The following is a 72,089-nucleotide window of genomic DNA, read 5'->3' on the forward strand; positions in this document are numbered from 1 at the left end:
TGGCACAAAACCCCCCACAGAACATGTTGTAAGGGTTAAGCCCAAAAGTCCTAAGCCAAAGTTAGAGAGTTTCTTCTGGTGAAGAAACTGCCCAATTCTGACACTTAATGTCAGAGTAAGCGTCAGAGAATTTTGGGTTGAGCTATACTGAAAGTATATATGCTTGTTTCACAAGTACAGCTTGTGAAACAAGAACTGCCTAGGATGCACCTTGCATTTTTTTACCATGATATTTAAGCTCTGACGAACTCTAATATGCCCAAACCTAATAATACGCTCTTAATAAAGAAAAAGAAAAAGCACTTCATCAACTCAGATGAGAAATCTCTCACAGATATTTCTGTGGCAAAGTGTTCTTCATTAGGCTAGTGAATTTTTGGAATAATTGACAAATATGTTTATGATATGGTGATTTGAATATACATATTTAGATTATTATATTAATTTGCTTGAAAGCTATGTAGTGGTCAGGAATTTTAATGATATTTAGGAGTCAGAAGGGGGAAAAATTTTTAAACATACAGCAATGTTTTTCTACAGTCTACTTGTAAAACTGTTAATTAAATTCATATTAATTAAATTAATTTAAGACTGTGGGCAGATTTTGCAACCTTTTCTTCAATGTCTAAAGCATCTATCTCATCATGCAAAGACCAGTTTCAGCAGAATTATAAAGATTCTTCCTTATTTGCTTTCAAAGCTGTCCTCATAACAGACTCTACAAACTATAGCTATTAAGGGACACTGCATGATACAATATTGATTTCTCTAATAGCTATATAATTATACTGAGAAGCAAATTGCTAATAAAACTCAATAATCCTCCTGAAAAATTAGCAACATTAGCCCGGGAGCAGGCTGGAAATGACTAAAGCCATTGTTCTGATAGCATTAGCAAACATACATTAATAATTGTATTGCTTTAGCTGCACACTCCCTGCTGTTTTAGTACTTAACTATACTGAAATGCTAAATAGTTGTTGCCAGTTTAAGAAGTTTATCAGACAATATAAAGATGTCTTTGTGATTGTAATACAAAACTACACATAAGTGCACCTAAAAAGTTCTGCTGGTGAAGTTATCTCCTAAGAGCTCCGTTTATGGGTATTACCCAGAGTTTAAAGAGAGCTTTTATACCCCTGAGTCTTAACTCAGTAAGTAACTGATAAGATAGGCCTGGCTTTCCCTCTCCTTGGCTGGTTCACGGTGCTGCTGTTTGTGCTGCATTGCAGTTGTCCAGCCCCTGCCTGCTGCCTCTTATCCCTCCGTGCAGCCAGCCAGGAGCCAGCACAAACAGCCCGGGAGCAGGGCGACGCTGCCCACGGGGACCAGCCCAGCCCAGCCCCTGGAAACCTTCCACCAGCCAAAAATAGCAGTGCTGGGAAGGTGCCGGCAAAGCCGCCTCTTGACATTGACTGATGCTCCCCAGTGCCGCCGTCTGTCCGTCCGTCCGTCCACTGGACAAGGCACGGCTCTCTGCTGCCTGTCCTTTCTCCCCACGGAAACCACAGATCTTGTGGAGACCTGCTTGGGAATCATGCCAGACAGATGTCACCTTCTCACCGAGGGGCCCTGTTTACAGGTTTGGGGAGATACAAACATATTTTACAGGAATACTCTGACTTCAAAGGAAAGACTGGGGGATAGCTGTCCATAAAATCCACAATGAAAGTGAGTGGGGAAAACTTGATCAATGTGCTGGAAAAATAGTTTGGGCCATGAAGTGAAAATGTGCATGCAAACAGCTCTTGCTGTGGGATGTTGCAGATGTTAAGGGTTACACATGAGTTCAAAAAGTGGAAAATCCATCAAAGGATATTAAACATAAGGGCCCATTGCTGGTTCTGATCAGCTGTTAAACTATAGCCTGAACATGATGAACAGAGAAATAAATGGAGCAAGTCTACAAGTGAAAACCGGGAAAACTTCAGGAATTATCCTTCCTAGGAATAAAGGGGCATATTTCTGCATGAAATATGCGCTATAAAGCAGCCTCTACATAACTAGCAGAAAGCCGTGCTGGTCTTCCAATCCAACAGCGCAAACTGAAGGTCTCTAACAACTAAATCCCCTTGTTCTTCCTCAGTTCCTGGTGCTGAAGCACAGCTCTCTGGGACCTATGCATATTTGAAAAGGATATACACAATTATTAAAACTTTCTTTGGGTCCTCTCCTGTGCTCCATGCAATGAAGCAGTGCCCAGCCCAGGCAGAGTGTCAGTCCCCAAACCAAGGCCACTGCTGCCTGCTGGCTCCCATCAGCTGCAGAGTTAACCGGAGTCCAGCACACTGGGAATGGGTGGTGGGAAACAACCTGCCATCTTCAGCCTCAAATGAGTCTGACGGAGGTGAAACATGACAGATAACCTTTGCTGCTGCAGTATGTGACACAGCAGGGGAGTGGAATACACAAGTGCAGGAAACTCCAGCAAACAGACATGACTTGCATTGCTCTGGTTATTCCCAGGTGGGGAGATGCTGCAGCTGAAGGTGTGCCTTCAGCACATACAGAGGTTACCCTGTGGCTGACATCCTGCTAGTGAGCTTAGTGCCAGCAGCACAGACTTTGCTGTGCCCCACTGTCATGGCACCATCACAATAATTCTGGGCCAAGCAGAGGTCCAGGCTGCCAAACCCTCACTGCTGCTTAGCTGGGCAGGACGAAAACTACCTTATGTTTATCTACAATGAGTGGCAATCATGCTTCTGACTGTAGTGTGAAAACAGACCAAGAGAAATAAAAATAAACTCTCTTTGTGAAACCATTGCTAACCACACCATTTAGCATGACTATACTGAAAGACAGAGCAGCATGGAGCCCAGAGAAACAGCTTTGCAGGATGGTGAACAGATTCAGCTTTCCTTGGAAAAGATAACTGAACTTCATTTCATATGTTCCACCCTTTGAGAAAGTCTTTTTTTTTTTGACCAGGACTTAGGAAACCACATGGCACTGCCATTAAATGTGGCACCAGAGGCTGTGTCTGACATTAAAGCTGGGTCTGGAAATTGAATTCATTTCCCCCCAACTCCTCCCCAAAACTTACAGAGCAGTCATCATTCACCATAACATGTCATCCCAACAAGCTGCAGGGCAGAGATACCACACATTTGAGCCAACTGGTGGCAGCCAGTGAACAACGTCTAGGTAACCAGAACACTCTTCATCATGGATCTGATAGGTTTAACAGCTAATTAAACCTGTGTAGGGATTAGGCTTTACATTGTACAGTTTTATGGCAACAAAACCTGAGCTTCCTAAGATTACACTGAGCAGCTCCTTATCTCTGATGCAGAGATGTTTATCAGCACCATATGTTACAAGCCCCTGCTATGTTTCCCAATGACCTTCTGGGACTTAATCAGCCTGAATGTCAGGGGTTGAGGAGCTGAGGACATATATTACTACACAGAATGCAGCACTCAGCCAGGCAGAATAAAAATACAGGGCAGAAGTCCAAAGAAAAGGTCTTTGTTGGTTAACTTCTGTCCCTAATAAATTTGTCAATTAGAAAGAACAAACGTTAACTTTGTTTTCCTTGCCCTTGCTGTTGCTCTGTGAGGTCCCTCACTGCGAGGTAACACAGGGTGTGTACTCAAGTACCAGTGATGAGGGGAAACCTCAGATGATTCATGGTTTGGGAATGTTTTGCATAAAAATAGCAAATTCCAGCTTTATATCTGGAGGCTATCCACGCTACCCAGTTATGTTTTCCAGTCTTGGAACCATAAAAAGAGATGCCATGGAGAGGAAATTTTTGTCCCCAGTGTCAGCGGCTCTGATTGTAGTGATTTTAGTCACATGCTGCTTTTACTAAGCACTCTGAATTAATAAGCACTTAAGAATTAATAAGCATTCTGTCCCAAAAGTGTTCAGGCATGGTCTTTTGGGATGACCACATCAGAAGACATGGAGTATCATCCTAACACTTGTTTTCTCATGTGAAATGCACTTGTTTGCAATTGGAGAGACATTAATAAGAAAAGCTTAGCCAAGGACTGGATTTGCCAGGACATTTCCATGCAAATGATGAGATACATGTAACAGTATCTCCTGCAGGGAGAGGGACCAACCTACTATTCCTGAACACCCCTGCATTCTTCAGGTGGGCTGTGTTTACATTGATAAGGCTGGCATGAGCCATCTCCAAGGCATGAAACTGCCTTTTTCTGGCATGGCTGTGCTTGATTGCCCACATCCTAACCCACCAGCAATTACTGCTCACTCTGGCAGCTCCTCTGAACAAGACAAGTCAATCCCATCACTGCTTCTCCTCACTCCAGCCCAGCTGCTCACAGTGATATGTTTGGATATATAATTTCCTAAGTGTCCCTTCTATTTATTCTAGCTCACTGGGCTCAGATCCAGGCTGAATTTCATGGATAAGGATGCTGATCCAAATGTTGACACTTTGCTGCATGGCTGCAGGATAGAGATAAAACTGGGACTGGTTTGCAAGGCATTTGCAAATCTGTGCATTATATGTCTGTTGTTTAATAGAAAATATCCCGTTTGGAATTCAAAGCATCTCAAAGACAGATATGGCATGACTAGGGTTTAGTTGAATGTGCTGTATTCAGAATACAACAAAAAGTCCAGGTGTTTTAAAGGATGTAATGGCCATGGTTCAAGAAAAGAATTCTGTTACTGAATGCCAAAGATATGAACACATTTATAGAACCTTTGCTTGCTTCTGACAGTGATTATATGGTGTGGGTTGATATTTTTTTTTTTAGAAACTAATTTCCTTTCCCAAAGCAGGTGTGTGCTAGTTGCCACATTTTGCAGGCATATTTAAAACTATTTGGACCCAGCAGAGAGTTTAATTGGCTGACAAGGACTGTAAGTGTGAACTTAGTAACTGAGCTATGTCTTGAAACTTCATTAGTCTGCATTGTGGTGGGAGGCTCTTCCAAAGGTACCAGTAGCACACAGATATCTGACTGTGTGTATGTGGCACATATCGTGTGTTACACCAAGCTGGAGAAGGAAAAAAACTACAAAATGAGATGTCTAAATGGAACATCCCAAATCTTGAGGAATGCAGGTCTGGGGCAGATGGATATCAATGACACATCTTCCTCTCCTCCTCAGTGTCAGGACTCTCCAACACATGGCTCGTCAAGGTCCTGCCAGTGTCAGTATTCCATGTCCATTGTGTAATAATACATAGAAGAGCACTTTCACTAAAAACATTGAAAAATATTACAGAGGGGGGATGTTAAAGGATGTAGCATTGTCTGTTGAGCATACTCTGCTGGCTAGACTCTTGCCTGGGAAGTAAGGCAAATGTGAAATATATATGTGAAATCCTTCCTAGGAGCCCTTACGCATGATCTAGGAAGTCTCTTCCTTTTTTCTGTCTGACCTCCCTGCTCCTGATTTCTTGGCTATAAAATGCTTTACATTTAGGGGGAGGAATGGAGAAACATTTACAGTTTAACATCTCATAGCCTTGTATTTGAGTAATGCACATAACCTGTAGAGAGCATTAGTCCCATGTTCAGCCTGAGAAGAATTTAGCAGCGAGATCTCTCACTTCCTAGACAAACGTTCTCACTATGCAGTACCTGTCTCATTTCAAACTTCAATAAAGAGAACCTGAATTAAAGTCTGCAATCTGTGGCTTAACTTCCCTTGCACTGTTTTGTAGCATAAGCTGTTAAGTCCCTAGCAGTGGACAGCCTTGCCCTCAGAACAAAGACCTACACAATGCAGAAGAGAAAGTCAAAAATTGGACAACAGAGTGAAAAGGTAGGAGCTTTAAGTACAGGTTTAAAATAAAGGAAGACTTCACTGCACAAGAGCAGGGACAACATTTAGTCTGTGAGAAGTGAGCTAGGAGAAACAAAAGTGGGAAAAGATGAATAAGGCTTTAAGGGAAAATGCCACTCCCCAGGCAAAAGCCACAATACAATTAGATCAACCATCCCCAAAGGAACATAATAAACTTTCTCAAGGGAAGATTCAGCTCATACAAGCAGTCTCTTCCTCTGACCATTTCTCTAAAGGTATTTATTGCCAACTGCTAAAAATCACTGAAGTTCCTTTACTACATACACCTACTACATGTTTGTAGACTTGAAACAAGTAGTACTTTAGAATCTTCCCTGTCAACAGATACAACAAAAGAAAACAAACTTACTTGTAGCCCCCAGGTCTAAATTTCCAGTCCCTTTTAATAAAGCAAAAAGTTTTAGCTATTAAAAAAATTTGTGACCTTTTCAATGCTACAGAACACAGATACAAAATGTGAATAGTAAAATATCTGTTATATAATATATATTTATATTTTAATATATTACATTTATTTCTACATAAAGAGGCTATAAATACTGTATATGCCTTATATTCGTGGTTCCCAGCATTTGACATTATAGTAAGTACAATCAAAAAAATACTTATAAAAATACAAAAAGAACTCAGTAGAAATAGCTTTACATTTTAAAATCTTGTAGTCCTCATTGCGTCTATCAATAGAGTTCTGGGACTACAAGAGCACAGGTAACAAGTTGTCCAACAATTAGGCACAATTTCATCACTTGGAGAAGATCAGAGCTGCCATGAAACCAGTCACGGATTCCCAAGGCTACATAAACTGAGATCTCTGCCACTGCAAACAGACTTTGAGTTTTCAAAGTGAAAAAGTCAGACCTAAATCTGAGGGAGGGGGAATGAGATGAGAAGGTAGGGTGCCCTCAGGATGCCCCACCAGAACCACAGTGCTTCCTGTGGTCCTGGAGTAAATGACATTGCCTTTTCTACCTGTTTAGAGAGGCTGCCCAAGTGGTGATCTGAGGGGAGGGGAGTACTTTCTGCAGCAGTTTTGGGCAGCTCAGAGGCAGGCAGGCATGAGTGAGGGTGCTGGGGATGAAAGGGGAGCAGAGCCATCCTCAGGTCAGGCATGGCCCTGCCATTTGAGTCCCATCCCTTGGCTCAGTGCTCTGTCTTCTCCCTACTAACAAACTTCACTGAGAAAATGCAACTCATGAGGACTTGTACAGCAGCCTTTTTCCTCTGCCAAGGACAGAGACCATCACCCACACCTATATTTAGCCCAGCCTATGTTTAGTCTCAGGCCATCAGAGTGCCAGAGCCTTGAGCTGGAGGTTCCTTTTTTTGTTTGTGAAGGTACAAGCAAGGAATAACTCTGAGAAACAAGAAGCCAGTGCCGTGCTGTTTCCTTCCTGGAGTCCAGCCACAAGGGGAAAAACAAACAAAAAAAGCCCCACAAAAGCAGGGATGTGCCATTATTTCGTACAAGTAGGAGCAGTTAAGTCGAACGCCAAGATGCCGCCCGCATCAGGCAGATGCTCCACATCACCAGGCTCAGCCTGTGCCATGGGGCTGGCACAGCCCACACACCACGGCCAGGGCTCTGCTGGCACCCTCAGCCACCAGTGTCTCTTGAGGAAAGAGCCCCGGCCTGGCACGGCGCAGTTTTGCTGCCAGATGCTTCTGCATCATCTTCAGGAAAAACAAGTGTCTTTTCTTAGTCCCATGGATGCCATCTTTCAGTACGTGAAACCCGGATAGCAGCAGCCCAGGCAGCGCAGGCACATCCCAGGGGAGCTGGGGCTGCCAGCCTAGAGCGGCACGGGGCTCTCGTAGGGGAGCCCGTGGGCGCGGCAGAGCGGGGGCGATGCCTCCTGCGCGCACAGGAGCTCGGTCTCCTCGCTGGAGTACACAGGGGTGTCCATGTCATCCGAGTGGTAGCCCGACTGGTACCCGCTCGTCTGGTTGGAGGCCTCGGACATGACGGACTCGTTACTCTTGCTGGGCACCAGCGTGCTGCAAAAAACAACCAGAAACGGGGCTGAGAGAGCTGTGTCTTCTGCAGGGCAGGTGGGCGACTCTGGATGGCAGCTGCTTTCCATCACAGCAGCAACCAAGGCAAGAGGCTGTACTTAAACCTGGCTTCAAGCCTTTTTAAACATGCATTTGCTTACAAGGAAAGACCTTTTCATATGCCCTAACTTCACTAATGCATGAAAAAGACCTTTAATTTTATGATAATACAAGGAGTTAGATTGAGACCTAGATGAGTTAGATGAAATGGAGAGAAAGCTTTTAGAGGCTTTACATCAGCTGTGGTGCAATTGTAACTGCAGTATATTTCCATCTGCACTGAAGCTGTTCTGGAAAAAAAATTATTCCTGAGAAGCTCTCAGAGAGCATACATGAGGTCTCAGCTTCATGAATGCCACTGTGCTTCCTGTGAACTGCACACAATGAAACCCCTGTACTATGCTCTGAAAATACACCCAGGTACATCCTGAAAACTCGAGTCCCAGCTATTAGGAAAAAAAAATAGAGCAAGCAAAAAACCAAGAGCTGTTCATCAGTTCAGACACGTTCAGCTGTGTGCACCAGCTCAGTGCCTTTGAGGGGTAATGGATGCTATTGCAGCTGATAAATACAAGTCCTCTCTGGGTGCTGACTGAGGCTTCCAAAAGCTGCATTACCTCCCCTCACCTAACACCAAATGCAAGATGACCAGGCATATTAGGCGCAATTTTGCTTTCTGTTTTTGAAAATACTTTAAGAAAAGATTTTTTTCTTCTGGACAATTTTAGAAACCAATCATCAGTCTTCTGACATACTGCAGTAAAAGGTCATATTGAATTCTATGTGTAGCCCAAGCCTTACCTAAAGGGTATTTTCACTTGGTTTTCACTCTCTTCCAATGCCTTCAGCTCTTCAGATGCAAGAACCATCCCACTGTCTGTCTGGTTTTCCTGCAAAGGTGTTGGAAATGCATTAAATGGAAAAATATTAGAGCCACAAAAAAAAAAACCAAACGCATCAACAGAAGGACAGTATGTATAAATAGACAAACTCACCTCCTGAACAACTTTTACAGTGGTTACCAATGGGACATCTTCAAATGTTTTCACGCTCGCAGGACGGCTTTTTCTCTTGCTACCTTGTCGGTACTGACTGCAAAGAAAACAAAACAAAACAAAACAATCCTGTGTGTGCTCTCCACAACTTGGCTGCAAACAGCACAATGATATCAGAATCCTTTTATCTCTCTTCAGAGAAGTTAATCCTTTTGTCAAAACATATTATGCAAACTTCAAAATATCTATTTATTGAAAGGGATGAACAGCCTAGAAAGTGGCATATTTCTGACCTTTTGCTCCTGACAATATTGATCTCTGAGCAAATTCTAAGAAATGGCTTTGAGAAAACAGCTTCTTTCCTCATTTACACTGGAGGGCTTAACTTCCTGCAAGCTTTGCTTAGAACTACAATAAACAGAGAAGCCTGGAGCACAGACGTGTGTCTCTCTCTTTGGACTGCACTTCTGAGACCCCTGGCTGGACCTAGGACAACAACAGCAGAGTCAGCACACTGCTGCCCTTAAGCCGTGGGGATCAGGACAGGGAGTGCTAAATCTCTCTTGAAGGCTCTTCTCCAAAAGAAGCCCTCTGGTTCAGGATGACATCCATAAAAAATATTGGACAAAAAAATAAAATTGACTCTCATGGAGATACTAATACAGCAAACAAAACAGCACCCTCAGCTTTCTGCCTGAGTGAAAATGGAATGAAATGATGGTGTCCCACTTAAACGGGGCAAATTTATGTTCTTAACAGCTAATGAAGGAAAAGCCATGGGGTTAGTAGAGTAACCTGCATCCACTTGAAGTGCAAAACTGGAGACAATTAAAAGCATCATTCCCCCATTTTCTCATTTTAGCTATGCTGAATCCTGCTTATCTCCAATAGACAATTATTCAAATTGGTGGGGATTTTACAAGTTCCTTGAGTAGCCTGCTTTGGTACTCAATCACAATTCAGAACATTTTTCAAACATTAAATATTATTATTATTTATTAAATTTAAAAATATTAAAAGTATTTGCTCAAATAAAATTTGTCCCAATGCTGGGGACACAGAACAATCATTTAACACCCTCTTTGGAGCAAATTTTCATATACTGAAAACGGTTACTATATTCCCTCTCCATTTTCTCTTCCTAAACTTAACAAAACCAGTTTTTTCAAGCTCTCTCCACTGGCCATGTGCTCTGCTCCTTTGCAGTGGTATCTAATCTATTTCCCATCCAACACTTCCAGGACCAAACCATCAAATGGACAATCTAGTCCATGCACCCTCCTGGACACCCTGATCTTGTACAACTCAAAGTTCATTCCACAACTTGCCTTCTGTGTTTGGAAGCTCCCTGTGTGCCTGCATTAAACGCACACATAGGCACAGAACTGCATGGCCAGTTTTCCAGGGTGGTGAGGGCTGAGAAGCCCAGCCTTGATCTGAAAGACCTCCCAAGTGTGGGAGACCCACCTCTGCTCAGCCCAGACAAGGCTACTGTGACTTGATTTTTTTCTTGACAATTCCATGCTGGCCATTTGTAGTTAATTTGTTTTCCTGTAGGCATTTACCATTTCTTATCTGAACATTTATTCCAGGATGGTTCCTAGAATTCAAATTAAACTGATTGCAGAATTACACTTTTTCTGTTCTTTCCAAGAGTAGGCATTATCTTTGCACTTTACACTAACTCTTCTATACCTCACCTGACTGTTTTTAATGACAATCTTTCAAGGTTAGAAATCACATATCTCTTTCCTATGCCAAATAGGGCAGATGTTAGGAGGTCCTGCTGATTTTAATTCATATCAACAATTTATAGATTCTTTAATATCCTCCATGTTTTCCCTGTGGTTGCTATCCTCCTCTAGCTTTGGTTTAGGGATTATATTTTTTCATAGTTAGTACTTTTGTGAACATTGAAAATGACATCTCTGAACAGATAAATCTTTTCCACTACCAGCATAGCAAGATCCATACCTACAAAATCATTTTCAGCTACCAGAACATAAGAATAAAGCCCCTAAGCATGACTTAACCTCTTCACTTTGCCTCTTCTAGCATGGTTGTTTTCACAATCCTGTCACAATGTACGATGAGAGAAAAGAGATTCAAAGTCTCCTTAAAATGTCAACAGAGTGCTTTTACTTCTGTTCGTAACAGGAAATGGGGACAAGAAAAGTCTTATAGGAAGTATTAAAAGTGGAAAATAAGTGTGATGTTTTCAGTGCTAAATCATGTTTTTTTTTTTTTCTTTTAAACATGTGTATTTTGAATTGCCCCACTACTAAAACATGGGGTTCAGAGTTCAGCTGCAGGGCTGTAAGTTCACCCAAAGCGTGAAATGCATTGTGTAGTCTTTTCTAGGATGACATAAAAATGTTATCCTGTTCTACCCCAAGTCTGTGGTGGTTATGATACAAGCAGTGAGGCAGAGGGATCTGCTTCATGGAAACCTCATGAAACCTGTGAACAGAGTCTGTTCCCACCCTGGTGTTCACATTGCCCTTTGCACCCTCCTTCTTCTGAGGCTGCATTGAACAACCAGGGCTCCCAGCATCTCAGTGGCTGCATTGGATGGGAAAATTCCTTTCTCTCTTACATCCCATGCCAGAGGTCCTCAAAGGGTGCAACATAAGCCCCTGAAGTGCATTAGTACAAACTCCTCACTGGAAGGTCACCTCTGCCATGATACCCAACAGCATCTAGCATTGGGGATGCCCCACGAGCCCCCAGAAGGAAGCAGTGCACAAAAACAGGGACAACACTATTTATGTCACATTCTCCTTGGCCATCAATTCATGAGCTGTTTTCCAATGTTTCACTTTAGGAGGAGAAATGCCAGAGAGGTTATTAATGATAGCTCTATCATCATTAATGTTCTTGGCAGCTGCAACACAAGAACACTGTGACCACAACTGAATTGGACCAGTAAAACTTTCTATATGTTCTGGTTCTTAAAAAACAAACAACAGATATTTTCATGGGGTTTGCTTTTTTTGTTTGTTTGTTTTTGAATGAGAATACCAAATCTTGAAAGGGTAGCAACAATAAAAATAAATAAGAAAATCACTAACTGGGCGGGTAAGAAACTAGCTTTTGCCTACAAAAGCTTTACAAATTCCTTCTTATCCCTATGGAGAAGGTTAAATATGGACCAGGCAGCTGAAGTCTCTTCCTTTCATTTTCCCTTCCCCCACCATGAACAAAACCTTCCCAGAGGCCCCAGTAGGATGTCCACCATATAAAATACCTAATTCCTGCTGTGTTGTCATAATGGAATTTAGGATCACAGACTTCCTCTTCCTCCCTACAGGAAGCAGGTGAAGTTGGGAGAGAGAGACCCGAATCCTCTTCCATATTCAATGACACTGACAAAGGAAGGACAACGTAGTCTTTACCATCCTGTAGAATGCAGTGAAAAAACACAAAAATAAATAGGCTACAGAGACACACAGACATAAACAGATACATGCACGTACATGGAGAATGCATCAGCCCAACAGGGTAGGTGTTTTATTAAACTATGAACATTATACCACCTTTGCAGGAGCAGCTACATTAAAAGAAGGAAGATTAATAAGAAACAGTTCCAAGTAGTTTTACTTTTTAAATAGATTTTTTATATTATATACTGTAACATAATGTATATTGATGTCTTTGAAAAAATAAAAGTAGATCTCATTAATGTTTGAATCCCAATGCCACAAAGAAATGAACCTGACAGTTTAGAAGGGTAGTGTAATTCCCATTATCACAGAGGTTAGAAAGGGAGAGTCTGTCTAATATGGAGCACACAGCCAAATCCATCCTCCTTCATTCAGTGGGCTCACATCTATGGCTCTGGCCTTGTCCACTTCCATAGTAACTGAAGAGGAAGCCACAAGATGGAGAGCTTGGGAGGGAGGCCATGTCCCCACCTGGTAGCAGTGGGCTCTCTTACTGCAATGCCTGCACACAGGTCATGCCTTACCACATTAATCTGCATGGGGCTGCTCACAGGCAATGGAGTTCTTGTGTCCTTGTTTTCTAGGATAGCCATTTAAAGCATTGCAGCCCACACCCTCACATACACAAAGATAACCATCTTTGGCACAGTAAGATCAACAGGAGCTACCTGCTGGAATGTGTCTGCAGCCTGCAGGGAAATCAGCAGCAGAGCAGGGAACTGAGTCTGTGCCAGCAGTAGTGTCATGGGGAGCTTTGCTGGCAGGGCAGAGTGGCTTTTTGTTGCCACAACACAACCTGTGGGATCTCTACACCACAAGTCACTCTCTGCTGGTCAGAGACCCAGCTGCTGGTCAGCAATGGGGGCAGCAGAGGAAGCCCAGGCTCCCTGACAGTTCCAGCAGACAGTACCCAGCCATGGAGTGCTGTGATGGCTGGCAGGACAGGACAGATTCAGCCAGTGGTTTTAGCCACCAGAGAATACAGGTCACACACCTGACGGACATTGGCTTGCAGCAAATTCCCCAGGTGCTCCACCAGTTCTGAAAAAGTTGGTCTCTGCTTAGGATCTCCATGCCAGCAATCCAACATTGTTTGGTACCTGGAATGACAAAACCAATTAAAATACCAGCGTGAAGAAAACAGCACCGAGTTTTGCTCCTGCACCTGCTAGTAGTGTGGGGTAAATGTGGGCAGATGGAAGAAGAGTTTCTCACATTTCTGGTGTTGTATAGTCTGGTGCTCTCATTCTCGTTCCTTCTTTCAGTCTTCTGCAAAATTCCTCATCAATTTTCACTCCAGGGTACGGTGATGCACCTAAAATGAAAGCAACAGTAATTTTAATGCATTAGACTCTTAAATTCTGGGATTCATTTTCAAGCAAATAACTTGCTATGGTTTGTGTTAATAAGACAATTTGGTGTATTTGGATGTGTAAACAATTTGTATTTGTGATGGAAACAGCGACTGAGTAAATGAGGCACATCATCACATACTGAAATTGCATGAAGAAGCATTTCAAGCCCACGTTCCTACATTTGCATTTTAAAGAAAATTTGAGTATTTTATTTTGATGGAGAAAATATACAGGAATTTTTCAAGAAGTAGAAAGAAAATGCTACAGAGGTTCCAAGAACACTTTGACTGCTTTCTTCAGACTCTTTTATTTAGAGATGGCTCAGTAAAATTAAAGTTACTCACCTAATGAAAATATTTCCCACAGCAGAACTCCAAAGGACCATACATCACTCTGAATGGTATATACTCTATCAAAAATGGTTTCCGGTGCCATCCATTTTAGGGGTAGTCTGGCCTAAAAGCATTTCCATAAACAAAATGGTATCACAGTTTAGCGAAACACTGAGTTTCCAAAAATCTCTTTAAGGGAAAAAAGAAAAAAGAAGTCCTGATTTCATATTGATTCTCTATCAAACAGATAATCTGAAACTTACATCTCCTTTTCTGACGTAATCCGGGTCTTTGTAGATGTCTCGAGCCAAGCCAAAATCACAGATTTTGACCACGTTATTGTCTGACAAGAGGATATTACGAGCAGCCAGGTCCCTGTGGATGCACTGCAAAGAGAAGTAAACAACTTCATGTGCTGCCTGTCGTCACAGCTCTGTCCACAGGGCTGATTTCTTTCACATATGTGCTCTCCTACCCTCAAAGGCCAGATAATTCTTAAAACCTTTTAAGAAAAAGAAACCTCAGCATCAACAGTTGCTGATTTTAAGTGCTTTTTTGATGGTCACAACTGATTTGGCTCAGGGAGACTTGTGTTCCCAAGTCCAAACATACGTCTGTTTATCCACTGTGCAGAGAGGGCCTTTGAAGTTAGCTAATTAATTATCCTAAGAAGCTAACACAAAACAGGTTCAGATCTGATTACCTTTAGATTTACTTAGGTTCACTCAAATCTGTGTACTCCACTATTTCTCTGAAAACACCACACTAAAATGCTGACTTGATTCCAACACAAACTAATCTTTACTACAGTGAAAGAAGTCCACATCTCTACCTATGCAGAACAGCAGCTTAGTTAACAACCCAAACAATTCAAAACTCAAACCTCAATAGTCTGAAGTAAAAAAAAAATAAATAATCAGGCTCTGAAAGTGGCTTCAGATTTGCTACTACTATTGAAACTGCAGAGTTTGGAAGCAGGTATTTTAACATTTGCACATCAATTGGGATTTATATGAGAGGCAGACAAAAGTATTTTTTTAGAAAAAGACTCTGAAGTCTGCTCTTGAAGACTGAGCCTGCACTCTAGAGCAGTGTTGTATTTCCTGCTTCTATTTTCTATTCCCATTTCTAAGTGGTTTTCGTTTCTATACAGCTGCAGGCAATTCCTCACCCTTGCTGGAATTGTCATCCTTTGAAACGTGTACTCTACATATTTAGCCACAAATCACAGAAAAATACTTCTAGATGGAGAAAATGCAGGTGAGGTGCTGTTGACTGCCCGGGTGTCCTCGGCAAGAGATTCTCCAAGGAGTCGCCCATACAAGTTTCACAGCTGAGTATTGTCTCTCCTCACATTGCCCTTCCAATCCCAATGCACAAGGTATAAGCAACCTCCTCAGAGCAAAATCCTTTACTCTTTTTCAGCTCCTCTTACCAGGGATTTGTCCCTAATTCCTTCAATTGTCCTTTTAAGTCAGTTCCCCTCCTCCAACTACTTAACCATTCCTCTATGAACTGGTGGCCCATAAACCTTGTACAGATCACTAACATTTGTGTCAATAAATGCATGGGCTGCTTCACTCTGCAGCATTAATGCTTTGGGAATGTCTTAGAGCAAAAAGAAAATGTTGCGGCTGACTGCCAGCCCAAAGATGAACATGCTTTTTCCTTCTGTAGACCTACAGCATAACTTCCTGCAGTCAAATAAATAACATGCCACTCTTCCTGAGAAGTTCCTTACTTTGCGTGAGGCCAAGAACTCCATTCCTCTTGCCACCTGGAAGCTATAACAGATGAGGTCCTCCATGGTCAAAGGGTTCTTGCAAAGGTCTTCAGGACCAGCTGCAAAGAATCAGATGACAATCAAACATGCCCTTTGTCACTGATTTCACCAATAACTGCTTGTTAGGTAAAAGTCCATCCGAACCTTATGCCATACTGGACTGGAAGAGCAAATCAAGCACTTTATTTTAGCTATATAATTATCACTAGCAACCCATTTTCCATCAAACTAGTCTTGTGCAAAATAAACTTTGAGACAACGGGTTATACCCTAGGTCTCCTTGCTTATTTCCAGAGGAAAGATTTGCGAAACAATCCCAAAAGAAAAACAACTGAAATTCAGCTCACAAATTCCTATGACAGTAAAGTTTTCTCTGGTTTCAGCAGATGAATTTAGAAACCAAGGAGAGGGAGGCCCCACCTAGTCTTTATCAGAAAAGAATATGGCATAGGGAGAAAGACTTTGATTTGGCAAGAAGCCCTGCTAATTTAATGTAGAAGAACCCTAACCTCATCATCTGGTGACCTGGAGGAATAATGTACCCAAATATCCAAAGATACCTAGGCATTTAGTTCCTGCTGAGATAAACAACTCTGAGACTTTGTTCAGCTTTTGATTTGAAGCAGACATCTACCAAGAACTACAACACTGGTGGCTAAAACCTTCACCATAAGGGTTCCTTCAGGTCTACATACTTCTTGTAATGCTCCAGCTCAGAGGGTCAATGTTTACATCAGGGAGTACTGGAAAGGGACCAAGATGGTGTGGAAATGCGTGAAGTGCATGCCTGACATTACCTATTAGATTGGATTGAAACTGCAAGATCATTCTCCCTGTTCACATAACTGATGTATTCTTTGCACTAAATGATTTTTAGTAGCAGTAGAGGTACAGGAAGTAGAGCTTTCCTCATAACTAGTCTGATCTCACCCCTAGGTGAAATTAGCAGCCTCTGAAATGGCAGCGCTGAGCATTTCATGCTGCATCTGCCAAAGGAGAACATGGCAAATGCATCAGTGAAACCGCTGCAGAGGATATGTGCATCCTGGAGAGGCTTTGAATGAGTGGATAATTCAGGCTTCCTGTTCCTGACAGACCACCTGGGCAGAGGGAAGGCAAAGCAAGCTCTCTGCTAATAAGCAGTGAATCAAATAGCGTTTCACAGTATTTAACTTTTGGGTAGACATTAAGGAAGTTCAGTTGGCATGCTGGTGCATCCCTCTCTGCGCTGCCTTCGGAGTTTGTACTCTGCAATTTACCCTCAAAATATTGGGGTATTTAATAGACATTTCTCCAAAAACTTCACACTAAAAACAGACCCTTTTCCTACAGGATATTATCTGGGGCTGGGCTGAGGGGTTTGGGATGCTGATCTAGATAATCCACACTCAGGAACTTTGGACATCCAGAGAATACCCCACACACAGTTTTGAGGGAGCTTTGGAAATCACACAGTCCCCAGTGTCCCTCAACAGCCCCACCAATGGCACATGCTCCAGCACCAGAAGAAGATGTGTCCTACCATCCTCCTCTTCCACGTCACTCAGGGACCGCTCCTCCACAAAGCCGGAGCTTGCTGAGCTCTGGCTGCTTGTGATGCTGTCCAAGCGCTGCTTCAGGTCAGAAGAGACATCACCAACGTAGTTCTCCTTCCCCTGCCTAAATCTGGCACACTTGGTCTAGAAATATGAGAGGAGGGTGAGAAAAATCAGAAGCTGAAAGCATGCCAGAAGGTTCTGCTGGAGGGGCAGTGATGCTCCCAATGGTCTGTGCCAAGGTCACTGGGGAAGGCAGGGAGAGCAACTAGTGAAGGCTCTGCTCCAAGGCAGCTCTGGTTGGGGCACCAGGCTGGTGCACTGATGGAACCAGCAAAACCCAACCCATGGCCATGCAGGTTCACCAACTGGAGCACCCTCTACCCCTCCACAGCACAACTTTCTCCTGTTTTCACAACCTCCCAGCCAAACCCCAGCAGGATCTCCACATGCAAATGACTAAATGCTCACTGAGGAGCTGGCGTCCTCAGCCCCTGGTGCCCCTCACTTGTGAAAAACACGTGGATGGATGCTGCCAAACCCTCTGGTACACTCCAGCCTCTCTGTACTGCTATGGCTTTACCTCCTGCTGCTGCAAAGGGCCTTCTGCTAAACCTCTACCTTGGCCAAAACCCTAATAGCCATCAAAATCTGACTTATTGCCTTCTTCCCCTAAGCCACTGCATGCCTCTAGGGAGGACTCCAGCCCCACAGGTATCCTCCAAAACATTTCCATTTCCTCCTGCCTTGGTTTGGTGATGTTTTCCCTGGCAGCGCTGTTTTTTAACACTGCCAAATCCCATTCCCACTGCTTGTGTAAGCAAGGGTCAGCACTCTCATCAAACCCTGTCTCTCACTTCAAGGCCTCTCAAGATACTTGTTTATCTTTTTACCTCACAAGAAGATGCAGCAAGTTGCCTTCGCCAATACAAAATAGTAAACGTCTCCAAGGATAAAGAAAAATAACCTCCTGGAGAGCCAACAAGCAGTGGGAAGAAGCTCTGATCTAAACACAGCAGCTGCAGGAAGGCTCAAGCCTACCAACATGGCAGAGTACAGCCCAGGGGCCTCCCTCTTGGCTGTGGGTGGAAAAGGGTAGGATCCCCAGGGTGACCCTGAGGGCTGGGTACACACAGCCAAGTTCTTCATACAGCAATCTGACCCTCAGAGAGCATGGATCCTCCAGATGGATGCCCTCCATAAATAAGAGTTCTCTCAGAGGTGCCCAGAAATGAGTTTGAAAATGCCAGTCCCCATCTTCCCACTTCTTTCAAATCAAGGTGCTGTAATGGGGCTCCTTTTTGCAAAGGACTCAGGAGGTGAAAAGCTGAATGTAAACTCATGAGCTACATCAATTATCCTATACTATTAACAGCAGAAGAAACATGTAGTCTCGTTCAGCAATGAGGCAAGGGGACAGTAGAACAGATAATCATGTCACAGCAGATACCTATGGATATCTGATGGATATATACACTAAGCAAGGAGTGCAGTTATTTAAGGTGGTCTGGAGCTTAACTAAGAAAGGAAAAAATTCAGGCTGATAATCAGAAAAAACTTCCTGAAAGATACAGCCAAGTGTAGAACAGTCTGCCAAAGGAAATAGTGGAAGCCCAGTTCCTTTGCACATTTTAAGCTAACAATAACAAAACAACTACATCGCAGGGGCCAGGGGAAAGACTAAATGACCTCTGATGTCTTTGCCATCTCCCATTCCCATGGGAAGTGCTAAGACACTCAGTGTCCCCAAGGACTGCCGCTGCAGTCTGCACTAGAAAAAGAAACATTGTGTGTGGAAAAAACCCACAAAACCAAACCAAACATTTCACTGTCAGCCTTGACTCCTCACCTTGTACGGGATAAATTCACTCCTCTTGCTCCGTAGGTAAGCAGACAGATTTCCAAACTTGCAGTATTCCACAATCACCATGAGTGGTCCTGTACAACACATAAAGCAATTAATTAGACCATTTATATCCCACCTTATGTCAGAGCATAAATTCTGCCTAGAAATGCATACAGTTCAAAGAGCATTCCAATAGCCAAAGGTTTTTTAAAATATCAGTAATAATAAAAAAATCCAATGTACACATCAAAATTATTCATTTTTCTGCCATTCTGCACATAATTTTGAAAATCATGGGCTTAATTTCATATGTCAAAAAGTATAGTGGTGTGCTTATATTTGAAGTGCCAATAACAGCCAAACTAATTAACATTGTACGGATGCAGCATAAATATTTGAAAGAGCTTCAGTGCAATTAACCTCTGCAATAGAATACACATGTGATTATCCATGCATTTTTCTACAGGTGATTAAAGTACTAAACATTTAAAACAGGAAACTTGGTTTCAGACATAGATGCCTTAATGTACAATCTAAATATGGTATTTCATGTTCAAATTTATTTCATAAAGGCATTTGCCATGGTGATACATTTTCATCCTAGGTTCTACGTACTGGCCATCTCTATTTTATTATGGAATAAACAAGGAAATAAATATTTATGGATTATGTTTCCTTCAACTACTGACTTCTGTCATGGAACTTTACAAATTAAATTTTCATCCCTTGGTAAGCCAACAAGTCAGATTCCCTGAAAAATTATTACTGAGTTACTTTACGTTGAATTTCTTCCAAATTAGTTTTTAGTACCGGATTTGCTAAACAAAACATCTGTCTCTGATTATAAAGTGAAATAGATTCATCCACCCAGAGCTGGACTCCAAATTTTAATCTCCCCTCCTACATACACACACACAGAGGCACCAACAGCCCATCCAAAGACAGAGAGGGGAAGTCCCAATTTGCAGTCCCCTGTAGCTGGTGACAAGAGAAAGAGTAACTTGTTAAATCTGATATTGGACTTAGTTTGGAAGTCTGTTACACATGAGCTGCCCACCATGAACATGGATCTCAAGTACAGAAAAGCAAAGTGATAGAATAAATAAGGGATGGAGCTCCGTGGCCCTTATTCCACCTTTATTCCACCTCTGGACCTGCTCTATCAGACTTGTGTGTGTTTGTGTGTGTGTGTGTGTGTGTGTGTGTTAGAAAGAACTACTCTTTCCAGTCCTTAATTTTGAATTTCAATTGTCTGTGCAGCAGAAATGGTAGAAACAGGGTTTTCATTAGCACCTTCTCACCCACTAAGAAGTCACTCACCTCCTGGCTTTGTGCAGGCTCCAAGTAAATTGACAACATTGAGATGATGGCCAATATGAATGAGTATCTTCAGCTCTGACATGAGTGCTCTGTGCTCACTATGGGTTGCCCCTTCTGCAGAGGTAAAGCAACACAGGTCAGGAGCATCCCAGACAGAAAGGTTGTGCCCTCCTCCCCATTCTCTTCTGGTATTTAACCAGCCCATCAAGTGAGGAGCCTTGCTGGCTGGTAGGCTGTGTCAGCTATGCCAGTACAGCACGGGGTGGAATACAGCCCCCAGCTGCTGGCAGCCCCGTTCTGCTGCCCCATTACGTCTTCTTTCAGAACAATGTGTCTGGGAACCACACAGTTCATTTTTCATTTCATTTTGTGGCAAGTGTGAGGCAGTATAATATGATTTAAAGTGAGGAGAAAGCTATTCCAAACTACAACTCAGTTTGGAGAGTGCCTAAGCCATTGTCTTGAGACTTGCGGAAAGCTTCCAACAAGGATGCATAACGGACACATGCAAATTGATTGCAGGAGCAACTTTACATTCTGAACTTCAGTAGAATTATAAAGCAGTGGCTAGGAAAGCACAGCTGCATTGCTCCAGTTATCAGTGAGGGAAAGGCATGTAGTTTTCCTGATAACAGCCATTAAGCTTAACTTTTACAACAATGGGTACAATGGTTATAGTGTTGAAAAATATCCCTATATTGTATATTCAAGTTGAAGTTCTAGTCATTATTTTTACCTTTAAGCATTTTCACTGCCACTGTTTTGCAGGTAGCAGTTTTGTCAATCCCAAATGCATCTGCTTCTATGACCTGGCCAAAAGCTCCACGTCCAAGAGGTTTACCTTGAAGTGAGAACACAAACATATCTGCTTGACACAGCAGGAGAAAGTTGTAGGATAAAAAACTACTCCAAAGTGAGTTCATGAAGCAGAAATTAAGAAAAGGACTTAAAATGTAAGATAGGATGCACCATGTCCAATGGGAACACAGAGCCCACCCAGGGATCATGCAGCAGAGCAGTCCTGTGGGGAGCCAGGACCCAAAACGCCCCCCAGCACGGTGCTGGCTGCAGGATCACTAAATGGCTCATGCCATGAAAACTCACCTAGCTTGAGCCGGTCTCTGGGAAACTCCCACTTGCTGGCATCATACGGGAGCCGCTCACAGTGCTCGTCTATAGGGACTTCATCAGGATCCATGATGATTGACAAGTAGCCAGTCTTCATGTCCCCTCCATTGGCCTGGAAAATGGTATTAGTTGCAGTTGCACAGTTTTTTGCTGGCAATGTGCAGGCAAAATGCCATTTTCTCACTTTAGGGTATTTCATTAGTTCCCAGAAATGCCAGGCTACCATTTCACTACACTATGTCATCATGAGTGTCATCATTGTTAATTACTTGCACTTTTTTTTCTGTCTCCCTCTTTTTCTTTTTTTTTTTTTTAATAAACAGAACCAGATGAAACATTTTTCTCTTGCAAGGGCCTGTTCAATTAAAAACAAATTTCTGCGCCCCCGGTTCCAGGCAAGAATGTTATGGCATGGAGAGAAAAAATGTGTCTGTTGATTTAAGAACAATGGAAAGAAGCAACACAAAAGGCCTCAAGTCAGCTCTCATTTGTCATGCAAGACCAGTGCTGATAGGATGGTATGAGAATTTTTTCATTACCCGCTTAACGGTCCGGAGGATGATTACAAGAAGCAACCAGAAGAACATGGCAATCACTGCAGTGCCAACGAGGATAATGAGCTCCAGATTTGTTTTCTCTTCAGCGCCTGGGAAGAAATAAATGAATATTTGAGTGATAGTTGGAAGCATATTTGTTTTGTTCATTCATTAAAGTAAAGAATGGAGGTCCTTGTTCTGAAGGTTCGTTTTAAAAGTGCAACATGGGGCAAGGAAACGAAAGCAAAACAAAACAAAAAGCTTGGGGGTTTATGTCGGAATATTACAGTTCCATGCTGTTTTACACACCATCACATTTCTCAGCATCAACTTTGCTCCAAAGACACTGTCTGGACCTTTGGCAAATATAAAAAGGTAAAATCCACATTTTGGAAAAAAATGTTTTTAGAATTAAAAAAATGTTTTTAGAAAAAAATGGTTTTAGAATACCAAAAAGTAATTACTCTTTCTTTAGAAACCAAAAAAACCACCCTCATCATATAGAAAATAAAGAGCTGCGAGAATGACCTAGAGAACAATCTCTCTCTTGTCTCTTGACATCATACAGCTGGGGCATGAAAAATGTGGTTCTACAAGAACACACGATAATAAGGTCTTATTTACAATGTTCCTTTTCCCGTAAAATAGTGGCCAGCAGATACCATTTGAATACCTTTTAGTGCACTGACACAGGTCTCCTCTTCAGCCCCTCTTTGCCACATCATGCTCCTGTATTTCATCTCTTGCACCACTGAGATTTTCCTACACTCCATTGCACGACCCCCATGAGCAGCACTATAAATTTTTTGGAGTTAAACAGTATGTCCTAAACAAATTTCAAACTTCTACAGATGTGCCCCAGCCATATTTACCACATCAGCTGAAATCTACATCAACATCATCTGCAGATAATTTCCACCCCATTTAAACATTTTGCCCAACATCTAAATATCCTAAAGGGACCTATAAGAACAACATGATATTGCTTTAATTAACTTAATGATATGGATCAACCACCCTGACTTTTAAAGACAGAGGCGTGCAAAGGGCTCAGTGACTAAAGTAAGCAAATGTACTAATGAATGAAAGGATGAACTAATATCAAGAGCAAGGAGCTTTTAGTTTGAGGCTTCTTGTTGCAACTCTGAGTGGAAAGTCCATCATGGAAAGTCCATCAGCTATCCACACTGCAGACTAACTTCTTGCTACCATTTATTATTTGTCATTGCAACTTGTATTTTGGTGCGCCACAATAGGACTAGAGCAAGTGAGAGATGGGTCTCACAAATGCTGCTTTCAGATGGACCAAGGCTGGAGTCCCCTAAAATCACTACCTGTTTCACTAAAATGGGACAGCAATCACAACAGACTGCAAAAAGTCTTCACTATGTTTTCCTCAGATCCTGTGAAAGTAATTACATAATTTCAAAAGGTACAACATACTATGCTAAAAAACATGGTATGACAATTATGTTACCTAGATGACAGAGATGCCCTAGGATATCTGCATGTTTATGTAGCTCTGTTTTATGGGTCGCACTTAATATAGATTGGCAGAGTTTTCACTGCAACCACAAGTAAGATAGATCCAGTTTTTGTTGAAAAGATCTAAGCAGCATAGTGGAGAAAAAGGCATCAACCTCAACAGCTATGATAGCACCCAATTTGAGCTTGACAGGAATGGTCAGTACTTTTCAGAAGTTTCATAGTATATTTCAGATCTCCCATCAGGATAGCCTGTAGAGTTTTCCTTCGAGTTATTCTAAAGATTTTGTGCACGATCTGGAAAGAAGCTAACACCAACCTTCCACTGAAAAATAAGCCACAGCTTTGCTGCATCCGAGGACATTGCAGGCAAGGCAGGTGTACAGCCCTCCATCTTCTTTCCTCACTCGACGGATGGTTAGTGTTTTGTTTCCATCTTTCAAAACAATACCTGGGGAAAAAATTATTCTTAGTTTTGCTATTTTTATGCCACTTTTGTTAAGAATTCAAAATAAAACTTTTCATGGTGAAAATCAGCAGTCAGTCCCACAAAAGAAAGCTTTTTGATGATAATAGCAGATGAGCAATCCTCACCTGAATCTTCCACAAGTGTCTCGTTATTTTTAAACCACATGATGCTTGGAGGAGGAATGCCATTCACTGCACATGACACTTCTATTGTTTCACCAACATTTGTTGTTTGATTTTCCAGATTTCCAACAAGTGTGGGTGCCATGGGCTCTGTTGGTTTGAAAATTCAGTAAAATTACTGTTTATTAAGAAAAAGATCAATTTTTTTCAGTAGTAGCAGTTCATGTCCCAGTAACAAAGTCTCAAATCCTTTGATTAGACCAAGAGCCACAGTGTTCATGTTAAGATCATAGTTTAACTTCCACATGACATGAAAAAATTATAATAGCCAAGAAAATTTCAACAGTATTGATATAGCCTTCTTTAGCTGAATTAATTTTTTAACTGCTCAGGCTGCTGAGGGAAGAGGGAATAGTTGAGAAATTGCTTCCCTTGCATTTCTGTGTCCAGAGTCCTTATGAGAGGTTTGACACTCCTGGTCCATTAAATGTCCATTCAGGACAGATCATGAACAGTGTTTTCCTGAATCTGCCTAATCAACCTAGATGTCTAGGTCCCAAAGCAAAGTCATCACTATTTGTGTGGAAAGCTGACTGATTGTCAGCTTGCATTGCTGTTGCCTGAATACCAGTATCCCTCATGGCAGTTTTTAATTACAGGCACTACTGCAAACTCAAGAGCCAGTCACACAAAGAAATGGCATTAATGCTAGGAATACACACGTGTATATAGCTACAGAGAAAAATGTGTTCTGAAAAGTGGAGAAGTTATTGAGCTAAACACATGACTTCAGCAGAAGCCAAACACATCTCCTTGCACAGTACAGTGGCTCAGTCAGTGTTTCCTCACTGGTATTAATGAAACAGTGCCTGCTGCCTGGACAAACCCCAGAAGAATGTGTTACAACAACTGTAAATCTATTTAACAAACTGAGAACACCATTAATCAAACACATCCAAAGCCTGAACATAGCAAAAACTGCCACTACTGCAATTGTTTTCATACAGAACCACTCATTTTGCTTCAGAGTTAGAGATCTGTACCTTGAACAGTGAGGTGCTTCACCAGGCAGTGCTGTGTTTTAGCCTTCTTGTCCTGAGCAATGCAAACATAGTCCCCTGCATCTTGGAGGGAGATGTTGCGAAGGATGAGCTCTAAGGTGACATTTTCACCATTGGTACTTGAGACTGTCTCATTCAGCTTCTGGAGAGCATTGAGGTTCTTGCAAACAGGCATGGGCAGCCCTCCGAAGGGAGTCTGCGAAACGTGAGTGCTGAGCTTGTACCATGACAGCTTCTCAAAGGTGAACTTGTCTGCTGTGCATTGCAGGGACATGTTATCCTTCTCTGTCAGCTGATTCTGAGGCTGGACATTAATTTCAAGACCCCCTGAAAGTTAAAAAAGTAAAATAAATTCCTATTTGATTGTGCATTTTGTGGCTAACATTAACTTGAGAAAGTAATTTTGAAAACACAGATTTTGTCATCCTATCTGGTTGGAAATAAGGAAAAGAAACACCTAAATAGATCAATAAAATCAATCAGTCAGTCAACTAATCAAATATCTAAGGAGTACAATCTCATTTAAGTGACACATTTCAAATGGATTCAATGAAGGATTCAGTCACTCTTCTTGTAGAAACTTGCAGCAACCTAAGATGATTTTCAGCACTATCTTATCATTCATTTTTAGATTTGGAGTAAAACAAAATTTTGGCACATGAATATGGGGACTGATTGTTAAGGAGATAGAAGGTCTTTGCCACTGGTTTGGAAAATTTTAGCCTTAGCTCTTACAGTAAATCTTTACTCATTTTGTGGCACTACCATAATTTCTCCATTGCTCTTTTAAGTGACTACTAAAGCTCAACAGCAGTCACTCTTGGGACCACATCGTGCATCACTTTCAGTGGCCTGCCACTCCACTGATGCTGGTAGAACTAATCACCTGACTGAAAATAGTGGCAACTGTAAAGGCTGCCTAAAGAAAGCCATAAGTAAACCTAAACTCTGAAAGAATTAAAGGATTTCACAAAGCTCAGGAATCAGGTAACATCACTGAAGCGCCTTTCATCAGCAAACAGACAAAATAACATTAATTTAACGTGGCTGTCCTTGGCAGGGGGCACTTACTGGTCACATGGAAGGAGATCACTCTCTCACTTGATCCAGCCTTGTTCATGGCCGTACATCTGTACAAAGCAGATACATTTGCTGCTTGAATCACGAGGGTGCTCACAGTCTACAAGAGAACAATCAAGCAATTTCATACCACATCAGTGCTAAAGTAACGCCCAACCACCTCAACAGCTCAGCAAAGGGCTCTGCAGGTATCTGCACAACCAAAAATCCCTCCAAAGCACAAACCCATGGCATGGCAGAAGCACCGTCCCCTTCTGAAGTTTACATTTTTGTCCCTAAGTGTGTAAAAATCAGGTAAAAGAAAATAGGAAGAAGCAGAAAGTGGACTTTGGTATATGAAATAAAAAATGCTGCACCCACCATTTTTTCTGCTTTTCAGTCTCTCCAACTTCTATTACAGTTAATTTGCAAGATTAACTCATCTAACTTTACACCACTAAAAGGTAGTTATTGAAATCTAAGTCAGTTATATTCCTCAGTGGAGATTCACTTTGATCAGTGTTCAAAGGACCTGGAAGTGTGTATCTCTGCCTCTTGGCTTCAGCAGTAGCTTGCCCATCTAGCTGAGAGTAGATCCCCAAGTTTTCCCTGAGGTGAAGAGAATCTCATTTCTAGTGATGTATTTCCAGGCATGTGGACTGCTGAACAGGGTTAATCATCCCCAGCCAAGAGAAAAGAAAATGTGCTCACCTTTGTTTTCCCAGCAATAGTAACGACCCGGTGCTTAATTTCAACCTGATTCCCACCCTTTCTCTCGGAGATCACTTTCCATTTCTTGCATGCATACGGATTGGCCCCGGAGCGAACTTTCCTGAAATGTAAGTAGAGACACATGCATTAGATAAGAGGAATATTTGCCCTTCCAGAGGGGTATTTTGGGTTCTACTTATAATATGAACTTATAAGTCAGATGCATCACTGGCCACAGCTTGCATCTATGAGGGAAGCGTACGCTTCTGGAAATATTTCTACTAAATTTCACCCTATAACCTCCTGAGACCTTCATGCTCTTTAAAGTAAAGTATCCCCAAGCCTAAAGGTGAATTTCCTAATTAATCTGCCTGTGTCAGCTCAGTTGGGTGGCTGGACCAAAGCAGCTATTCTGGGAACAAACCTCCATTCATAAGTGGATGATTCAAGTTGATTTAGTTCAAAGGAAGACAGAGAGACATAAAAATCGCTGAACTCCCTACAAGAATTTCTTAAGGACAGTAGCCATTGTGTAGGAAGCAACCAGGCACCAAAGGAAGAAACTAGTGGAATCATTTTAAAAACAACAACAGGAAAGAAGAATGCCTTTTTTTTTTTTTACCCTGGACTTTTTTTTTGTTAAAGGAAATCTGGGCTTATGGCAGGTCCAGATAAGGGAAGCTGCGTGAATCTCAGTCAGGCACTCTCTCTATCATTCCCCAACATCAATCAGTGCACTTCCTCTGAGATACACTTTCACACAGATAAAGAGCCCCATCACACTCAGCACTTGAGCACAAGGGAAAAAAACACCACAAGGACGCATCATTAGCATAAACAGCAAATTTCCTCTGTTTGGGATGGAGTTTTGGGCCTGCAGCCCACAGGGGGATCTGAGGGAAGGGCATGCAAACAGCTGCATTTGAGACCCCATGCAAGTTGAGATGCCCTTCCAGAGAGCACAAGAGCAACATGCCAGCACTGCTGGATCCTCTCTGCGGGTGGCCCTCGCCTCTGCCAACAACAATGACCTTGGCAGAGCCTGCCTGCAGCAATCTGCAAATTAAGTACAACAACCTCTTTCTTCATTGGCCATTGAGTTTGCACTCTGTAATGAGCCTGGACGAGGGAGGCACTGGACAAACCCCAACCCAACCCAAACATCCCTCAAGACCTACATAAGCGGCAGAAGCAGCAGGGGCTTGGCACTCACTGGGGGCTGAAGGTGCACTCCTCCTCCAGCTGCCATTGCCAGAGCACGGTGCTGGGCGGCGGCACGGCGTACACGGTGCAGGTCAGCGCCTGTGTCGAGCCGTACTTGTACGAGTCCACGGGGGCCATCAGAGCATTCTCACCGATCTGGGGGGGCACTGCAGGAGAGAGCAGCAGGTCACACCTCCTGCTGAAGGCTCCAGGGTGCATGCTTTAGACCCACGGTGACCATTTCACACCATGCCCCAATACTAGTGCAACAGAGCATCTCCAAGGACATATGGGGAAGCAGTGAGCCTGCCCAATGCTCTGAGGATCAGGATACTTAGGATCTCCTACAAAATCCCCTTTCAATACTCCATGGTTTAAAATGCAGTTCCTGGACTCTCACCACCATCCCCAGCCATTAAATGCACACTATTTCCCAGGGCTGATCCCACTGCACGTAGCCTTGCTGCCCTTTCCAAGACCTGCTGTCTTCAAAGCATAGGCTGTTTTCTGGGGAGCAGAAAGGAGGAGGCAGGGGAGGAGGAGGAAGGTTGTAGAGGGCAGGGCAGAAGAGGAGGGATAGCCTGCGTGGGGCAGGAAGGATGGGTGAGGCGGGACAGGGCCAGGATGGAGCGGGGTGGAGGAGGACTCCAGCAGCAGAGCCAGCAAGAAGGGCAGGAAAGGAGCAGGACACAGAGGCAAAGAATAATACACAGAAAAAAAACCCAAAACAAAACAAAAACCCCACCCCACACAAAGTATCATCACAACACCAACACCCAGAGTCTGCAGCCTAGAGCCAGGAGGGACCGGTCACCTCTGCCCTCCCAGGGCTGAGGCTCAAGGACTGCTCTTCTTCAGTACTTAAATCTTCATAGGTAGGGGATGAATTAAGACTAAGGACTGTAATATACCAAATCCACGCATGAAAGAAAGGCACCTCTGTTGCCCCACTTACCATTTACCAGCAGGGTAAATGTGTGTCTTTTCTGCATCTTGTTAATGGGGTTTGTAAGGACAACCGTGTAATTCCCTGCGTCCTTTTCAGTTGCCTCAGTGATCACTAATGCGTAGCCAAGTTTTACTGTGTGATTTGCATTGATGGCTTTTCCATTTTTATACCTGAAGAAAATACAGAGCACTTTGAATATTTAATGATTTGCTTTAACTAAGAATTGCTCGTTTTTTCAAACACACTATATCCCAATTCTTACCATTTAGCCTCTGGTGGAGGATATCCTTTAAACTTGACAGGAATTTTGACTGTGTCGCCTAGCCTTGTCTCAACAACATTCTCCATTTTCTCCAGGTGAATAAAAGGACTTTCTGAGGGGAAAAAAAGGAAGCAAACTAAACGGTCTTTTCTCATGGACCAAAGCAAAAGCGCTTTCCATGTGGGTCAGCATCTAACAAGATGACAAATAGGAGTTAGTGACAGGACTATGGGTCACTGGTAAAGAACAGATGGCTCCAAACTGGGCTCTGGAGAGATGCCACCATGAAAGCCTTTCCTTCACACAGAGGAACAGACCAGTTCCCTCACTGAGGAGCTCTGGAAAGCAGAGACAAGACTCAGCTCTCAGGATAGTGTGCCAACTGTCAGACCTGTATATACATATATATATATACACATATCATGAAACTCTCTCAATATACTTATTCCAGGAAATTAGACTATTCAAAACTGCAGTGTGATAAAGTTAAATACTCAAGTATGTATTTCAACCACTGCAGTCACAGTACCTTCAAATTATTTACATTAATTGATATAAGTTATAAACTTGCATTCGGACAGAAGACAGTGATTAGCCTTTTGACTAAATTAGTCTTTTGACTAAGATTTAGGATGGTTTAGACTTAGTATCTGGTATACTCAGTTTAGCACATGATCTCATTTTGGCTGCTAAAGAGCAGAACAGAAAGAGACCAGGAGAAAATTCAGTATATCTTGAATCACTATGCCCCCAATAAGTTTGAAAGTCTTTTGTTTTGTTTTAAAAGTGCCATGAATATTCTGGCCCCTGAAATCAGACCTCAGGAAAATTAGTCTCCTTCAAAATATAAATCTCTTTGTCTAACTTGGTGATTAAAAATGAGCCATTCTCATGCTGGTAATTTTTTCTATAAGTAAGTTAGCGGAGCTGGGGCTGTGCGCAAGAGGGGGTTGAGAAAAGGCTGTAGGATGTGGCCTCGTACTTATTATTCACTTAGCCAAAGCTGTTTCCCTTGCATCATTTCCGTACCACCAAAACTCCATTTGATTCATCTATTCATAATGCAAAAGCTGAAAGTTTTATTTTCTTAGCTTCATTCATGCTGACCCAGACTCTCGTGTCACAGAGCCACCAAGATCCAGCCTAAGTTCACCAAGACTGAGAACAGGCAGCCCTTGTACAAAGCCACCTACACAAATTGAGTTTTACAGGACCTTAAGGAGGTCAATGCAGAAGAGGGTCAAAGGCTCACATCAGTTTATTTTACTGCCCACTTTCCAGTGGGATTCTACAGCTTTCAGTAAAATACAGCATCCTTTAAAATCTTAGTATTAACTAAGGCTGTGGTATAAAAATAACCCCATACTAGTTGCAAGAGAAATACTGTAGCTGCAGTTTGGTTCATTTCTGTCATTTGATTCACCATTGAGAGGTCTTCTGCATCCCAGTAATTAATCCCAAACCTGAAAAAACCAACAGAACTGCAGTGGAAAATGTCATACCATGGATAAGGAAGTAACTGCTGTTTTTCATGTTCATGCGACCACTGGAGGCTGCACAAGTGTACCGACCATTGTCGCTTAAGGACACGCTGTCAATGGTAAGGGTGCTCACAAACTTCTTTATTTCTCCTGCAGTGGTTTTTACATCCCTAATAGTGGCACGTTTTTCCTGCAATAGACAAAAGACAGAGATGTTTGGAAATGCCATTGTTATTCCTTCTGTCACCCTTTGCACATTTGTGTATACCATAAATTTTGTTGTGTATCATCACCTTCTTTCTCAATGTTTTAAAGGGGGAAGTGACATTATACCTAATAAGTCAAATTGCTTTGTGAGGAAGGCACCTGTAGGTTAGTACGACTTTACCTTGATGGAAGGGTAGTCCCATTTAAAATCTATTCCCACATTCAGCTCTGTCCTTACAGTGCAATTGAGAACAAGTTTTTCTCCCACTGCCAGCTCTACTTCGTTGTGTGGGTTCATTGTCAGGTCATAAATTCGGTACCCTAGAGAAAGACAAAGGCACACACCAAACAGGGGGGTAAGCAAATTTCCCAGGTGAATTCACCACAACTCCCACCAAAACCCCAGCTACAAAAAAGGCCCTTGATGTCCCAGTGCAGCACAACAATGGGCGTACAAAGGAGCCTGGAGAGAAGTGACGTGCCTGCCCTGAGCTGAGACCCGTGTCAGACAGTGACACAGCAGGATGTGTGCCCCTGATCAGAGCCCCTCCAGTGGTGGGAGCAAGCAAGGGACAGTGACTCACACAGCTCCTCTGCCTTAGACACCTCCTTCTTATCCTTGTGAGACCTAAACCAAGGGAGATTGTACACCCATTCCCAGCAGTAAGCAGGAACTTTATAGAGAATAATGGTAGCACAGTAGCAAAATTATCCAAAGTTTACTTTGTGCAGTAATATTCTGCACAAAAACAGAATATTCTGAATGCAGAAATTCTACAGATATTCTGAAATTCCTCCAAATCAGAGTGAGGATTTGTGAATTGGGTGGAGAAGTAAAAGCCTTTGTCATGGTTTGACCCGGAAGGAGTGGGAATTCTGGGAAGCTGTGGTCAAACCAATGAAGGTTTTGGGTTTCATACTGACACCTGGTGTAGCCAGTGGGGTTTGGACACACCTCCGAGAATACACAGGGGTTAAAAGCAGGGCACTGCCCTGGCATTTCCTCTTTGGACCTCGTCGGCCGAGGAGTTCAGACCTCTCTCCCTCGCCCGGCCCGCTGCTGCTGGGCGGGGGAGGGGCCAGCCACGTGGTAGGCCCGGGGCCTGGACAGAAATGGGGTTGAGGGGGCTTCGGGGGGGCTTCGAGGATGGAAGGGTGGAAGGTCCCAGAGAGTCAGCCCTCGGGCAGGCAGCCCCCCTCTCCTCCCCCCCCAGGAGAGCAGCCAGCGAGAAGGGGAGGAAGACTGCCCGGCCGCAGCGGCAGCGTGTGGGCAGCATGCGTGGGAGCCGCTCCGGGACCGACAGACAGAGACTGAAAACTTTTAACCCTTTCTTGCATGATTGGGGCCTTGCAAAAATGCTAATCCTCCTCGAAGCTGAATAAGAAGGGAGATGAGAGATAAGGACTTTGGCCCGGAGATTGTGGAGATGATTGGATGGGGAGAGATGATTTGGAGTGGCCTTTTAGCTGGACTTTTCTTGTAGCCATGGACTCAGTTGTTCCTGTGACACAGACTGCATTTAGGGGGAGGCAGTGCCTCAAAACCAGGAGGGTTCATTTGTGAGGACCCCCCGGCCCCAGGGGGTTGGAAATATATGGGGGGACAGTTGTCCCAAAAGCAGAGACTGTGCCTTTTTGGAGTGAGACAAGGCATCCTTGAAAAGACCACCCTAAAAGCAGCTCTGGCCATGTCTCGGTGGTGAGAGCACTGAGCATGGAAGGAACATGTCACAAGCGGCAAATGGACTTTCCGGGCGGTGCCGAAGTGACAAGGAAGCATCCGGGATTTCAGTGTGTTTTCCAGAAGCCTATGGAACAAGAAAGACTCCTTTTCCTCTTCATGAACTGCAGTTTGAGTATACTAAAGTGTCGTGCCGGGCTGGGCAGTTGGTATTTTTAAGAGAATGTATTGGATTGGGAAAGTTAGGGAGTGGGGAGGAGGAAAAGTGGTTTTTTTGTAAGGTTTTCAATTTTTTTTTCCTTTTTCTTATAGTCTTTCCCTTTTTTTCCTGTAGTTTTAGGTAATAAAGTGTTATTTATGTTTAAGTTGGAGCCTGTTTTGCTTATTCCTGGTCACATCTCACAGCAGACACCTGGGTGAGGCATTTTCATGGGGGCACTGGCTCTGTGCCAGGCTCAAACCATGACAGCCTTCTGCACAGAGTAAAGAGGGAAGGCTATGACTTCCTGACAAGCCAGGAGAGATTGCCTTGGTGCCATTTGGATATTTGAAATGGCCACTATGTCCTCAGCTGAAAGAGAAAGAGCTGCTGAGTTTCTGCTGCTAAGTTCAGGCTTAGGCATCCACAGAATTATCACATTATTTCTGGGGTATGAGGAACAACTGACAAAATGTAGCAGGAAAGCATAAAACCCTGTGAGAGCGAGACACAGGTCTTTAGGGAGACAAGAAAACCCAGCTCACAGCAAGATCTTCAGATCCACCCTTCCCTTGGTACCCACTCAGAGCAATTTCTTTTCATCTGCTGCTGATGGTTGCTTGCCTCTCATTTCCTTCCACTGTGACTGAGATTGTGGATAAGTGATTTTAGGGAAAAGGTTTGCGTTGTCAGAAAAAAAAAAGAATTAAAATCCCTGGCATCAATGTAAAACACTAAAAATAGAAGCACTTATCCCAATGATCAACCAGAAAGAACACAATACATTGCATTTAAAAGAAAAGTGATATAAATCTCAACATCCATTTTGCATTAACTGCATTGTCAGTATTGAATAACCTAGTGTCCAACCAAATGTAATTGGTTCAGTATGCTGTAGAAAGCAAAAGAACGTTGGTTACAGAGAAATAAAAACCTTTGGCTTACCTACAACTGCAACTATGTATATCATGGACTGGTAGCTTTCATCATCTATTTTAGCTTCGCAGAAGACCATGCCTGCATAGTTGATCAAATGACTGGGTATAGTGAAGCCTTTTTTATTATTCCACGAAATGGATTTACCATCAGGAACAAATATCTTTTCTGGATATTTCTGTTTGGAATATTGATAAAACACATAGTCAGAATTCAAAAATCGAACAACCCTGAATTGTTACCAGCATTTGCCACAACTGCAGGGCCCCCATTTCAACATTCTAGCTCAGGGAATTAGTACATGCTTTGAGAGTACAGGTACAGCGCTCATCTTGTAATCACAGGCTATAAAACTCACAGTGATGGAAAGGAGTTTTTAAGAAATGTATTTTTACTTCAAACAACATATTTATGCCAGAGTGACTTCAACTAACTTTTGAAAAAATAGCAGGCTTTTTCCTTACCGCATGTAGAGATACATTGAGATTTGACACAGTTCCAAGGCACGGCACTACCACAGTTTTGTTCTTAGTGATGTATACAATGCCAAGCTGATCACTAACTGAAGTCACAAATGGTGATCTGTAATCTAGAATAATATTCAATTGGTAAGTGGGTATTATTCATCACATGATTATGGAAACTGGAAACCTTTCCGGTTTTCTTATTTCCCTATTTTTTCACAAGTCAGTTGTATTATTTTCCATGTCATAAAGCACTGAAATAATGAGATTAAATAGGGGAGGTACATGTTTTTATAGATACCCCACTCCCTACATTTAGAATATCATTATTCTCAAAACAGAATCAGCAGCAGAGTGCACTTTGGAGAATGGCTTCCTGCTACAGCAGTCCTTTTGTCGACAAAAAAACTGATTTACCCTAGCGTGACTTTCCTTGCATAAGCATTCCAGGAAATATCAGTTAAAAATTGTGACATGTTACACTGACTCCCCTGATGGCAGCATCCTTTTCAAAGTCAGAGCAGAACACCAAAAAAAAAAGCTCCATGATATTATAAAACAAGCTAAGTCATGTACTTAATTACATCTAATTTCTCAAAATGGTGACTATAAGTTAACAATAAAGAGGAAACAGGATGCATATGGAAACGAGGGTGAAGCCATCAGTGCAAAAAGGCAGATGCCTCAATGAATGCACTTATTGAAGCTGAGTGTATAACTGGAGGCTTTGCAGTGTCTGTGACACTCGGCTGAAAACTGAGCTCTTACAGCCCACATAGATTTTACCACCAGAGTCAGCAAATGTGTGAAAGCTTATGTTTTGGGGTTTGGGTGGTTTTGGGGTTTTTTTTAATGGTATCAGTACAAATCCTACATGAGATCAGATCTGTAATTTTTAACAAATATAAAACCTCTGTAATCCTCTCTCATATGAAACTCCTGCTGAGGTCAGTAATAGCTCTGCATTCATGAGGACAGGCTCAGAGCTCAGCAGAGATATGTATGCTAAATTCTGGGTGGAATTTAGCTATGCTAAATTCTGGGTGGAGAACAGCAGACCATGTACTGCATATGGCAGGTCAGTTCAGAATCATAGGTATAAAGGATTTTATGCTGATGGCAACTAGCATACCTGAATTTAATTACTCAACATGAAAACAAGAAAAATGTTTCATAGGATCAAATATTCTAGGATTAATAAATTTTACATCAAAACTGTTTTGAGACACTATATTCCTTTCTTCTCTTGACGCTAGGGAAAAGACACCTGAGAGCAGTGTAAGCACTTACCTTGGACATAAACATAAATGGTTGTAGCTGCCTGGCTGTCCCTGTAAAGGCACTTGTAGTCCCCTGTGTCATTGCCAATGACTTTGCTCAGAGTAAGTGTCTTGCAGTAGGGGCCATCGCTGCACTCTGTCACGGAGACACGCCGCTCAGCATTGCTCTGCTTGCTTGGCCACGACCACTCCAGCGGTCTCTGACCTCTGGGAAAGCAGGTGTTAGAGCAGCAGACACTTGTGATATGAGCCCCAGCCCCACCGGTCTCTGTGGCTGTGGAGAGGGATGGGCTTCACCCCATCACACAGAGAGAGCATCAAACCGTGTAAGACAAATTCTCACCCACAACCTACTGCCAAGAGCTACACTGAAGCTACTTGAGGTTTACATTCTGCTGAACCTAAGGGACAAATCTCCCAAAAGAGAGCTTTGAGAGAATGGCTCACTAGCAGGATCCACAAGGACACAGCCAATGCTTCCTCCCCCAGCCACCCTACCCTCCCCAGCTCTCTCTGGCCGCAGCCCTCCCACATAATTTCTAAAACTTGTTAGGGAAAAGTGAGGCACAAGGCCCAAAGGGAGTGGAGAGAAAACAGGAGGCATGACAGGAGAGAGAGATCACATCATGTGGGATTCTTTACAAAAGCTTACTACATAAAATACCAATCATCAAAATCATGCTGAACAGACTCGTCCTTACCTGCAAGTAATATTTAGTGTGTTGTTTGCCATTATTGTGAGGACATCTTTTTGGATGCTAAGGCTTGGCTGGTCCAGAGACATACATAAACCTGCAAAAACACGTATGAAACCTCTCTAATAAACCAAATAAACAAGTAAATGCTACTCAATCAAAAAAGTATTATATACAGGAATATTCATCAGGATTTAAGTGGACACTTTCACATCACCTATTTAGCAGTGAAGGGTAAATCATGATTTTTCACACATCCCAAAAAGTTCAAAAATTCTGTCATAACAGGAAGCAAAGGCAGATGGTCAGGAGCTAGCTGCAGAGCACTACAATTCAGCAGCCAGGGTGGAGTTCCTGTTTTCTTGCATTGCCAACTTCAAGGTCTAACAAGAGGATGTGGGACATTGAAACGAAGTGAACCTTCATCTGATGATCTCACTCCCTTGGGAATTACCAGCTTTTCTTATAATAAATAGAATATACTTCTTTGAGACTACTGATCAATGAATTAAGCAAAGAAACTATTTTCACAGTTTGTCACAAATCTGAAATCCCATTAATTTATTTTATGCTATGATTTTCTAAGTTTCTCTTTCCTCCTAAGACGTTAGGCAAAACTGTGTTACTCCCGGACTGTAAGCACAGCTGCTAGCATCGCACCCACCGGGAGCCACTGGTGCTGGCGAGGGCTGTGATTGCCCTCTGGGTGCCAGTGCTTGCTCTGAGGCACCAGCCCAGCTTGTGTAACATTTGGAGTACCACAGGGAGTACCACGGGGAAAGATTTTCACTCCTCCCTGGCTGCTGCCATCACCTTCGTGAGTCCCGGCTCCCCGGGCCGAGCCGCAGCCCCGGCCGTGACAGCCGGGCCAGAGACAGCGTGCCCGGAGCGGGACATTCCCCGTGTCGCCAGCGCTTCCCCGGGCTCTAATCACTCGCATTCCGAGCAGGTTCTTCCCATGACAGGTTTCCCGCGTTTGGCTCCAGGGACATTTTGCTCTAGGAAACGACAGCTGATGCTGGAGCCAAGCGGGCAGGACACCGTGCCGCGGCAGGCAGCGCTCTCCGACGGCCAGCACCGGCCGGCCGGACAGGAGAGGCCGAGGGGACAGGACAGGCTCCGCAAGCCCGCAGCCACCGGCGCTCCGTCCCACCCGGGGACTCGCCCTGTCCCAGCCGCCCGAGCAGCCCCGACAAGCCCATAGGAAATCCACAGGAAAGCCGGCACCCGAGCATCCCCGCGTCCCTCTCCTCGGGGGCTACCCGGCAGACCGGAGCGGGTACCGCGGGTACCCCGGGGCTTACCTGGAGCCAGGCACAGCAGCACCGCCAGCAGCCGCGCCGCGCCGGGCTCCATCCCGCTGCGGGGCTGCGGGCGCCGAGAGAACCCTCTGCCCGACGGCAGCCGCGCCGAGTCCAGCCGAGACGTGCCGTGCCGAGCCGAGCCGAGCCGAGCCGAGCCGAGCCGAGCCGAGCCGAGCCGAGCTCCGCACGCCCCGCACAGCCCGGCGGGGATGCGGGACCCCGGCGAACGGTGCCGCCCCTCTTGTGGCCGGGGCGGGCCCGGGGCCGAGCCCCCGCCCTCCCCTGCACGATCCCGCCCCCGTTCCCGGCCCCGGGGCCCCCCTGCGCATCCCGCCGGGATGCTCCCCTTCGGACGGGCGGCCGGAGCTCTCCCTGTCCCCTGATCGACGGCAGGAGGGCCTCAGCAGTGAGATTCAGCGTCGTCTGGCGCTTCATCGTGCTTTTTTGGGGTTTCTTAAAATGCCCCCAACAGAAGCGATCCCAAAGGCCAGCCACATGAGGTACTGTCAGAGAGACACAGCCACGATCCTGCTGGCAGCGACTGCACCCCGGGTGTGGAGTGCCTGGCAGCGACAGCGCTGAGATCACAGCGCGGAGTCCCCCAGCCATGCAGCATGTACCCAGCCACCCCAACCGGCCACATCCCGGCAATGGGGTCCGACAAGTGCCTGACACAGCTGCCCTTCCCGCCTTTTTATCAAAATTGTTAACTGGTGGCTGCTAAAGTGAAGTTTGTGAGGTAGTCCTTTGGGAAAAATAAACACACATTAATAGTGGTGGTCATTAATGGTCATTAATGTGCTATCCATACGCACAGTATAAATCCTGTGGGCTAGATAGATCAGTAAAGAGAGTTATAAAGACAAACAGGTAGATAGATAATCAGGTAGATAGAAATACACAGCTGGGTACATAACTATGCATGCATATACATATGTGTACCTCCACATGCCACCTTTTCCTCTTTCCCTGCAAATTGCATGGGAGCTTGTCCACAATTGACTAAGTTAATGGAGAAGTGATTTTATTTTGCATGCAATGCAATTCCAACTGGTTTACTGTACTGGGAAAAGAGTGTAATTTCCTTTGAAATTACACCCCTGTTGCTCACAGAAAGATACAGGGAATGGGAGAAGCCAAAGTTTTCCTAGAGATCAAATAAAATCCATGAAAAGTCAAATAAGACTCATGTGATTCAAATGGCAGCAAGTCAACACCATGCAAATAAAAACTGCACTTGCTATTCTTATGAGCTCTTAAACCAGAATATTGGCAGCCTTCATTCATACCCCCACCTCCATCATACTGTGGGTCAGGTCACTGCTATTGCTGAGTGATTTGGGGAACTCTGGCAGTGAGTTTAACTACTGACCTTGCTGAAACTAGGCTGCATGTAAGGGCTAGTGTGCTAGTGCCAGATACTTAGTGAAAACCAAAGGTACCTACCGCTAAAAAAAGCCAGTTTTGGTAACTTTATTTGTGGTGATGCTGGTTTTGTTGGGTTTGACTACAAAGAGAAAAAGAATTGATAAGGGTTGGATGACCTGCAAGAAGTGTTTGCCTCAAAAGCACTTTGGGCAGACAACAAAGAAAATTTAATTATAGGGGTAAGTTAAAAACTATTTACATGAAATTGTTACAGGGTCCATAGAAAACAGTAGAGTCACTGAGAGCTCGCTTTAATGCTTTCTGCATTTCTACAAAAGTTTCCAAAATGCAGCTGCAGAAAACATGCCCCTATATTGATTTTAACAAGTAACTTTTCTAAAATTTAGTCAGAAGATGTGCAGCTACAGCTTGTTGCAATACCACTTGGGCTCTGTTTTCATGCACAGTCATTGCTATTAAGTGAGTGGTTTGGAAGGGGGAGCTGCATTCATTGTTGAAAATTATTGTGGTGCCTGAGCTTTATGGAAACAAATACCTACTGTTTGCCCTGAGCACATCTAAGCCAAGATAGATGAATGCTAGCCCTCTCCAGGCCCTTTGGCATTTGCCATGTCCCCTGCCCTGCAGGGTCCTGGAGAAGGGAAGGAGAGCGAGGGGCTGACCCCTCAGACACACAAACCTGGCGAGTGCACACATTGAACTGAGCAGCTGGCAGCAAGGAGCTTGCACATTCGACTGTAGCTCATCCACAGAGAACTCCACATTTCAAAAACACAAATTGTTTCTATCTCCCAGAGTGATCCCAATGAGATCCCAGTTTTAACACTGTGCTTCCTAAATGGGACACATTCCTTCAGCACTTTGCCTGGCTGTCAGTATAATCTTGGTAACTAGAATAATTCTGCAGGAACTGCTGCTTCAGTGCATGAATTGCCATCCCTGTAGTACCAGGGACATTTGTGGTGCCAATGAGAACAAGAAGGCAACTTCTTTGAATGAGGCCCTAACCCTGTAAACATTTAAGCACAAAAGTAACTTTATTCTGAAGAGTCAGTCAACAGATGCAGGATTTTCATCTGATTCAAATTACTTACATGGTGTTGGTGAGACTAATCCTCTAGGAAGATCAAATAAAAACTAGAGCCAAGTGTAATTGGAAATGGTAGATGTTTGGGGAAAGTAAGAATTGGAAAAGATGTGAGGTGACTTTACCAATACATGGTGTATGATGTTTTATGTACTTCGCTAAACTGATTTTTCTGTTTTGAGCTTCAGTGAGGCTTTTATAAGTGGAGTTTCACTGGAAGATGCCATGGGGAATCTCTGAGAGAAAAATCAACCAGAGCACAGGAGAAAGTCACCTAAAATCCAAGTGAAAGATTCATGTAAATATATTGTTGCTATGATAGCTGCGGGACACAGATGTCTGGTTACAAAATCAAAACCCCAATGGTTTAAGGGATGGCAGCTTTCTCATCCATCTGATTAGGCTGTGATGTCTGCAAAGCCTTTGTGTCAGACTTGCAGAGTGTAGTCCAGATTGCACCAGAGACTATCAGTGCTGAAGCACAGGGATCTAGTGAGCAAAGCTGAACATATTAATGTAGCTCAGCGAGTACAGGATGGGATTCCCTCCCTCTCCAGTGAGAGTGTGAGCGTGGAGAACTTCCTGGGATCTAAATCCAGCCTGCAATGTCTTCTAAAGATACTCTACTCTCTGTCTTGGCATTCTCACCTGCCTCAACAGGAAAAAAACCTGTCCAGACTTTTTAAATTTGTCTTACTTCAAAAAAGAGCCTCTGCCTTGACCGGACAATAGCAGCAAAGAAACGTGGGGCTAGAAGCAGCTCCATGAAGCTTCAGCCGTCCTGCCACACTGAGCAGATCTCAGCTCAGCATGAGACCAGACCTGGGGAGCTGTGGAAGAGCTGGTGGCTGACAGACAAAATGCAATCAAGCCCCGTGCATCACTCCGTGCTTCATCAGATTGACTCCCAGTTCACGGAGCATCTCCCCGAGCCCCGTTCTGAAATCAGAGTGTTGCCACTGTCTGGGCTCATCAGCCTCTTTCTGCTGCACGCAGGGGAAGCTCCTGTCCATGAGCTGTCCCTGGGAATGGTCTGAGCCATGGGAGGGGGCACAGAGCCTTGCCTTGGCCAAGCAGGGCCGGCGAGCCTTTGTTTGTGCATCTGCTCCTCCGACCGCCAAAAGCTCATTAAAAACAGCACACAAAGAAGCAGCAGAGGAACCGGACAAGCCCCCTCCCATCTCGTCCCCGACCTGTCACGACTCCCCCAGGCTCTCTGGCTCTGTCAGGGCGTCCCGGGCAGCCCTGCCAGGAGTCCGAGCAGAGGCCAGAGCAGCGCAGCCAAGCGGCCCTTTGTTTGCTTAATTATTCAAATAACAACCTGGGGGAGATAAGGGCTGGCCCTGGCAGCACCGATTATGTGCTTTCCTGCTCCTGTAGCTCAACAAGTTTACCGGGGCTCAGCATCCCATGCAGAGCACATCTGGAATGGGGCAGCCAGCAGCTGTGCCGCTCCCGGGCACACCTCTGAGCCGCAGCTCAGCACCTCACGCAGCAGTGGATGCTCCCTTCAGCTCCCTTCAGCTCTGGCCACAGTGCAGACTGCAGCACTGCAACAGCCTGCAGCCTCGGCCCCAGCGTGGCTGTCAGCAGGCACACATCCCCAGCACACCGATAAACCTTGATAGGCAGACACGCAGCACGTACAAGATGCTGCTTCAAGAAAATTAGATGGCCTCCATGTAAATGGCATGCAGGATCAGAAATACATTTACCACAACATACACTTTGTGTGTAGACCCTCCCAAAACCTGTTGGTTTGCAAGGGTCATTGCAAAGGACAAAGTCTGACCTTCCAGCTAGAAATTAAATAATAAATTGTCTCAGGTGAGGACAGATGTGGAAGTAGGAATGAGATGGCATAAATCCACTAAGTTTCAGACAGAGTTGCCTAAAGGTAGAGGTGTGAATGCTTCTATTTACAGAGTATGCCAAAAACATTGGTACCTTTGCTGGAATCTAAGGATATGTGCTTTGTATTTGACTTTGTCCGTCTATAAACAGGAGGTGTGAGTTTGGTGTGCATGGACATCCCCAAAGCAACTCTATTCTAGCTTGGCTGGATGCTGATGGTACCAAAACTGGAGGAGCAGGTTCATTGCTGTCAAGTCCAGAGTAGTCTGAAGTACCTTGGATATGTCTCTTCACTCCTAGGCATGTAATATGGTTACAGGCATGTGGAATTTTAGAGATGCACCTTTGAAAATATAGTTGTTTTTTTACTTATCCCTATTGTGTCCTAAAACTCTGCATAATTACTCCTGCCAGGACAACAGGGCCCTACACACTCTTCATTCACACTGTTCCTTTTTTACCCTATCTGGTTGTTTTTTCTACCAAAGTCTGCGGGGCAAGGGCTCTGTGGAGAAGAGACAAATGCCTTTGTTGTTTATGTGGCTGAAGTCTGTGGATTCCCTGTTGCTTGCAGCAGGAAGCAGATCTGAAGCATCACTTTCTGAGCAGGAAGCAGAGGGTGTCTGGGGCCCCTGGTCAGTTTGGCTAATGGATGGGCAACTGGTGACAGGGATAAGCTACAGATTCTTATGCAGAAGTGGCATGCAATATTTTTTTTCCTTGTTGGTTTTATTTTCATTCTCTTTTTTTGACCCTTGAATTTTCTTTTTACTTTTTGGGGCTCAAAGTTGAAAGTCTCTAAAAAAGTCTCAAGGCCCAGGTTGAAAAAACTGCTGGACAAGGACAAAATCTTTTTTTCTATTAGTTGTCTGGTGCAACATCTTTTTCCTGCATCCCCTCCTGTGAAGAGATTTGCATTCCCAAGAATATCCTCACCTCCATGCTGCAGGAATGGAAAGCACCATCCTTAGGAGCTATGTCCAAATGGCTGTGTTATTATACAAATTCCCTTAACATTCACTGAAGGAAAACAAGTATCACGCTACTCACAGAGAAGGTCCTGGAGCAAAGACCTGGATTCTGGACCATGTGCCTGCAAACAGGGAAGGAGTGTGATGGAGGTGGAACAGCACCATCAGGAACCCTGAAATGGGCACCTGTTATGGCATCATGGTGTCTGAGGCTTTCTAGTGGCACAAAGCCAGGCCTCCCACAGCTGAATTTCCATGGTAGTGGAAGTCTAACTTTGGGAAACAATCTGCCACAGATATATGTTATTGTTTTTTTATGAAATAAAGAAAAATTATGAATGTATCTGACAGGGAGACAGCCAATCCAACATATTCTTACAAGTCATCATTTTGTTAGGGGGAGAAGCAATGCACCCCAGCTCCCAGAGAGTTTGTGTGTCCCATACTGCATGAGAAAAAATCCCAAGGGTTTTGTGTAGTTTGTAGCACTTTTCTGCTATGGGGGTGCCTCAGTGTCTGCCAAGGGTTTTGTCATGTTGCAGCCTTTCCCTGGTGAGCACTCCAATCAGATGTCTCTCCTACACCTTACCACTTCTTAAATGAAAAAAATAAGGATCTAATATCTTAGAGACATTTAGCCACTGTCACCTTTGCTTGAAACTGGCAGAAGAGTTAAAAAATTATGAGTCAAGTAGATAGAAAAAGTAAACAGACAGACATAAAATGTGATTAGTAAGTCCTATTTCCCTAGGAACCAACCTAAAATTTACTGGTCACAGCAACTGGAAAAAACTGCCAGCAGTTTGTAGGACAGCATTAAGTGTTGAAACTGGAGGAAACTCAAAGGAGAGCAAAAGGCTGTCAGGAATTGTGAAAACTCAGCCTACGAGGAAAGGCTGACAGATCTGAGGCTGTTCAATCTTGAAAAAGAGGAGACCAGACAGACAGGCATGATAACAACCTTCCAGTGGGAACAGGCTGGAGGTGCCTGATCAATTATCCTTATAGTCACCAAAGGTAAAAGAGGAAATAATCAGTCTAATTTTCTGGACAGGAGATCCATCTCAGATAGTGGGGTACATTTTCTGATTTTCTGGGCAGTTAAGCACTGAATAATGTTGTCTGAAGGGTCTGGGACTGACATCAGTTGAGGTATTTCAGATCTGGTCTGTCAGATCTTTGTAAGGGATGAATTTAATTCTAATTTGCAATAGAAGTGGGTATTAGAGAGTCTTTTCAGGTTTATTCAAGTCACATGTATTAATTATTAATAGGAATACAATTTGTGGTTTCCCATTCTTTAGTAAAACAGCCCAAAATGAAGTACTTCTTTATTGGGTCAAGTGTAATATTTCATCCAGCCTACAACAACATTTCAGATACCTTTTCAGCTAGAAGAACTAATGTGATCAGTTTGAGTTGATACCTCTTCTACACCTTTCTCTTGGAAGCCATCTTGAAGAGACTGCATCTCCTATCATTTTTGTGTGTTTGGCAACGCAACTAAAAGAAATCCAAAACCACCCAACCTCCAAAACATTATTCACATCACCATACTTCCACCTAGGAACTCCTGGGAGACTTCTGAGGGCAAAATTTGGTGAGGACTTCTGAAACATGTCAACAGTTGCCAAAGTTCAAGCAGAGTTTTATAAAGATGGTTCAAAATTACATCAAACAACTTTCCCAAATCAGAGCCAATGGCACAGAGCATGTGACATCTCTTTCCCAACTAATACTTGCTAGTACACCTAAACTGCATTTGGGAAAACTTCCAAAATGGTTCGTTCCAGGTGAATTTTTTATACCAATTTTCCATTTTCCATTTTCCTTCTATTTTCTTCCCAAATATTTTCACAGACAGGATAACTAAATAGTAACTGTATTATGGGACATAATGTAAGGACTTCAGAACAAAGAACTCTGAGATCCACAAAAGACACAGCAAGGGCTCCTACAGATATCGGAGGGATCTCCATCACTCTACCATTCTTCTAAAGACTTTTTCAGGCACTAGCACACCTGGGTCTCACAGTCCCTCTGAAGAACAATTTTTATCTCAACAGTGAGAAATCCTTGTTTTTATGGCCAAAATTTACTTGCACAGCAGGTGAATGTGATTAAACCCTTGAAAACTGTAATACAGGAGTTGATTTTTAATACCTATATCTCAAAAGGTTTTTTTTACAAAGTGTAAGAGTTCATCACAATTTGTGACTTTTCATTTTAGTATTTTTCTTTCTTTTGCTTCATGCCCATTTTCATGAGATAATAGCCATCATTTGTTCCAAAGAAAGGAACTGTTCCGCTAAGGGCAAGTTCAGCTTCTGTTCAGGCTTCCCTTCCAGGACACAAATCAGTCAGGTTTGAAAAGGAACAGGGAGAATATCCCAGCTTCTTTGCTGATCAAAGCTCTCTTTACAGGGGTACAAATCATGTTTCAACAGCCTGGGGAAGCAGACCACATCAATTCTCACAATCACATTCTTTACCCCTAAGCTGGAAACCCTAACCCAAAGCTCAGTTTTCTATGTATTTTACCTTTGTGAACAAGCTGACTGATTACACTGGTTTTGATCATTTTACTATTTTCTCACATCTCTCATCCAATAAGAAAAATCATAGCAAATATTGGACAACCTCCTCATTGTTTTCTGCTGTGGCTGTAGCTAAATGAATCCTCTGAACATTTAGTGGCTGATGTGTGGCAATATGGGACCAGAAGAAAAGCATCAACAGGAAAGGAAAGGAAGTGACCAGGCACTGACCGTATTCTTCCCTGGGTTTGTCTCACCAAAGGTTGTCACCAACCAAAGGTTAAAAAATACATTCCACATTGTTTTCTGGAGGGGGATGCCCAAACAAGCCATGCACAAAATTCATAGAATAATCATTAAAGACAAAAGGAAATACTGGGACATGTATTCTGACCTCTGAAAAACACAGGCAGCCAAGGGAGCCCCCTGGGACACAATGCTTCATTACAAATTTTACTAGAAGAGAAGAGGAATATTTACTAGAAGATTGAGCCTGGCTGAAGTTAGAGCTGGATGAAGGGCTCAGAGCCTGCATGTTATTCAGGAGGATTTTGGGATCATATATAATAGCAACATTAGCACTGTGTTGAAATTATTATAAAAAGACAAACTGTATAATCATATATATGGGGGCTATAATATATACATTTATATTTATACACATATATATCTGCACTTTGTGAGAGGGCAGGAATATTGCTGGAATTCTAATAGTATAACATTTATTACCTACACAGTAAACATAGCTGATAAGCATTTTGAAATTATTTCATTTCACTGAATTGCTGATTCAGTGCTTGTAATACATTTCCATTCACACCCTTTCAGCTGTGAGAGTCACCAAGGTCACCCTTCCTTGCACCACTCACAGAAAGCAATGAGGACCCTTTTTTCCTCCTGCTCAGACTCAGAAGGAGCTGATTAAGGCTAGCAGTGCCAAGGAAACAATAAGGAAAGCACAGAACCTTGGGAGGGGCTGGAGGGTTTCCTAGAGAACCATCCTGCAGCTGAGGGAGCAGTCAGGGAAAGAGCCCAGCTGTGTTCTTTTCCACAGTCAGCATCACATTTTCCAGGCAAGCCCTGGATACAGAACACCACAGACTGGGGAAACTGATCCACAGGAGACTGCGTGGTGGAGCCTGCCAGGCTGTGCTCTGGGGCACTGCTCTGTCTGCAGAGGTTATAAATTCTCATTTTCAGCTGAGACCAGCAGTGAAATGCCAGCAGTGGAGAAGAGGTGAGATGGGAATTGTGAGTTCAAGAATGACATGGTGCAAACTACACAGGTGCCGATGTAGAAAAGGATGGCAAATCTCCAGGCTTAAATTGGTAGGAAGGACTTTTTTCCTGAAGCCACAACTATCAGTATCAGAAATGAGGGGTGAAAGCAACCATTTGGGTGAAAAGGGTAAGAATCTTATGAAAGTGACACAGAACTCAGATTATTTGGTTTTGGACCTTTTCCCATAAAATGCCACAGGATGTGAGTCAGCAGGAATTCTCCATAATCCTGAAATTAGAGCTTTATTGCAGGAAGTACTATGCCAACACTGAAGTGTTGGCACCACACACGACACACCTCCTTATTCTTTGACATCTGCAGACTGTCATGTGCCAAGAAAAAGGTAACTGAGCAGTTCAAGGAAGGAAGATATTGAGATCAGGGTCACTGATATCTGCCAAGAAGACTTATTTTATTTCAGACTTAGAAATACAGGAATATTTGATTTATAAAGGGTGGGAATCTAAGCATAAAATTATCATTTCTAAATTTTTAAAAATCACCATGTTTTTAACCCAAAATATGTAGCAGCAGGTGTCAGAGAAGAACAAATCTGTCTAATGTCCACAGATACATGAACAGTCACTATGTAGAATAAGTCTCTTCATTCCTTTCCCTCTGCCTCATTTATAATGTTATTTACTGTATTCACACAGTTTAACTGCAAATTTGCTCTCCTCTTGTTATCATTTCAGTCACTAGATTTTTGTGTGTGCGTGAACCTGTGAAAATATTTTGATTGAACTGGTGCAAAAACATTTCAGGCAAATCCAAGGTATGGATGTCAAAACATGCTAGGAGAATAACACACCTACTGGTATGTAATAACATTATCCCGGTATTAAAGGAAGCAAGTGGGAAAATATAGGTATATGGTTTCTAGCTAGTAGGGGAAAAAAAGAGAAAAAGACAGATTGTGATTAAAAGCTGTTAAATGACTTTGATACTGCTTCCCTTCCTTAATCCATTGGCCTCCAATGGATTAAGCTCTCCAGCTGGCCAGGGGAGCACACAGAGGTAGGCAGCCTTACCACACTGGCCTGGCGCAGTCAGCGAAAGTCGCTTCCCGCAGCCCCCAGCCTTCCTCTTGGATGTGCGTGTCATCAGGAAAACTCAGCCCGCTCCTGACTTTCTCTTCCGCCCCTTCAGCTCCACATGTTTCCTGACCCTTGGCTCCTCTGCTGCGAGGGCTTGCCACCTGCACGCCGGCTCTGCTAGCACAACCACATCCTGTCCTTTCCCGTGGCCAGGGGTCGGGATTTTCATCGGCCCCGAGGATAGCGGTGTGATGGGGAGGTATTTGGGTTCAAACGACCCTGGTGAAGGAAAACAAACCAGTGTTTCCCTTGCAGGCTGCAGCAGGGAGAGCTGAGCAGTAAAAAAGGAACCAAAGACCACGCAGCATCAGGCTGGACGCCTCTTTGGGTGGGATGATGAGTGCCCTGTGGGCGTTCAGTCTCCTCAGTCCAGTTAGAGTTCAGCACGGACCTTTTCTTACCTTTATTGATTCACCACCCCAGATGGTGCTATTCTGGTGCTACAGCAAATGAAATTACTGCCCACCTGCAGTTACCAGGCTGCATCATTGAAGGACAGTGACTGAGTAGGGGAATCTTCGGCATGATTCCCCAGTGCTGTGCTCTCCAAAAGGACAAGGCAGGCCAAGGAGTAGCACAACACTCTCTGACCATGTGGTGACTTTGAAAAACTCAGAACATGCTAATGAGGGCTACAACAAAATTCAGTGTGTTAATGTTCAATGTTGCTATGTTCAAATGTACTTCAGGTGCCAAATGCCAAAGTGCCTTGGATTTGTTCATTGCAAATCATAGAAAAATGAAAGGCCAGTCCCTTTCAAAAAGAAACCACAGTGTTTCCAAAGTCCAATTCTGACCTCCTGTGCACTGATGCAGACTGGAAAAGTCTGTATGAACATCCTTCACTGGTTAATGTAAGGTATCTAAAATGCCACTTAAAACTAATTCACCAAAAGACAGAGAAAAAAATTCCCCAACTTCCCTGACAGGATTATTCAACTTAATCCTTTTGACAGTAACCCAAATTCAGTAACCCCTAATTTCTCTGAAGTTGATAGTGATTTCTGCTCAGTGTGACAAAAGAAGAAATGCCAAGTCATTCTTCATCTGAAATACGATCTTCTGATTGCAGTGTAAAGAGTCCTCACACAGGACCATAACTCCCACCAGTGAGCAAAAATTAATTTTGCCCATGAACTGATATCTGTTCTATTTTCTTAAAAACAATGGTCAGTGTTCCATGTGAGAAAGAACCTGCACAAAGAATAACACTGACTTACATTCATCAGGAGGCGTTTTCACAGTCCATAGAAATCTATTGGTTTTATAAAAAGCACACAACTACAACAGTTATGTGCTCAGGGCAGGAACACATCCTTTGAATTCAGCTACATTTGGTTTAAATAAATGGTAAGGCTATTTCCACCAGTAAAGTTAATCTTTCTTCAGTATGAATAGATTTAATTCTTAATGGTTAGATTTTACCAATTATCTATCTGAAGTCATTACTTTTAAAACTGTAATAGAGAAAGGTATAATCCTCTACTGTGAGTGTAGTGGGGCTGGGGCTTTTTGTGCAGTAGGAACAGAGACATAATTTTCTTCAAAGTGGAGATCAGCACATAGTGATGGACAATGAAGTGCCAATACAGGGAAAACTTGTGTCAAATTTTGGAGGTGGCATTTGGAGACAGCCTTAACCTGGAAGAGATTTACTTTGGGAGATGACATAACAACAAATCAGGCTCTTCACACTTTATCCATCACGCTGAAAGGTTTGTACATTGTCCTCTCTCAGAGGTAAATGAAACTGCCCCTTATCTTTGGATCAGCTGTAGTAATAGCTGCACAGCACTTTGGAATTGCAGCCTTTATACCCTGGAGGACTTGTAATGGACTGGATAAGGAAGAACTTCCATTTGATGTGAAACATCAGGAAAGGCTCTGCAAAATGAATTTTTATGAAGGCTGGAAGTGTCTTGGTTTGGTTTAGTTGTAGAAAAATGCTCTAGGTTGTGAGAGAGGATGTTATAGTGGGAAGATAACACAGTATCTGAAGAGACAATCTTCTGAACATGTAAGTGGGAGAAGTATCTCAAGAGCTCTCACCTAATTGATAAAGGCATAGAAATTTTTCCTCTGTAAAATACTTCCCAAAATTACCATTGTCAATCCAGGGGTCACAGTCTGTAAATGTTTAGGTTTTCTTAGGTTTTGTTAGAGCCTGGCAGTCTTAATCCAGTCTAGCAATTACAGTTTTGAGTCACCATTAACGAGAGAGGGCATAAAACCCAAGCCACCCCTTCTTGGCTATACAAGTTGACTGCTGTATTGTATAACAACGGGGCTCCGTGGTGGGTTTTCCCAAAATAAAGGTCCTATAGTAATATAATAGCCCAGTGCAGCCCCCACAGGAACAGAGGCCACTTTGCCTAGTTTCTGAATCAGAGTGGAGGAGAGGCAGCTGCTGCAGCCCATAGGCCATGCTGCAGCATCACTCTGGCTATGGAGGCAGCACAGCAAGCAGATACAATTTTCGGGCCCAACAGGCACATCCAGGCCAGCTCAGATGCTAGACTGGAGTGGTTGATCAATGGAAGTATTTTTTAAATCTTTGGATAGAGAATCCATGTAAATCCTGTTTGAGGTGAATAAGTCCCTTTTTGTGCTCCTGGTCCTTTGATGCACAAAGGATTTAAAGACCAGCAGTGTATTTATTTTACAACGCATTCAGCGTGTATACTTCTAAATGATAAGATGGTTTATCTGTTGTTTGCCTAATCTTTTCCTGTCATTCATGGAGATTAAGCACCATTTTCATTGTAAACATTCTCTCTGCTCCCCTCATAATTCCCTAAGGATGCACTACTTCAGATATCCCTTCAAATAATGAACAGGCAAGGACCAATAAATATTTCACACATAAAAGGAATCTTGTAGCAAAAGGCTCTAACAGCCCCCTTCATTATTGGCAATATTTCCATCTGATTTTTACTTCTTGAATCTTTTCTTATAACTCAGAGACAAGTATGGATTTCCAGTGAAAGTGGCAAGCACACCCAGACCTAGATAAAATAAAATTATGGAAAATTAACTGTCAGGAAGCAGAGCACTTATTTTGTGTGCCCATCCCACTTCCTATAATGCATTTTAAAGCAGGGGCTGTTCTATATCCCAGCCCAATGAAGTTTACTACATATTTTTCCATTTTGATCTAAAGCAGACTGTGCTTTTAAGACTAAAGATTAGGTAAAGGGAAATTGAAAACATAATACATGGTGAAATTTCTGTACTTACCAAATCTGAGTTAAAAAAAAAGAGCAAAACAAGAAAAATACCAGAAGCTCATATCATTTTCCCTCAGCTAGTTTTTAACTAAGAGTTGCCAGTCTATTCCATTCCTAGTCACCAGAGAGTAATTAATTAGTAAGGCATAAGGTATTTCATTTCAGTGGTTATGATAAATTCCCAGTGCCCAGTCTGGGCAGAAATCATGCCATCTTTGGTGTTTCTTCACACATCTTGAAGGTATTGCTTCCTTCATTTTGTTTACTGCCCAAGTACTTGCCCTCTGAGAAAAAAAACCCCAAACAACAAAACAGGAGATGAGGCTGTGTGTGTCTAAATATGTAATTCCTTTTTACCAAGAATCAGAAACTTTACTTGAGAGAAATAAGTTCACAGATCCCAAATTTTATGCATAGTTTCTTCTTTTAAAAGAAAAGTAAATTGTTAAGAAAACAGAAGCTGTGGTTTTTCTTTGAAAAAGTGTAATTTATGAACTGCAAAAAATCGTGGCAATCTCTGTCACCCATTTCTCAGAAGCTGTTACTTTTGCCGTGGGACATCTCATTGGCCTCTGTGAATCCATGGGTTTTGCAATCCAGCAAGATCTCAGAATGAGTGCCTATTTTGTGAAAAGATTATAAGCTGCAATGGTTCAGTAAGGGCAATATCCTTTAGGAAAGAAGAAGGCTGAAGAGAGGGACCTGGTGTTCACCCAAATCCATCACATCTGCCTAGGTATGTATCCTGCCTCTGAGGTCTTCCACGAGGTGGACTTAGCTGGACATGTAATTCTTGGCCAGTCCTGTGATACTTGCATGCAGACAGCTCTAAAGGAAGGGGATGATGGAGCACCACTGAACACAGAACTGGCTTTGGAGCTTCCCCTTCCACTTTCTAACCAAGTCATGCCTACCATTTGCTAAAAAAAGCCACTCAGCAATCCTTCACTGCCAACATGGGCACAAGGCCTCTGCATTCACTCCGAGCTGAGCTGTTGGTACCATGGCTTGATCCCTCATCTTCCTTCCACGTGATGAGTTCCACTGTGCTCCCTGCCATGGAAAATGGTACTGCACAAGTAGGAAGTTCTCTCTTCTGGCAGCTCAAGAGGTTTTCACCACATAGTTGTAGCAATAGCCAAAGCTGCTGGATGGTCAGCTTTCAAAATCTTGAGCTTGAATCATTCACCATGACACACATATACTGATAGTAGTGAAAAACTTTGGTTGGGGAATTGTGTTTTATCTACTGTTGAGTATTCATCTCAATCAGAGACAGAAAATTTATCTTGCATTACCCATAAACACAGCAAATACAGGCACTGTGTTGTGCTTCACATCCGGGCTGAGGTGATTCCACTTCTGAGAAAGATGGTCCCAGCCTCTCCCCCAGACATCCCTGTGGCTTTCTGAGGGCCAGCATTAGTGCTACAGTCCTAGAGGAAACACAGATCCTGCCCTCCCTCAACAGAGCATTGGTTTTAAGGCTAATGTGAATGTTGCTGGCCAGCTGGTGCCTCAGACATGGCATCTGAAAATGAAGCTGAATATTTCACCTTTTCCAGTCTGATCCAGGGGCACCAGAAGGGATCCCATGCTACACCTCGAGGCACAAGTTGTCAGTTCTCTTTATTGACATAGTCATACAGTTGCAGTGAGTTGGTCAATTGAGTTCATCTGGCAGAAAACAGACCCAGTTCCAAGAAACAGCTTTCCATCAGCTCAGATCGACAGACCAACACAACCCATAATCATGCAATTATTAGAGAGTAGAGAACTTATGGTAAAAGCTGGGAGGCATAGATCAACTCCTTGCTGGCAGTAACCACTCAGGTCTAATTTGGTAAATCATGAAATTGCCCCAGGATGCTGCTGCCTCAACTGGGTCTAATGGATCATGTTCTCTACAAAGCTTCCTGTTTTCCAGAAAATCATCTCTAGAACTGGCATAAGCAGCAGTGTCACTTGCCTCTGCACACTGAATCACATTCTCAATTCCCTCTTTGTATTCTCCCGTTGCTTGCTGAGGGCACAGAGTCTGGAGGATTGCCCTGGAGTTTTCACCAGCCTTAACTTCATACAAGTTTTGGTTTTCTTTCTCCCTTTTGGAAACTGTTGATTAAAAGAAGCTCATACCTACTAAAAAGGAAAGTCCTTATGTGATACAATCAGATTTCCAGACTATGCCAAGTTGTGACTGCTTGTGAGCACCTTGCCCGCAGTGACCTTGTTCAGAATGCCAGCAGGCTTTCAAACAGAGAGGAAACCTTTCCAGCAAGCTCTCAGTGAGGTGTGCAGAGAAGGCAAGAGCAGATGGGGAGAGAAACAGCTCTGGGGCTCTGGCCTGTTTGATGGAAATGAAAAAACATCAGCAAATTCGTAAGAGCTGACTGAGGCCTTTTTCAAAGAAGCACAACAGCTGCAGGGCTGACTTTGAGGCTGTCATCCTGTGCTGTGCAGTGCACTTTGACCACACTCTCACAAACACCACCTTCCAATTACAGGCAGGCTGGGGCACTTTGCTGGAGAAAATGTGGGGTGAAATGATACACCAGCACTGCAAGACATATATACAAGCAGTTCCACAGTAAGAGTAATAACAGTGAGGATGCTCATAATTAATAAAAGCAACAGCATGACAGCTCAGGAGAAAAGGTGGGAGGAGTCATAAAATTTCAAAAGGTTAATTGACAAAACCCTATATTTCAATATGCAACTTTCTTTGCTAAATAAGGTTATTTGATTTGGACATCATCTCTAACAATACTTGTGATTTGACTTCACACAGGTCCAGTTACTTATGGTTTGTTTTAGTTCAATCTTCCAAGATCCTGCCCTTGCTGTTTCTGAAGAGGTTTCAGCTTGTGTCCTCAGTTTTAAGCATGTATCTATCTTCCATGGCTTTCACAAGCAGGAGGAGTGCTTTGAGGCTGACATGCACTATGGGACTGCAGCTTGGACACTCATCTGCAGCACATTGTGAGATCAAGCTTCGCATGATTTAAAGCTGTGACTCAACATGCTGTCCTTTAATATGGTCTCATTGAGCTTGAGGAGCTGACCCTAGCTGCGTGTCATTTGGAGAAAAGAAACTTTTGCAGTGAGAGCAGGAATATGTCATTAGGAGTGAGAAATTTTGCTGCATGCTGCATTCCACCACAGTGCTTTACTTCAAGTGCTGCTTCTTGCCTCAGGGAATATTTTCCCACTCTTTGGTGTTTATAATGATGAAAAGGCTGGTCTTGATTTGGAAAGAGCAATGTGCCAGATAAGATAAAATTGCTGCTGGGGACCTAAGAGCAGTCCTTTCTTTGCATTACCTTTCACTGAAGGCCAGTGCCTCATAGCCAGCCTCCCTCTATCTCAGGAGCAAGCAGCAGAGCCCAGTGCTGTATATGCTGTTCAGCCAGATTCCCAGACATCAGGAAATGAACGTTTTGACAACTTAGCCAAAATAACAAAATAGCTAAAGTTAACAGGATAGCAGCTGTGAGGACTTATTTCTCACATGGGGCTTACTGACAACTGTTATGGCATGCTGAGGTGGAAGGATGGGACACCAAATTCCCCCTTAATTTTACATATTTATTAATAGAAATAGCTTTTGTAGCAGGCTCACACTCTTAAAGTCTGAGGTCTGAAGCCCTCTGATTGCTTACAGAGAAAAGACACAGGCAGTCTTTCTCTATTGCAACACTAGCATTTTCTGTCATTATCCAGGTGAACACATTTCGAAAGGGAAGATTAAATTTTACTCCAGTTTTAAGGCAGTCCTGAGTCTAAAGATTTTAGCAATAGGTTTTGTATTTGGTGTTGGATTAGGTTTCTTTAGAAAAGGGGACAAACAGGAAGCAGGGATCTCTCCTGCACGAAGCTGTGCTCCTGCTGAGCTGTTCCACCCCGCTGCACCAGGCAGGAGCAGGGCAGTCCCCCTTCCCACCTCCCTGTGGCAGCATGATGAATGATGAGCTCCCAAGGCTGCTGCTCAAAAGGCAAAGACCAGGAAAATCCTGCATCCCTGTGGATCATGAGGACAGGATAGGAGTGCAGAACCTTTTGTTGAAGGGCTGGGAAAGTCCATGTACATCAGGACTGTCTACACCAACACAGGACATCTGGTCTCCCAGCCTTAGACAAAATGGGCCAACATGGTCTCTTACCACACCAGTAATCATAGCAGGATTTGTGGCCATCCATGCTGCTGTTATGGAAAGCAGATCCATGCATGACCATGAAGGACTGTCATTCCCCCCCAGAATGGCTGGAGAATGAAACACTGGATCAATGAGTTTTGCCCAGGAGTAGAAATTTAAATTGCTGGAAAACTGTGCAAGTGTTTAGCCTAGAGCTCTGGAATTAGGAGCCACAGTGGCAGTTTGGGAGGGATCAGCATCCTGAGATTGTACTATGGAGGTAGGATGCAAAATGCTCCATGTTACCTCCAGATGAGCAGGTCTGCCTGTATGCCACTGGAGAGGGCTTCTAGCAGGACTGGAGGCATTCTCATTCCCAGGCTGGTTATGCCTAGCCTGGGGATTTCTGTACTGGGCTCCAGAGCACAGCATGCTCCTATGAGATTTTATGTCTATCATAAAAAAATAATCAAGACAGGTGCCTTCCTGAGGTAATTAGTTTTACAAAGGGACAAGTTTTCACTTATGATGGAGGAAGTGTCATGGGATAAAGCTGGAGCTGGTATAAACTGGTATTATTTATTCAAAGTCACTGAAACAATCTCCATTTATACCAACTGATTCGGCCTTCAAGATATGAGAGAAGAATTAGCCAGTGGGCAGCTCAGTTAGAAGAACTGACAAGTGGAAGGCAGATTTTACAAAGCTGTTTATGGGCTGGTCTTTATGGAATTCTCCCAACAGTTCTCAGACATTAATGAGAAACCTGTCATGAGGTGACAGTGTTGACAAGTGTTTTCCTTGGTCCTAGTTATGCTGTAATGCAGAGAGCAGAAGAAAAGGCAGTGTTTGTGATGCTACAGGACTTTTGTAAAGCAAGAAGCCTTTATGAAATGTATGGCTTGTTCATTCTGGACTTGCAGAAGCTCTCACTGAGGTTTTGTAAATATTTGGTATTGATAACCCTGGTCCTTTACATGCTTTGTACCTTAGGCTTTTCATAATGCCATTGTACTTTAGACAAACCACAGCCCCCTTCAGAACAGGTTGTTGCTCTGGTAATTTTTTCAGCTAACTCCAGAAAAGAAAGTTTTATTTCTTTCTATGAATAAATATCTGCTGTGTGGCACGATCCTGCACCAAGTGGAGAAAAATCCCTGGAGAAGGTTTTTACAAATAGAGGGCTTTTATCACCATGGTGTGCCCTTTCCTTTAACTTGGTAAAATGATGAAATTGTATCTCAGACATCTCAGAACTCTTCTGCTTAGACCCAGCCAGGAGGGTGCTTGTCCCATACTGACTGGGGGTGGAGAAGGGATGCAGTATTTTGGGAGTGATGGAGAAAGTGAAGAGACCCCAAAGGCACTGGGGTTTTGCTGCTGAGCAGGAGTGGGGCAGGCATTGGCTGAGCAGGGCTAGAGGGGGCACAAGCATGGGACCAGCTCAGGAGCAAGCACTGTGGCATCATGTCATCATTTTGAGGACCAAGAAGGACACCCATTTTCTCTTGATCATATAATCTTGAAACAACTTTTATTGCTTTTTCTCTTACACAGGTATAAGTGTATTTTCTGGAGCAGACACAGTGTACAAAGGCCCTGGCAGGATCTACACTACAAAGAATCTGCAGAATCCTTTGATACACTCAAGAATCTGCAGAAAGTAAATATGCCTTTTATGCACACAAAAATTTCTGCAAGAAACCTGATTCTAGGAGTTATATTCATTTAGCTAAGGGTGCAGAAATTTCTTATGTAGCCTACAGCAAATAATCTCAGATGTCAAATATTAATTGCAAACTATTTGCAAATGGTCAGCAGCCAAAACTCATGTGCAGAGATTACACCACTAAAAATTTATAACAAATAAATCTGTTTACCAGTCATTTCTCTGGGAAATAATGGGCCAAGTTCAACAAGTCTTTCAAATTATTTCATGTAACTTTATTTCTAAACAAAGGTGGTTGCAGTCATGCTGAAATTGTCAAAGCAATGCCCAAACCAGGTGTGCAAACAGGACATGTAAGCAGAAGCATGGGCTGGGCCAGAAGGAAATCCTCAGAATGTGAAGATTTAATCATAATTAAAATCATAAAGAGCTGAGAAAAGTCATAATGAGAAGGCAAGACTTGGATGGCTGAAATAAATTTGGGTTTTCTTATTTAACTCCCCATCCTTTGTGGTACCAAAATGTATTTTATTTAATTGATCTTGACAATGTAACTGTATTTATTCTAATTAGGCTCTTACTCTAATGCATATTCTACTAATATCATCTCCAGCAGAGCACCAAGACAGGTTTGCCCAAGTTCATCTCCAGTTACCCTTGAGAAACAGCAGTCACACTGCAGCCCATAGGTCCTTCCCTTCTTGTGTCAGCTGGATCCTCCCTGAGAACCTCCTGCGGCCTTCAGACTTGCTTTGTGCACGGCAGACAGGATGCTGCTGTCTGTCCCACAGCAACAGCCTGTGTCTGCTCCTGCCTGGAGAGGCCTTCCAGAGTCAGCTGGGGCCCATTAGGCTTTTTACAGGATTGTATTCTCTGCTTGTGGTCCTAGAGAACTTGTACTCATTTTACTGATGAACGCAACTGATGCTTTCACACTCAGGGTGCAGCTCACCCCTGGTAGGTGACCATCACTGGGGCCCTGCAGCCTGGCACGAGGGCATGGCTGAGAGGATGGCATGAGGAGGTGAACTGTGGGTGAGCCAGAAAAGCCTTTTCTCCAGCAGTCCACACAGCCTGTGCAGGAGGCAGCAGTTGTTTTTCCTGAACATAATTTGAAATGCAGGTGTGATGCAGCTGCACCAGAGGCTTGGACCATATGGGGATACATTTTATTACCAAATAACCTTGACACACTTTACCGGCAGTCACTGTCTCAGGTTGGCTTATTAGTCACTTTTCCCTTCTTGGAATATGGCAAGAAGTGTTAATGAAGAGGGTCTAATTTCACCATCTTTCCCAGCAGCCACCCTAACTCCAGTGCATGCCCACTGGAGATGGCCTTGCTCACTGTCTGCCTATTGAGTGCCTGTTTAGTCATCACTTTGCTGATACTTACAGGAAAGAGCCATTGTTTCTGGGCTTCCTTGTCGATAGCACAAGTTCCTGAATTTCTACTTGTAAGTTAAAGAAAACACTTCTGAAGAAAGCCTTGGTTCTGATCCGTAACTGTCAACATTTTCTGGCTATAAACAGCATTAATTGGTTTGATTTTTTTAGTTCATAGCCTCTGAAGCAACAAGGGGGATTTAAGCAAACATCTTTGGGCAAGACTATGGTGCAGCTCACAAGAACTGAAATGCCAAAACAATAGCAACCAGCAAACCTATGTGACTGCCTGGAGGACCCTTCAGTTTTGAAAGCTGCTCAGCCCCACACTGCTGTTTGGAAGAGGAAGGCAAGGTGCTCCTCAAAGCTTATTTTCAATGTAGCCAACATATTTATCAGATTAGATTACAGGAAAGGAACATGGGCAAAAAGAAATCATTTTCATTAATTGAGTTGATAAGCATAATAGCTGCCTGGTTCAACATAATAAGGAACAGAAATTATTCAGTCATTTGCCAGTACCCATCTGGTACATTTGACTGGTTTATAATGTGAGTATTGCTGTTCAGCTAGGAAGGGAAAGGAATTACATATTCTCAAAATTAGGAAGAAGAGAAACAAAGCATAGAAAATAGAAAGCTGGGGAGGCATCAGTGTATCTAAAAAATCACTAGGCTAGATGAAACTCTGAAAATGTTGGGTAAGAATAAGACTTTTTTAATAAAGCGGAGACCCATATGGGTATTTCGCTTTTTCTGTAGGCTGTGTCATGAATATGCAGTAGCCTTCTTTATCTAGCTAACATTGTAGGGAGAGACAGAATTTACCTAGTTAAATGTGCTTAGATAATAAGAGTTTTTCATGTAAGTGCTGCTTTGTAATAGACATGGCCTTCACTGAGATAATGAGTGATTTAGATAAAAGATGGGCATACTGTATTAGCTTTGAAGACATAATCTTCACTAGGAAATTCTGAAAACTGAAACTAAATCAGTGTTCTAGCAATTGTACGTGTCCAGGAACATTTCAGTAGATAAGTGCAACACCAGCAGCTGAAAGCTGTTAAACTCTTTGGCTGCTAAAAATGTGATCTACATGACATCTACATAAAATTACAGACTCATGTCACTCATGTCAAGTGAAAAAAAATGCAGTAATATTGTAAAATATTTTGAGGTTGCATTGGGTGTTTTCATTAGTAAAGGTTAGGAGTTAAGGCTTTTATAGACTCAAGTCATGGTTCTGACTGTGTTTTCCTCTCAGACAGACACAATTGCATCTGCGCAGCCCTGTGCACACCCAGATGAGTAGCACAGCATGGGCACAGTAAGGCTGGTACATACAGAGTGATTTATCTGTAGGTGTGCAATAACATTTTTCCTGACAGCTGCCAGCCTGCACTCCCAAGCCTCTGGAACAGTGGGACTGCAAAAATACAGGAAAGGACATATCCTGTATGCTTGTCATGGTGCCTGGGAGCTGGCCAGGCAGTACAGGAAATCCTATGCAATATGAGCAGTGCAGCAGCCCTGCACCACCTCACATGCCTTGGGAGGTTGTATGTGGGGAAGGGGGTGGCTGAACCTGGGGTGCAAACCCACGAGCTCAGACTTTGGGCTGGTACTGCCTCCGCCTGCACCAGTGCCTAAGCATCCTTCTCAAGGAGCCAGCAGCTCACTCCGCTGCTCTCACTGACTTGGAGGGAGCTACTCATATGCTTAGAATTAGCCCTGGAGCAGGGCCAGAGTTCTCAGCACATTATGGGACAGAACTGTTGACAGATGATCTTAACTCTCCCGCTTGTGAGAAGTTAGTACACACCCTCAGTGGAGCTGCAGGACCAAGGTCTTGGCCTCACATTCTTGATGAAAAGCCCATGGTGCTTTCCATGAGAATTAAGACATCAGGATCATCAGTCTGACCAGATCAGGTGCTGGTGCCAGCAAAACCCTCCTGCCCTATTCCTCCCTGGGTGTCTGTAAACATCTGTGGTGAACCAGCCTGCCATACCCCAGCACCAAGCAGTGAGACTTTGAAACAGTTTGGTATTAATTTGACTTTAATACTGAAAAGCATTAACCAAGAAAGGAAGTACTCAGAAACAGATATTCCTAACTGCTATTTGTGTTCACATGTTCTGTGTTTGTACAGACACAAATCAGGGAGTACAGCTGAGGCATTCACAAAAAGCAATGTGTTCCTGTGGTGGGATTATGCCAGCAAGCAAGCAGATGAGTAGAAAAGTTAAACTGGAGTAATATTTCATTGGGTTGCTTGGCAGATTTTTCTTCTCCTACTAGTTTGGGCAGAATAATCTGGTGAGGGTGCTCTGGTTAAGAAAGAAGACCAAAGGAAGAAAGACAAAATGCTTAGCCCCAACAGGACAGCAGACTTTTGTCTTGATACCCTTTATAAGACTGAGGTTACGGTGAGCTGGCAAGGCTGAAGAGCCACGTGAGGCAGCCCCTGACCACAACAACAAAAAAAAAATAAAAGACTGTCTGAATTAGCAGTATGGAGCATGTTACATTTCCTGGGCATCTTCTTTTCTTTATCTTACTTGAGTTTTTGATCTATGGATGAGCAAGTCAGGAAATGGCCTGGAAACACCCCTTTAGCCTCATGCATGGAAATCTTGTAATTATAAGGCTACATCGACAGGCTCCCACTCCTGTCATGACACTTGGCATGGTTTATGTGGTTTAAACAAGAGAGGGAAAGAACTCACCTCCCCAAACCAGTGAAATAATGAGGAACAAAATGCACTCTTTTATCTTTTTGTCAAGTGAGGCAAGTTTATTATCTGCCCAAGGCGGTCTGCCCCAGAGCAGCACTTTACAGGCTGATTAGTGTATAGCTTCCTGCAGTAAACTGCCTGCAGGGGCCAGGACACAGGAGGGGAAAAAGAAATTCAGGAATGAGATTTAAGCTCCAGCCTTAGTTTTTGTTGCCTATTCTGTATATCAATACATATTTAACTGATAATTCATGGATACTATATGACATGCACTACAAACAAGCTTGCAAGCACAAAATAGCCTACATGAACCCCAGAAGTCACTGCTGACTCTGGCTTTGGAAAAAGGCAGCCCTGGAGAAGGTTGGTGGCAGTAATGTCCTAAAAGTTTGTGGGACAGTGCTGGAGTTTCTCTAGAGCTGTGGCCTTGAGATTTGAAAAGACCCAGAGTCAATGCAGTTGAAAAAAGTTTCTGCTGTACTAAAAAACTATTTGCTCTTACTATTTTATATTCTTGGAAAGTAATTATGCCATGCTGAATTTGTAAAGGATTTCCATGCATAATCTTGTTATTATTCAGTTAGAGATGTCTGTTAAAATGGCTAACTGTATAGACACAGCCAGATAAATGTATTTGTGACAACGGGAAGAACCAACTGCTCGTTAAGTGTCTAATTTGGATGGGAAAGTAGTGATATGGCAGTAAATTTCCTACACCTCCAAACTGCTAATGCTTTATTGCATTGTGTAAAGCAGGACAAACCTGGAAAGTCATCAGGATCTTTTGGGTTTAGTGACTAAGAATCTTTGAAACACCTGGAAGTAGCATTTGCTGTCAGAGTGTAGGACTGTAGGGAGTCCATAAGTCCATAACAGAAGAACTGACACAAATGATAAGCAATAAAGTGGCATTATTCCTAAAACAGCTTTCTGAAGATGTCTCAGCAAAATAAAGTGGTGACTTGAAGGCTCACAGGGAGCTTGTAGCACATCTCTTTGTATGAGCCAATGCACAGCCCACTAAAATCAGCTGTGGTTCTGCAGAGGCAGCTGCAGTGCAGGGTTAGCAGGAGGAGTTTGTCTTGGCTGAAACCAGAAAGATAATCAGCTTTTAGATCCCGGATGTGATTTTGTTAGGTGCATTGATCTTGATTTGGAGATACACTTCAAATGAGCCTTTGTAATAGAATTTAAAGAGCCCAGAACCCTGCTGCCTTTTATTTATTTATTATTAGCAACATTATGCACTTTATTTGCTTAGATGTAAATACTTATTCCAGGTAAACGGGATAACCTTGGAAAAACACGGCGATGATACTGTGTGCGTTAACTCCGTGCATTGTGCAAATCTGATTTACTTCAAATATTTCTGTATCATCTTGGCTGAGATTGTCACAAAAATTAACTGCTTTGGTTTCCTGGATGAAGATGAGTTTGCTCCCACTATCCAGCTGAATCCAGTGGCTACCAGGATTATAGAGGAGACAGCTTGGATGCAGACCCTGATCTCTCAGCTCCCTGGGAGGTGTTGAGAGGTTCTGCCTCTCAAAACAGAGATAAATGAAAAAAGAGCAGAATGATAATGAAAAAGATAAAATTGCACAAACCTTCTACATTACTCTCTCAAGGAGCCTTAGCATCCATTGAACTTGAGCTAGTCAGGCATGCAAACCTTTCACACATCCAGTAAAGAATTATAGACCATACAATCAGCTGTTGTGAGGAAGAGAAGCTGTCCTAGATCAACTATTCCAGGTGTTTTCACAAGGAAGAACTGTTGCAGATATTGCAGCTCTGGCAGGTAGCTGGACTGGGCACTCCCTTCATGTTCGATCATTTGGCACCACTCTTAAATTGCCATTAGTATTCCACAAAGAACAGGCATTTTTTTAAAGCACATTATTTGCACCAGTAGATTTTCCCAAATTTCCAGAAAATTCTCTAAACATCAGACTACTGTCAGAACCATACTGAGGGGATTTGCACACTTGCAAGCAAGGTGTGATACAAAAGAAGGCAAATTTAACTCTAAAAGTCTGCCAAGGTCAGGGTACTGACCTGCATGACCAGAGGATTGTGTTCTGTCCCCGTGTCAGCTCCAAGCATTACCCTGTTCACTGCAGAGGCACAGCACGAGTGTCAGCAGCTCCTGCAGAGCAGCCAGCATGCTGCTGTCAATGAGATAACCTGCCCATGCTCGGCCCTCACTCATCTTAAACCAGAGACAGCAGGTACAAGGAGAGCAGTATATCCAAATTTTATTTTCCTTTTCATTTCCCCAAAGCAGGGCAGGCTAGATTATAGCAGGATGGGGCACCATTAGCAGTCATAGCACAGGACTGCAGCCCAGGGATCTCACATCCATCCATGCCTGGACACAGAATCACTGCCTCACATTCCCTGGCTGCAAAACAGGAGCCGTGGTGCACACCCAGCTCTGTGGAAAAGCACCTTCAGATCAACACACCTGAATGGCAGCAGGAGTGCTGTGAGCTATTTAATAATTTTAACTTTTCTTACTTCACTATGAAATCAGATCTTTTTTAAAAAAAATACTGCTGAACAAGTACAGAGGCTGATGAGTGAAATCACAAAGATCCCTTCAGTGCAGCTGAAATGAGAGCTGGATGATACACTTGGCACAGGAAAGGTTAGTGGCAGGACTAAAAGCACTCCAAAGAAAGGTGCCAGCTCAGAAGAGGATAAAAGCCCAATTTTGTCAGGGCAGAGGGGAAAGAAGGACCTGAAGAGAAGGGAACGTGTGAGGATCGCAAGATGAAAATCCAGTCCAACAAAAGACTCATGAATCCCAATGAATAGAAAAGGGAAAACATTACTCTTTTATACTCTCTCACATATGAAACAGAATAGAAAAGAAGTTAAAAATTAGACACATCAGTTTTAAAACATAACTTCATTTGCAAACTCAATATATGAACTCAAACTGCATCTGTTGTAACTTTTTTTCCAATGGACTGAAGAAGTTATTGGTGATTTGACTGACAGTGCAATGGAGACTTTCAGAAAATGAAGAAAACGTTAATCACTCATCAATCCTGCACTTGCTATGGTACAGGACTAGAAAAAGCATGTGGACAAAAGCTTGTCTGAAGCCATCAGAATGTGATTCTAAGAAACCATTTTTAGCAACCCCCTATTCAATTGGTTCCTGCCCAGTAATAAAGTTCCATATTGCCTCCTTGTTCTGCACATGGCCAGTAAAGGATCAGGGGTTTATGGTTCTTTGTGATGCATCCCCGAATCACACCCCATCTTCATAGAATTGCACATGTGTATGCTCAGTGCATATTTTTTTCAGCTGTATAATACAGAATCAGATCCCTCTCCAACCTAGTGAGTAGAAGAGGGTGATTTATTTCAAGTTATAATTGAAAAAAATGCCTTCATTTGCAAAGTATCAGGGACTGCAAAAGGACAACTGATGATAAGACATTTCTTACCTAGGTCCTCCTAAACTGAAATGGGGTGGCAGCCAAGCTAGAAAGAGTTCTCAGTCCACAAAGCCTCTCTGTGTCTTAACTGTACCTCAGATTTAAGCATTTAAGTCAGAGCATGACATTGTGTGGGAGAAGACAGAAGTAGTAGGAATCTTTGTTCAGTTAGATTCATTCATCATAGATCTGGTAAAATGAAGGATTGGGATATAGGACATAAGTCAGTTTATATTTGGCACATAAAAATGGTCAGCACTCACTGTGATAAGTTGCAGTGGATAGTTACATTTTGAAATGAAGGCTTTATGCCTTTTTTCTTTAGGGAACAATTCATAGATATAACCAACTGGTTCAATACTTACTGTAGAAATCAAAAGAATGTATTTTTTTATTTTGTGATCACCTGGTGCCAGAGCCCAGTGATGGGGAGTATCCCATGAGGGCCACGGAGCCCACTGCAGTAACTGAGGCTGTGCCAGACTCCACACCTCAGCACAGGGAATAGAAGCATTGAGTTTCAGATAGTGCTATGTGATGAATAACAAGAAAAGAAAAGAAAAGAAAAGAAAAGAAAAGAAAAGAAAAGAAAAGAAAAAAGAAAAGAAAAGAAAAGAAAAAAGAAAAGAAAGAAAAAGAAAAGAAAAGAAAAGAAAAGAAAAGAAAAGAAAAGAAAAGAAAAGAAAAGAAAAGAAAAGAAAAGAAAAGAAAAGAAAAGAAAAGAAAAGAAAAGAAAAGAAAAGAAAAGAAAAGAAAAGAAAAGAAAAGAAAAGAAAAGAAAGAAAGAAAAGAAAAGAAAAGAAAAGAAAAGAAAAGAAAAGAAAAGAAAAGAAAAGAAAAGAAAGAAAAGAAAAGAAAAGAAAAGAAAAGAAAAGAAAGAAAGAAAAGAAAAGAAAAGAAAAGAAAAGAAAAGAAAAGAAAAGAAAAGAAAAGAAAAAAAGAAAAGAAAAGAAAAGAAAAGAAAAAAAAGAAAAGAAAAGAAAAGAAAAAGAAAAGAAAAGAAAAGAAAAGAAAAGAAAAGAAAAAAAGAAAAGAAAAGAAAAGAAAAGAAAAGAAAAGAAAAGAAAAGAAAAGAAAAGAAAAGAAAAGAAAAGAAAAGAAAAGAAAAGAAAAGAAAAGAAAAGAAAAGAAAAGAAAAGAAAAAGAAAAGAAAAGAAAAGAAAAGAAAAAAAAAAAGAAAAGAAAAAGACCCAAAACCAAACCAAACCTAACAAAAAAAAAGCAAACACAAACCAAACCAAACAAAAACAAACAAACAAAAAATCCAAACAACACAAAAACCCACAAAAAACACCAACCCCTCCCAACAAAAGAGAAGAGTTAAAAAGTCAAGAGAGATCTTGTTTCCCCTGGACCTGCAACTGCAATCCCTCATTTTCCTCCCTCATCTCCACATGCTGGCTGCCACCTCGTGAGACTCCATGAAGTGGTGTTTGCCTGCAATTAAGAATTCTGCAGCTTGCAGTATATAGTTTGATGTCAAATCCACATTCAGAAATGCCTATTTTTTCTACTCAGGTGGTTACATTGGCAATGAGGAAGGTTGCTCTTAAGTGACATCAGTTTAATCTGTGTGATACTCAATTTAAATTAAAAACCGACAATGTTATTTCCAGAAAATGCTTCGATCTCCTTTGGGATTTCTGCTCTTTTGCATTTTATGTAAACTGCACTTATGCCTGGATCTGGTGATGGGAAGTGTACAGGATCTTTCTCTTTTTAAAACAAAATTAATTTAGGACCAGCAGGAAGAGCTTAACTATGGAAGAGTCTATATTTAGATTATTTTCCTTTTGTGTACAGCTGAGTGCATTTCCAGATCCCTTGACTGTCCGTCATGCTGTGGACAACTACAAAACATATTCTACCCTTCAAAGTCATTCCAAAGCAGAAGGAACACAAGAAAGAATAACTAGCTGCAATTATCACAAAACTTAGGAAGAAATCTCTTCTGTCCTCAGAACAAAAATTTACCTTGTTTGACAGCACCGTTGTTGAATTACTTTCAATAATTTGTCATAAGTGCTAAAACCTAGTCATAAAAGCACAAAACCATTGGATAATTTAAGTTAGAAAGGATTTTTGGAGATCATCGTGCTCCCCACTCAGAGCATCTCCTGGATCAGACCTAACAAAAAATTTAGATCAGGTTCTCAGGGTCTTGTCTAGTCCTGTTTTCAATATCTTTGAGAACAGGAATTACATGGCCTTTCTGGACAACTTATTCAAGTGCCTGGTTATCCACATAGTGAAAAATTGAAATATTGCTTGAACAAGTCTAACAAAGAAGGATAGATTTAACTATAAATAAGCCATTTGATGCTGTGTGAGTACTAAGAGGCTTTAACTCAAGAATGTATCAATTCCAAAGGTCTCAAATGGGAAATTTAGCATTGTCAGCAGCATAGAGCTATAACTTTTATAAATAAAAAATAGATAATTCAGCACATACTTATGTTTCTGTTTCTACTTACTGGTTTTTCTTTTGATCCAGCCAAATACTTCTAGAGAACAAAATTTACAGTTTCCAGTAGTAACATTTTAGTAATTTTAGTAATATTTTAGTAATATTTTAGTAACAATTTAATGTCCAAAAGGACACACATTAACTTCCATAACATCTCCCTCTCTTACACAGAAGAGAGCTTTAGGATGTGATATTCCAGAAAAAATCTCAAACCAAAACTAGTTTTTTGCTAAACTGAAATTAATTTGGCTTTAATTTCTGATTCTAGTTTTTGTGGTTATATTTTTAAATGGATTTTCCTTGTATTTGTTGTACAATATTTATCAGCGTTGTGTTGAATAATACAAACTATATTTGCTTGTGCAACAAAAGACACAGCAGAATAAATGGAATGTTTAGATAGAATTTCAAAACCATTCAAAATCTGTCAAGTATAGAGAAAGATAGTCAAAAAAGGTGTGAAAATGTGAAATTTGGAGGTAAAACCATAATCACTCACTGTATTTAGATGGGTCATAAGTAGCCTCACTTAGAAACAAACAATCTTACAGTGGAGGTGATGTAAAACATGAGGTCATATCCACTTCAAAGTGACCTCATTAAGAGGTTAAATGTCATCTCTCACACAATTTTATAATTGAACCAGTGCTCTATCACTATTTTGGAGTTATTTTTATTTGCTCTCATGTAACGCTCTGGTTTTCATATATCACAACACAAGTTTGACCCTCAAGTTGCTTAAAAACTTAGGAGACTTGTAGAAAATAACTAGCTGTTTACTTTCCAAGAAGATGTGGATCATGGTACAGCTGAACAGGATCACAGAATCTTATCTCCACTGTTATGACAAAATAAACAGTCATTACTAGCTGCAAAGAAAATAAGCTCTTCTGTAAGCAGAGCAGATCCCTGGTGTGCCATTTCACAAATATAAAAACAATGCTTTATGAAGGAAAAGTGTCATGGAAACCAGTTGATCATTATTTGCTGAGGAAAGGAAAATCTTCACATAGTAGAGACGTGTTGAAGGCTCCTGTTGGAGCACAGCACTGGTCACACAAAGGCAGTTTTGGCTTGTTCCTAAAGCTCAGGATTTCCAGCAAGGACCTGGTGGGCACACAGCTGTCCTTGGTGCACTGGAAGCACAGGTGATGTGCCCACAGCTGCCAGTGGTGAACCCCAGCCCCATGCTCTGTGCCCAGCGAGGCATACACTGCTGATGGAAATGTAGCTGACGTTGGCATTGCCACAGCTTTGTCAGAAAGTCCACATGCTAATTAAATACACACTTAATGGCTGTAGTTAATAACACTCAACAGTGTCTGGCAATTTGCACAAATAAGAACAAACTCAGGCTAAGGAAGCAATTGAGCCACTGCTTCTAGTGTGTGATAGTGCATAAAGGGTCCAGCAGGGATTAAATCCTCCTTCAGCTAGGTATGGTACAAAGAGCAGAAAGAGAATCCCCCAGCTGAGTTCACCACCTTAAGCAGTGCCCTGCCAGCAGCAGCATCACTTACAGCTGAGACTTGGCCACAGTTCCTCAGTCAATGAGCAGGGAGGGAGTATTTGGCATGAGATGGATTCTGTGAGAAATCTGGGAGCTGGCACTTAAGAGAGAAGTACTGGTGAGCAAAATGTAAAGAAACATCTTATAATTTAGAATACAGCCATCATGTAAAAAAGGCAAAAAAATCACATAGTTTATCATATGACCAACTGATAGTCCAGGGAAAACAAGTTATGCAAAAATAATAATGGAGTGACACACAGTGTGGCATGTAAGTAATCCAAAAAAGAATGAAGACAGGATATTTATTTCAGAACAAAGGCAGTATAATTAGTTTTTGCTTCCACTAAACCCTTAAATATTACTGCAGAAAGGTGTGACAAAAGGAAAAAAACAGAAGTCTTTTCAGGAGACACCTGCCTGTGCAAAGGGAAAGAAAGAAAGAGTCCAGCAGCACCCAGCCCTCCTAGCATGGTGGGGCTTTCTCCTTGCTCACCCCTACTTGCTCCTCACCCTGCTGACTCCCCAGGCACCACAGGTCTCCCCCTTCTCCTCAGGCCATGGGCCCCTTTGCCTAAACTAGAGCTGCTGGGGCATCCTCCAGAGAAAAGCCACTGCAACCCTGACCAGTGCTGCTCTACCTGTGTTGTAGATGATGCCATGCCTTGAGTGGAAAGCTGCAGAGGGTCTAGAATAAAGCTAGAGAGTTAAACTTCTAGTAAATGGCAATGAATTCACTTTGTTTTGCTGTCATCCTGTTACCCCTGTCCAGACCTTGTACTCTATCTACTCTTCTCTTCCTCATTTTAAAGAGGAAACTAGGCAGATCGCAAAGTCAGTACTGCCAACCCTAAAGTAGCTTTTCCTTTGGACCTTTGTGATGCTTGGATCCCCAGCAGTCCCAGCACAGAGAGCTGTCCTGGCCATTGAACACCCAGCTCCATGTTCAGTGTGGTGTTTGCTGCCAGATGCCTTAGCATTGCTGCAATTAAGTCATAAAGCAGATTCCACTAAAGGGGAGCTGGGGTACTGGCACTTAAGTTCAATCAGAAAAAGGACATGAGGGATCTCTCTCTTAATCCTGGCAAATGATATAAGTAAAGCCTCAGGAAATCAAGGCATTTGAGATGCATCTTTATCCTAAACAGCAGATTTGCTCATTCCCGTAGTCCTACATCACATTCACTCTTCTCTCATTATTTAACATTTTACAAAATATCTCTCCTGGTAGGCAACCACAGAAGCACAAGCAGAGCATTATCCTCTGGCGCCACAAACCCTTCAGAGCCACTGAGGTCCATTGAGCAGAGGCTGTGCCTCGTAGCTCAGGCACACAGGGAGGTGAGGGGGGGATGATTAAGTTACAAAAGTACTGTGTGAAAACCATCAAGTGTCACAAGTTCTCTGGAGAGTGATTTTTACACTTATCAGCTTAATGGCAAGCCAGGGCCATTAGATGCACTCTAAAAATTCCTGCCTGCGATTTGCAGGTCCCCACAGCACGCCGTGGACACGCGCCAAGGGCTCGTGTCGTGAAATGCTGCCCTTCTGGGAAGGTGGAATCAATTAGCATGGGAGGTGTGTGCTTAGGGGAATGAGCCTTGCTGCAAACACCCCACAAGAGGTATCAGCCGGGCTGTTTGCTCACATGGAGCCTGTTAGTTACACAAACACGAGGAAAGAAGATAGTATTACAGGTGAAATCCTGCAGTTCTCCTAATGAAAGTGAATTTGTTTCTCTTCCTGTTTTTCTGACTTATCCTTACTATTTGAGCGTTATTAGAGTGTGGCTTGTATGCTGGTTGAATGACAGTTTTCTTCCTCCCATTCAACATTTTCTATCTCTCTCGCTGATTTTAACTCAAAGAAATTGCAAAAGAAGTACTTAGACTTTACTTGGGAGCAACACCAAGGAAGTTGTCACTGATCCAGAAGGATGTTTCAAACTATAGCTGGGAAAAATAAACCCTGAGAAACAGATGAAAAGTGGCAATTTCAGAAAGAAAAGCATTCTTTTTCAATTTTCATGTTCCAATGATCTTTGACCTTCCCATTTACATTTACCTTCTTCAGTTCAGGAAGGAAGAAATGCTACCAGTATGAAAAAGTAAAGCCCCAAGGACAGTAACCTCTGGGGAGGGAAGACTTGCTTTATCAGAAATAGCATAACCTGTACATTGATCACTCATCTTAATGCAAAGCTGAGGAGTGAAATTCTCTTTTCTACCAGAGGATCTTGGGATGAACAAATGTTAATTCTTGCTGTGTGATCTGGTGACACCCTAAGCACTACTCAATCTGTGTGGGTAGTGAGATACCAAGTCAGTGTTAAATTCCACTTCTTATTCTGAAAGATAGAGTTCATGTACAAGTGGAAATAATCCTGGCCTTAATGAGGTTTTCCACTTCTTCTGGCTGCTGTGTTACTCCCTAAAACTTGGGGACCAAACTGGGTGCAACCTGCCCTGGCTGCCTGCTGTCAGGTAGCTCATGAGCTGAGTGGAGGTGCTCTATGGCAACAGCTGAAGCAGAGGTTGTTCAGCAGATAAGACTCTTCTGAGATCTTGGCAATAATACCTAGATAAAATCTTCAGATCATGGCTATTTCTCAAAATATTTGAAATTTGGAAAAAAAAAACCAGAATTCTTTTTCAGAATCAATGCACATTTTAAATTTAATTCTTTATGTTAAAAGTTATATTTTTTCCAAACAAACCCCCCCATTTTAAGACTGGAAAGCAGATGATGATGATGATGATGATGATGATGACGACTACTATTATTATTATTATTACTATTATGAAGCAGATCACCAACATGGGCAATATCAATCCAAAGGGCTGACATTTGCAACAAGTAATAGCATGTAATATTAATAATAGCCACCAAGCTATTATTAATAGTAATATTAATATTATTATACCAATAGCTACCAAGCAAATAAAACTGTATTCTTCTTACTTTTAGAAGTCTGAGAGCAAGTAGGGTAGAGAATCCTGAAATGGTTCTCTCACCATAGAAATACAAAACCTAGTAGTTTTCTTGCATCTTTTTATTCTGCAAAACTATGCAAAGCCTGTCATTAATTTGAAAAATCCACAGGATTTTTTTTTCTTTGAGTTATCAGCATAAGTGACATTGACCTCAATATCAATTCACATAAGCTTCAGTTTTCAGGCAGCAAGAAAGAAGAGTGGGACTGTCTTGAACAGAAAGCAAGAGCTGAAAAATTCAGTGCAAAACGTGAATACAATGAAGAACACATTAAATGGGGAATTTATAACACAAGCACTTTTTATTCCTTCAGCTCTGTGACACACAGGTACCCTGACACTTGGGCAAAATCAAACTGAAAATGGGCAGCATAAGATCCTTTGTACAGAGTAAATGCATAAAACATTAAGGCTCTTGAAAAAACAGGATGGGTTAGAATTAGAAATCAGCTCTTAAAATAGGAGTTACCTGTAAGGATTGGGCTTGAACTGTATGGTTACAGGATCAGACCAAGAGCTGAAAAGGGAGCAGAAAATGCTGAAATATTTTTATTCTGTTTTGTTTGGAACAGTAGTGATGAGCTGCTTATGGTTAAATGGTAATTTTGA

The 72,089-nt window shown here is 42.6% G+C and overlaps 1 protein-coding gene across 1 annotated transcript; it reads right to left on the reverse strand.

Moving 5' to 3' along the window:
• Positions 1-6,022: 6,022 nt before the first annotated feature.
• KDR (kinase insert domain receptor) lies at positions 6,023-37,864 on the reverse strand. Its single transcript, XM_064710404.1, has 30 exons — positions 37,690-37,864; positions 36,392-36,482; positions 35,701-35,897; positions 34,411-34,535; positions 33,956-34,124; positions 31,312-31,451; positions 30,945-31,113; positions 29,443-29,554; positions 29,187-29,350; positions 28,242-28,398; positions 27,029-27,149; positions 26,330-26,438; positions 25,241-25,585; positions 24,201-24,347; positions 23,926-24,057; positions 22,125-22,231; positions 21,562-21,697; positions 21,194-21,298; positions 20,458-20,571; positions 19,141-19,229; positions 17,279-17,435; positions 15,715-15,815; positions 14,237-14,359; positions 13,986-14,097; positions 13,502-13,601; positions 13,281-13,386; positions 12,091-12,242; positions 8,844-8,940; positions 8,650-8,738; positions 6,023-7,791 (listed from the first exon to the last, which is right to left on the reverse strand). The coding sequence occupies exons 1-30, from the start codon at positions 37,739-37,741 to the stop codon at positions 7,587-7,589; spliced, it is 4,023 nt and encodes a 1,340-aa protein (XP_064566474.1). The 5' UTR covers positions 37,742-37,864; the 3' UTR covers positions 6,023-7,586.
• Between the last annotated feature and the right edge of the window lie 34,225 nt (positions 37,865-72,089).

The sequence above is a fragment of the Zonotrichia leucophrys genome, chromosome 4 (genome assembly GCF_028769735.1).
Source record: "Zonotrichia leucophrys gambelii isolate GWCS_2022_RI chromosome 4, RI_Zleu_2.0, whole genome shotgun sequence".
NCBI lineage: Eukaryota > Metazoa > Chordata > Aves > Passeriformes > Passerellidae > Zonotrichia > Zonotrichia leucophrys.

Coding starts and splice junctions, on each gene's coding strand:
- KDR (XM_064710404.1), bottom strand. CDS start 37,741: ATGGAGCCCGGCGCGGCGCGGCTGCTGGCGGTGCTGCTGTGCCTGGCT. Junction 13,387..13,501: donor GACTATACAACACCAGAAAT/GTGAGAAACTCT, acceptor TTGTCATTCCAG/GTACCAAACAATGTTGGATT. Junction 8,941..12,090: donor GACAACACAGCAGGAATTAG/GTATTTTATATG, acceptor TTTTCTTTGCAG/TCAGTACCGACAAGGTAGCA.